The following is a 72089-nucleotide window of genomic DNA, read 5'->3' as shown; positions in this document are numbered from 1 at the left end:
AATCACAAAATCAAAATCAATCTAAATGAAAATGAATGACAAACCCAAAACCCAAAAAAGGGTTTAAAATCTCTATTCTTCATGAAAAATTTGGCATGATCTTACCAACAGGATATGAAGATACTTTTCCTTCTACTTGAAAAGCTTTTGCTGATTGTTGCAAATTCCTCTTCAGTAAATAATCATGAACGTACACATCTAACCGGTTTCCATTAATCGAATAAAGCAGAGGCAAAAAGAAAACATATAATATCCAAGAAACGAAGAGAACATATGTACATAAACCGACCCAATGAAACCCAGGCACTATAGGAAAATAAAAAAATAAAAGAAGCTAAAAAATCTCAAAATAGAAATAAAATTATAAAAGAAGAGAACATATGTACATAAACCGACCCAATGAAACCGAGGCACTACAGGAAGATAAAAAAATAAAAAAATAAAAAAAATAAAAATCTCAAAATAGAAATAAAATTATATAAATCAAATCCCAGCAAACAACAATAGCCCAGTTTAAAAACTAAAAATAAAATTGAGAGATGCGCCACTGAAAGAAAAAGGAAAGAAGCCAAAAAAAAAAAACTAAATATTTTTCTATTGGATTAATTGATTTTGATTGATAAAAACCAATAACTGTAAAATCTGGCACGATTTTTGCCTCTCTTAGAGGAAATAGAGGACAGGGCTAAGGGCTCCTCAATAGTTTTTCGCCATGTCAGGAGATCAGCCAATGCGGAAGCAGACACCCTTGCCAAGAAAGGAGTCTTTCGGGCCGCGTTTGAGTGCTTTGACTATCTACCTCCTTGAATTATTGTACTGCTATCTTTGTATTATCTTTGTTCCTTCAGGACCACCTTGGTTCTGTTTTTACATATATATATATATATATATATATATATATATATATTTGTTGCCCTTTTCAAAAAAATAAATCTGGCACGTACAATTATGCTAATGTAGAAGGGAAGAGAGATTACCTTAACAGCTTATTGTTTTCCATCAGTAATGCTTCTATATATAAAACCTGCTTCAACAGACAACGTTTGCAAAGTTATTCCTTTCTTACTTTCAAGGAAGTGTACCATAAGTAAATATCATATGGAATCCTTACCACTTTTCCATAGCTTCCACATCCTATCTTACATTCCCGAACATATTATTGATCATCTTCTTCCCATTAGCATGCTTTGAAAAAGAAAAAAATCCAGGTATCACTCATTGACATAAATATTACATGAAGATGAATGCCATAATAGTCAGCGGCATCAAAGTAGAGCAAAAAAATTAAAATTATAGATCCATTGACAACAATTCAAATTACTAAAAGATACAACCTTCCCCAACAAATAATAACACCATACCCTCTCTTCCCATCCCCTTATTTCCGAGGATCTGCAAATCTCGAGACCTGAAAATAATATTTTCAAGCGTATAGACTCCCTCAGATCTGGAGCTCTTCAGTTAGGCACAAAAAAATCTGATTCCGACCCTAGTACGCATTTTAGAAGAGGAACTAGACTTCATAAGATTATTCCAAACCCTCCTTCAGATTCTCCTAGAAAGAAGGCGTCAAAAAAGACCTTAATCCCCCCAATCCGCCCTTCTCCCCCACAGACCCCTTTTGATCCTGAAATTCTGAGCCATTTCAACCCCCCCCCCCCTGCCCCGAAGCTCAATCAGTTCATATCCCGTGAGAAACCTATTGTTCACAAATCACCCACAGAAATGAGGGAGGAGGCGAGGTTGAAGATGACTCCCCCAAACGGAAAGTTCTCTAATCTGATTGAGGTACCCTGTTCTTCTAGCTCCCTAGAAAAGGAAAGCCCAGTTGGGTTGGTCAAATTAAGGATATCTCAAATCGATTCAGTACACCAACTGGTTGGTCACACTCCTTACCCGGTCAATGCCGGTGAGTTAAACCTTAGCCCTTCTAGTAGCTCACCTGTTTTAAATCCCCGCCTCATTGCTGCTGGAAAATTTGAACCTAGCCGTATAGGCCGTGGTAAAAAATTGGCCTTCTCGAATGAAGACCAACCTGATTTCTTGGGACCACCAAATGAAGATTCTTCTCTCCAAATTTCAAATTCTAACTTTGGGGGGGAAAACCAGTCTGAAGAAAACTGGCCACAACTGCCTTCTTCCAATAACAGCCATGAATCTGCAGATCAAGGAAATAACCATGCCCCAAAAAGAAAAGAAAACTCATGGAGTTTCCTATTTGAAAATAAATCAGTTGGTATAAGCTCCAAACTTAGCTATTCCACTGAGCAAAAGCCCGAGTTTGACCTTGATTTTGAGGACGAAGAGCTGGAGGAAAATGATCGTAAATGGCAACATTCCCTAGTTGGCTATCTAATGGGTAAATGGCCTTACTTTGTGGCCTTAAAAGCCCACCTAAGCAGAAGCTGGAATCAAGGGTGAGTTCCAGATGTTCAATCTTCATCGAGGTTTTTTCCTCTTCCAATTCAACTTGTCGGAAGATTGTGAATCGGTTCTAGAAGACAGAAACTATAGCTTTGGAGGGCGTCCTCTTGTGCTTCGGAGATGGTCTCCGGATCTTGAACTCGAAAAACTCTCCCTTTCCTCCATCCCTATTTGGGTAAAATTCCATGGTCTTAATCTCATATTCTGGTCTGCCCACTGTCTCAGCAAAATAGCCAGCAAGATTGGAAACCCCCTCTACATGGATGCCCAAACGACTGGATCCACTAGGCTCAGCTATGCAAGGGTTTGTATAGAAGTAGAAGCAGGAATAGATCTCCCTGATCAGATTGAAATAAAGACCTCTCTAGGTACTACCTATCAAAAAGTGGAATACGAATGGAGGCCTCAATCCTGTAGTGAATGCAAAACTTTCAACCACTCAAACTCCTCTTGCCCGAAATCCCATCCCCCTCCACCTGGAAAGAACAAAGAGAAAGAATGGAGACCCATTCCAAACCAGGCCCCAATCCCTGAAAAGGTTACTATTAACCCTATATCAGAATCCTCATGATGTAGGAACCCCTACAAATCTCCCTGCAGGAATACGTCCCCCCCCCCCCTCCCCCGCCTCTTCAAAAAATGGTGACGAAATTCATAGTGCTGATCCAGGAAATCCTACCATACCTGTAACCAACCCATCAATAGATAACCATCAAAGGAGCATCATTTTGTTCAATCCGTATGCTATTCTTGCTGAAGCTGAAGAAGACATCCATGAAGATGAACCTTTTGAAGATGATTCCCTTGAAGAATCTCTCATTCCTGAGAACCCCATCTTGGCTATTGCCTGTCACACTTCTCCCACCTCCTCCAATGTCAAACCTAGCAGTATGGAATGTTAGGGGGATTGCCTCCCACTCCAAAAAGGAAGACATCACCCGGCTCATCCATACACACAACCTTCCCTTGTTTTGTCTTCTTGAGACTAAGGTTCATCAGCCTTCGTTTGTAAAAAATGTTTTCGACATAAACAACTGTTGGAGCTACCATGCTAATTACCTCCATACTATCAGAGGCAGAATCTGGTTGATTTGGAACCCCCTTATCGTCCAAGTTATCATCAGAAGCGAATCCGCCTAATTTGTGCATGCTGAAGTAACTCTAATCCAAACCCAATCTCAGTTCTACCTCACTGTTGTCTATGCCCGAAATTCGGGTCAGGAAAGAACCCCCCTGTGGCATGATCTCCAGAAACTTTCCCTTCAGACTCATGACCCATGGATTGTTCTTGGTGATTTCAATACCACCAGATTCCTTGATGAGAGACTTGGCGGTGCTGACCCAATTAACTCAGACCTCGATGATTTCAATCGCTGCATTGACAATTGTTCTCTCACAGATCTGCGATCAGTTGGCCAAACTCTCTCTTGGAATAATAGTGCAAAGACCACTGAAATCAAACTCATAAGGCTTGATAGGGATCTTGTAAACATTGAGTGGCTCTGCAAATTCCCCACCTCCTTTGCGGATTATAAAGCCCCAGGTCTTTCAGACCATTCTCTTATCATTGTGCAGATGATTCCCCCCTCCCCCTCTGGTAAAAGCCTTTCAGATTCATTAATGCCTGGCTTGATGATGACTCCCTTTTCGAACTTGTTGAAAGAGCTTGGTCAGTTGAGATTAATGGCAATCCGATGTTCATCGTGGCCACGAAGCTAAAGGAAGTTAAAAGACTCATAAAGATCTGGAATGCAAATGTCTTCAGCCGGATCGATATTAAAGCTCCCAGCCTCATAATCAAGCTAGAAGACATCCAAAATAGGTTGGCTACTAATCCTCTTGATCGAGAGCTCAGAATTGAAGAATCTCAAATCAAAGCTGACTACATCTCTATAGCTAATAAAGAGGAATCCCTATACAGACAAAAATCAAGGATTCAATGGTTAACTTTGGGCGACTCCAACTCTCAATTCTTCCACTCCGCTATAAAAGCCAAAAGAAACCAGAACTCTATTCATGGCATCAGCAACCCTGATGGGGAAGTTTCAACCGACCAAGCCCAGATTGCTAAATCCTTCACGGAATTCTTTTACCAGCTTCTCAATTCCCAGAGTACTAACAGAGTCTCTTCTCCTCCTACCCCTGACCCGAAAAACCATATCTCCTCTGTAGAAGTTGATTTCCTCACCAGACCATTCTCCCTTGATGAAATCAGATCTACTGTTTTCTCCATGGATGGAAACAAAGCCCCCGGCCCAGATGGTTTCAACGGGGAATTTTTCAAAGCTTTTTGGTATGTGATAGGACCAGACATCACAAGAGCCATCCTTCACTTCTTCAAGACTAGCAAGCTCCTTCCAGAAATAAATTCTACATTTATTGCTCTCATTCCAAAATGCCCTGAGGCCTCTTCCCCTGATAAATTCAGACCAATTTCCCTTTGCAACTTCATTTATAAGATAATTTCAAAGCTTATAGCCAACAGATTGAAGCCTCTCATGGACAAAATCATCAGCCCCTCTCAATAAGCTTTTGTGAAAGGTAGACTCATTCAGGACAATATCCTTTTAACCCATGATCTCTGCCATAACTTCCATCGAAACATTCTAAAAAACGCCATGTGCATCAAAATGGATCTCAAAAAAGCCTTTGATAGTGTTAAATTTGATTCCCTGCTTTCCTTCATGAAGAAAATTGGCTTTAATGAGATTTGGTGTGGGTGGATATTCCAATGCATATCCACTCCCTCCTTCTCGGTTCTTATAAATGGCTCCCCTATAGGCTTCTTCCAATCCTCCAATGGCCTCCGTCAGGGCGACCCCCTCTCCCCTCTTCTCTTTTGTATCGTGATGGAGATGTTCTCCTGCATCTTACTCTCAGCCTCATCCCTGGGAACGATTACCACCCCTTTCTGCAAAGAATCTGTATCTATAACCCATATTTTTTTTGCAGATGATGTTATGGTCTTCACTAAGGCTGCTACTGTTGATGCAAGAGGCCTTCTAGATTGCATTAATGTATTCAAAGCCTGCTCGGGACTTGAAGTTAACCTATCTAAATCAGAAATTTTCTTCTCTGGAACAGATAACAATCTGAAGGACTCGATCTGCACTTTTCTCAACATGTTGGAAGGCAATCTTCCAATCAAATACCTGGGGCTCCCATTAGTTACATCCAGGTTAACCTCCAAAGATTGCAAGCCTTTGATTGATAAAGTTAAGAAAAGAATTCTTTCCTGGTCCAGTATATTTCTCTCTAGAGTTGGGCGTATTGAGCTAGTGAAATCCGTCTTGAACTCATTTCAAATTTACTGGTCGGCTTCCTTTCACATTCCAAAAGCGACCCTCAACGATATAGAAAAGATATTCAGAAATTTTATTTGGTGTGGTTGCAATCCATAGAAGAAATACCATCCTCTGCCTTGGAGTGACATTTGCACTCCTAAAGTAGAAGGTGGAGCTGGCTTGAGATCCCTCTCAGATATAAACAGAGCATTCCAAATCAAGCAGGTATGGAATATAACCCAGAACAGAAACACTCCCTGGAATCACTGGTTCAATGCAAAATATATTAGAAATAGGAATTTTTGGCTTATCAAGATGCCCCGCAACCCATCTTGGGCTGTCCGGAGTATCCTAAAAGCTCGTGACAATGCTAGGCCCCATTTCTGCTATGTTGTGGGTGATGGTGCTAGCATAAACTTCTGGTTTCAACCTTGGGTCCCGTCTGGTGTCATTATTTCTCAACCTTCCATGGGCCCCTTTTTCAATGTTATTCCGAGCAATTTCTCTGTTAAGGATGTAATAGAGTTTGGAAAATGGGACTCCATTCAATCAGATTCATACCTCAGAGAGCTGAAACACATCACTTCTGATGCTATTTTCTCTCAAACCTCCTCTGATCGTCCAATTTGGAAACCAACAAATGATGGTATCTTCACTGTAAAATTAGCCTGGAATACCATCAGATCCCAAAAAGCCAAAGTCGATTGGTCTTCTTCTATATGGTTCCCTGGTAACATACCGCGTCATAGTTTCATCGCTTGGCAAGCAATTAAAAACAAATTATGCACAAGAGATCGCCTTCCCTTCCTGAATGGCCAAGACGATCTTAGATGTCCTCTTTGTCACGCCGAACCTGAAACTAGAGATCACCTGTTCTTCTCTTGCTCCTACTCCGCCTGGATTTGGAGATTGGTGCTTTGGAGAATCTCCAAGAGGAAAAAACAGAAGAAAAGTTTAGGTGAAGAAGAATTATGGCTTCGATCCTCCTTCCCAGGTAAAGGACAAGCTACAATCTCTGTTAGAATTCTCTTTGCTTCCTCTATCTATCACATTTGGTGTGAGAGGAACGCTAGAATCCATAATGAAAAATGTACTCACAAGCAGGACCTCCTCAAGCAAATTCTCTCAACCTCTCGCACAAAAATACTGTTCCTTAGGCTTTCAGACTCACCCTCATAGGCCAGCTCCAAAATTGCGGCAAACTTGTCGCTCCCCGTTTTCCAACAACCCAAAACCTCAAAATTATGTCGATAGATCCCCCCCGACCTCAGCCACCATAAACTAAATACTGATGCATCCCTCATGGACAACTCTGGATCTGTTGGGGGCCTTATTAGAGACCATCTCAGCTGCTCCATTGGCCTATTCTCGGAAATCGTCCCTCCTGAAGCTATTCATCACCTGGAGATCGAAGCCATCCTTCACGGTCTAAAACTAGCAGAGAATCTCAGCATCCACAGCTTATGGATTGAATCTGACTCAATCCATGCAGTCAAAGTGATTGAAGGCACCGAAGCTTGCCCTTGGAGGAAATTCCAAACTCTAACCATGATCCACAGTAAGCTCAGAAATCTAAACTCTTGGAAAATTTCCCATATTTGGAGAGAAGGAAATGCAGCAGCAGACATCCTTTCTAAACAGGATTATTTTTGTAAGGGTGATAATCTCCCCCCTAATTTTTTGTCCCCCTCCCTTGTAGAGGTCTTGTCCTCGGACTCTTTGGGGTCCCTCTATGAAAGATTGTAATATGTTTTTTTCTCAATATATCTGGTAGGGGTTTGCCTAACCCCAGCTTGCCCATCAAAAAATAATAATAATAATAATACCCCAACAAATAATACTGATGAAAATTGTCAATATCTACAGGCGGAATTCTAAAAGAACTGCACTATTCCTTATTGAATTCAAAAATATTATAACACATGAAATGAGTCAAAACATAAAATCATGCAGGAATGTGTGCAATGTGTTTTACCTGACTCCGCCTAAGGCGTGTTGTTCCTTTCACAGGAACTTCTCTGCAAATCACTCGTTTTTTCTCCTGAAAAATGGCAATTTTTTTGTAAAAAAAAATCATTCAACATGCATGCCTAAGAGAATTGATCTGATAACTGGCAAACATAATCCACCAACTCGTCAAATTTCCTCAGGCTAACAAAATTTTTAAATTAGAATTATACAAATTTTAAAAAAATTTGTAAATTTGATTATAGAGATAATCAAAGAAATCTGATTTTTTAAATTTAAGAAAAAATCAGAGGGTGTGGTTTTAGTTGAGAACAAAAAAGAAAGAAAAATAAATAAAAATCTGAAAAATAAAGACTGGTAATACCTGCAATGAGAAAGACGTTGTGATGGGCGGCAGTGAGCAGAGGAGTGTGTTAATGAGCAGAGGTTTTTTGTATATATTAGAGAGAGACGATGGTTTATGGCGGTTCCATAGGGAAATTGTACATAGGGAATTAGAAGGGGAGAATGTTCTTGATAACCACGGCTTCCTTTTACGCAGGGAGAATCTACCGTCAATTAAAGCAAATCATTAATTTAAGCAAATCCGCTCCTATTCTTCTGGTAATTTAATTTGTTTTGCATACTCCTTTTAATTTGGATCCTACGCAAAGAGGAGAGAGAGATGCCCAAAAATGAAAAATTCCTCTATTCACGGAGAGATGGAAGGAAAACTCCCTGTTGTTCAATGCAAGAAAGAGTCCTAAATAAAAATCAGCATAAAATTAGGAATCCAATACATTTAAGATTTTCTTCTTTTTAGGAAACTAATTCGTTTATTCTTTGCGTCTTCTTATGGAGAGTGCCACGTTGTGGGTATAGAAGGGGTGCCACTTGGTGCATCCTCGTTTTCCACATTTAAAACGTAACTAATAGGGAGAGAGATTATAGGAGAGTTAATTGGAATTCCTTTTCAATTTAGAGAATGAGAGATTCTAGGGAGAGAAATGGTGAGATTTTTTCTACAATCCATATATAACAATTTTTCGTACATGGCATTATTGAGAGAGTTTTACGTTTGTGGAAGAGGCGTGCCACGTGGCGCAACCACGTTTTTTAGGATTCCGTTTTACTATTATATTATATGATGTCACTCTTAAACCATTAAGCAAGATTTTTTCTTCTACATTTTCATTCAGCCTCTCTCCCCTTTATTTCTCATTTCCTATGTTTGGGTCTCTAGAAATAAATTAATAGGTTTATGGTTAGCAAATCAGAAATTTTCTACAATCATCTACTTGCGAAGAAGGATCAAGTTGTCTCAACTTGACAGGGTCAAGTTGTTGAGAAAACAAATATAACCTAGGAGAATTTATATGATGCACGACTGTCAAAATAGCAAGGGCTAGGCTTGTAATTTACCCGGTCGGCCATAATATAAAAACTCTATAACCTAGGTAATCTTAGTCGCATAATGACCTGACTGAATTTTTGATCGAGTTGAGTCAGCTTAGACAAGTTTGGAGCTGATCTGACTAATTTTAGTACCATGATTATGTAAATTCGGTATGCATTTATCCCTATTTTTGTGAAACAGTTTATGTACTGTGTGTACCAAAAAAGGAGTTTTTATATGGTATAAACCCTTATAGTCCCGTATTTTTCAAAAAGTACTGTACGGACGACACTATTGGATGATCCAAGCTGTCCATGTGATGGGCCATAACTAAAATAGGTTGTGCTAAAAAATCAATTCTATAAGATGATCTCAACCGTCCGATCTATAGAGGAACTGCATATTATGCAAAACTCTATAGATCGGGGGGCTAGGATCATCCTATGGAAATGATTTTTGGGGTACAACTTATTTACGTTGTGTTCCATCACATGGACAGTTTGGATCATTCTATAGTGTGGTCCGTACAATACGTTTTGAAAAATAAGGGACTGTAAGGGCTTACGCCATATAAAATCTCCCAAAAAAGATAATGTTATTGATCAATGATTAATGCACTTTTTGGGTCATGCAAGTGTTTTGATGCAGCCCCTATGCATGTGAGAGACAAGCTAGACCATTCAACGGCTTTAAGAAGATCATCCCTCATTCGAGCACAACAAAAGGCCCAAGCTCAACTTGAATCCACAAAGCATAAAGGCCAGCTCCAGCCCAAGATCATGGGCACGGCAATTTAGGCCTAATCCAGTTGCATTTTCGTCATAATGAACCTGGCAATTGTTATGCACATTTTTGGAACTCAAGATGGACGAATCAGAGAAAATGCTTAACTAAGAAGTTGTAGGTCTTTGAATTATTTTTGTAACGGATGTTTATGGTCTTAATTTGGCCCAGTGGTTGAAGAGTTATGGCTATTTTGGTAGACTGTGTTTGCTAGCTTTGACTAGTTAATGTGTTTAGAGTTCCTAAGCTATTAATGATGTATGTGAGTCCCTAAACTAGTTAGTGGACTAATTTGAACGAATTTTCTCATGTATTTCTCTATTTGAAGAGTATCAAACATATGTAATGGAGTTTTTAGTGAATATTAAATGAAAAATTGCTTATTGCATTTTCCCTTGAACCATGAAGAGTTCATCCTTAAAACCTAGAAGAATTTCACTCATTCCCTGAAGAGTAGGAGCTTTCCTCTATTATTTGCATCCTTGAAGAGTTGCAAACCATCAATCTTGAAGAATTGATGTTATCCACCTTCTTTGGCAACCTAGAAGAGTAGTCATTCAAGTTGTTACCTTTACCCAGATTTTAGTCTTTGCTGGACCACCCACTGTATTGTTTTGAGAAAACTTTCTCATCAAAGTTCTAAATCATTGAGTCCTTGAAAGTTAGATTTTGGAATCAGGTCATTCCGACCTATATTGAAGGAGATACGCCCATTTTACCGAACTCGTATGAATCTGTTTTCTTGTATCCAAGTCATTGTGTAATTGAGTGTCTTTCTTTGTCACTCTCCCGATCCTTAGTCCAAGAAGCCTAGGAGAGGCTTGAACCATTTTGGTATCAAAGCTTTGGAGGAGAGGACAATGCCTCCAAAACAAGCCCGACGTCGAGGTGGTAGAACAATTCCCTTGGATGAAGTACACACTTGCTAAAAACTTGCAACAGCATATGCAACAACAAATCAATGATTTGACTCAAGAAGTTGAACGTCTTCGTGCTGAAGCAAACAATCCTCTACCCTATTCCAGATCCGGAAGAACCAATGATGACTCCTCTTCTTCAGAAAGTGTTCAATTTGTGTGACAAGGAAGGCACCCTCAACTCCACACACAAGGTGTTCGAGAACTGGATTGGGAAAAGAAAATCAAGAGAGACATTCCAGAATTTCTAGGAACTGATTCCCCTGATGAAATCATTGATTGGTTAACCCTTGTGAATGAAGTTTTTGAGCATAGAAATTTCCCGGAAGAGCGTCGTGTTGGCATCATTGCCATGCGATTCTGAGGCAAGGCCATAGCTTGGTGGAGACGTGAGAAGCAAACCCGCCACTCCGCCGGCAAAGATCCTATCACTCGATGGAGAAAGATGGAGGACAAGATCCGTAAGCACTTCCTTCCCAGAGGTTATAAGAGAGATTTGTACTAACGGCACCAAAATTTGAGGCAAGGAACACGAATAGTAGACCAATACACCAATGAATTCAATGAGTTGGTAATTCGCAACAATATTCAAGACCCGGAGGAGATGCTCGTGAACAAGTATTTAGGAGGCCTTCAACTTCATATCCAAGACACCCTTGATGTTCTTGAGATTTGGGATTTGGGAGATGCACATCAAAGAGCTCTCAAGGTGGAGCGTTTGCGCTCTCGGAAGCCACAATCCACATCTTTCACAAACCGAACAGTTCAAGGTTCGGTTGGCACCATCAAAGCCGGCAACACAAGTGCACACCCCACTAGCATCAACAAAGCCCCTACTCAGCCCAAAGTTTATAATCAGCCCCCTCCTACCAGTCAAAGCTCTACAACCTGTATTCATTGCTATTCATGTGGAGCATTCGCACTCTCGAAAGCCACAATCCACATCTTTCACAAACCGAACAGTTCAAGGTTCGGTTGGCACCACCAAAGCCGGCAACACAAGTGCACACCCCACTAGCATCAACAAAGCCCCTACTCAGCCCAAAATTTATAATCAGCCCCCTCCTACCAGTCAAAGCTCTACAACCGGTATTCATTGCTATTCATGTGGTGAGATAGGACATCGTGCTAGCAATTGTCGGAAGCGACAAGGAGGTAAAGCATTACTTGTGGAAAATGAATCTGATGATCCGGATGAGGAAGATGCTGATATTGGCCCAAAGTATGATGAAAGTAACTCATTTAATGAGCAAGCGCTTAACGCCGATACCGGTGAGTTCCTTATGATGCGGAAAATTTTTCTTACTCCAAAACAAGAAACTGAAAAATTTCCACCAATCTATGATGAATATTCAGAAGATGGATATCTAATCTTTCCTAAAATTTCCAATGGTGAGTCATTGACTTTTGATGGTGGCAAAAAGCTCAACAATTCACTTAAAGAAATGATTGAGGTGCCATACGGAATATTGAAGAAAGAACTCATAAAAATTGGATTGGACAACACAACGGGTGAACTAATGGAGATTGAAGAGTTAGGTGGGTGGAAACATATTACATCTATTTCTTCATCCATTTACACTGATCCATTTTTATTCGATCCAACATTGAAGCCTATAGCGTATATTCATAAATTCAAGCATATTCAAGAAGGAGAGGGATTCTATTTTTTTCTTTGGAATTATTCAATAACATTTGATCCTCAAGAGTTTAAGATGATTAACATTCTTCGGCACTTCAAAACTCGAGGACGAGTATTCTTGAATAAGGAAATTTTAGAAAAATTCAAGATCATGTGGATGGTCAATAACTTAACACCTTATGTGAGAAATTCAACCAATGATGAAGACTCAAATTCAGAGACGAATTCTTTCAAACGAGGGGGGAATGATGCAGCCCCTATCCATGTGAGAGGCAAGCTAGACCATCCAACAGCTTTAAGAAGATCATCCCTCATTCGAGCACAACAAAAGGCCCAAGCCCAACTTGAATCCACAAAGCATAAAGGCCAGCTCCAGCCCAAGATCATGGACATGCCAATTCAGGCCTGATCCAGTTGCTTTTTCGTCATAATGAACCTGGTTAATTTGGATGCACGTTTTTGGACCTCAAGCTGGACGAATCCGAGAAAATGCTTAACTAAGAAGTTGTAGGTCTTTGAATTATCTTTCCAACGGATATTCATGGTCTTAATTTGGCCCAGTAGTTGAAGCGTAGACTATGTTTGCTAGCTTTGACTAGTTAATGTGTTTAGAGTTCCTAAGCTATTAATAATGTATGTGATTCCCTAAACTAGTTAGTGGACTAGTTTGAATGAATTTTCTCATGAATTTCTCTATTTGAAGAGTATCAAACATATGTAATGGAGTTTTTAGTGAATATTGAATGAAAATTTGTTTATTGCATTTTTCCTTGAACCTTGAAGAGTTCATCCTTGAAACCTAGAAGAGTTTCACTCCTTCCTTGAAGAGTAGGAGCTTTCCTCTATTGTTTGCATCTTTGAAGAGTTTTAAACCATCAATCTTGAATAAATGATGTTATCCACCTTCCATTGCAACCTAGAAGAGTAGCCATTCAAGTTGTTACCTTTATCCAGATTTTAGTTTTTGCTGGACCACCCACTTCCATCTTATTTTCAAGTGCCTTACAGTATTATTTTAAGAAAACTTTATTCATCAACGTTCTAGATCATTGAGTCCTTGAAATTTTGGTTTTGGAATCAGGTCATTTCGACCTATATTGAAGGAAATACGCCCAATTTACCGAACTAGCATGAATCTGTTTTCTTGTATCCAAGTCATTGTGCAATTGAGTGTCTTTCTTTGTCACTCTCCCGATCCTTAGTCCAAAAAGCCTAGGAGAGGCTTGCATCATTTTGGTATCAGAGCTTTGGAGGAGAGGACAATGCCTCCAAGACAAGCCCGACGTCAAGGTGGTAGAACAATTCCCTTGGATGAAGTACACACACTTGCTGAAAACTTGCAGCAACATATGCAACAACAAATCAATTATTTGACTCGAGAAGTTGAACGTCTTCGTGCTGAAGCAAACAATCCTCCACCCCATTCCAAATCCGGAAGAACCAATGGTGATTCTTCTTCTTCAGAAAGTGTTCAATCTTTGCAACAAAGAAGATGCCCTCAACCCCACACCGAAGGTGTTCAAGAACCGGATATAGAGAAAGAGATGGAAACCGTCCATGTGATGGAACACAACATGGACGAAAAGTGTTCAATCTCTATAGGTTGATCCAAACCGTCCATGTGATGGAACACAACATACATAGGTTGTGCCCAAAAAATCATTTCCATAGGCTGATCCTAACCCTCCAATCTATAGAGGTTTCCATCATATGTTGTTCCTCTTAAATCGAATGGTTAAGATCACCCTATAGATTTTTTCTCTAAAAAGCATAAAGGAGGGGGGTAAGATTGAAATTAAGTGGCTGTCATGGGTGCCTTTGTTAAAAAGTATAAAGGAGGGGTAGGATTGAAAATATGTAGGTTGAATGGGGCCTTTGTTAAAAAAAAGTCAAAAAAGGTGATGCGGAAAATAATTTCTAAAGAAAAAGTTTTCATGTTTGGCTGGAAAAGGCGAATGACATTTTGGAATCGTACAAGCTTAGTATAGATAGATAGATATGAATAGGTGACGATAGCCACAGAGGTTAAGTTTTTGGCAGGAAGATATTTCCCTATGAATAGGTGACGATAGCCACAGAGTTAAGTTTTTGGCAGTTTCTGACTTATTCTGTAACTTTATTTGAAGCGGCTGTTGTCATATGCAAAAGCTGAGATTTTATATGGTGTAAGCCCCTTGTAGTCCCATATTTTTTCAAAAGTATCGTACCGACCACAACATAGGATGTATTAGGGGTGCAAGTTTGGCCTTGTCAGCCCTGACCCACCCTGAGCCCGAAGAGGGTCACGGCTGGATTTTCCAACCCTGAGGGCGGGTTAGGGTTCATTTTTTTAGACCACGACTCAGGTCGGGTCAGGTTCTGGATTAATGCCTCGGGTCACCCTGACCCGGTCCGACCCTAAGTTTTCTATTATAGAATTGAACCATTTGTGCATGTTTCTTTTGCTAATGTTCTCTATTGTCTCTATTGCCCGTCATGTCGTTGAATTCATATTGTCTAATTTTGTTCCCTTTCTCTGTTTATTGGTCATTTTGTTCTATATGATAAGTGGTTTCTTTATTTTTGACACTCTTAACAGGTATTTGCCCTAGGGTCAAGTAGGGCTGGCCCTGCCCAATCAGGGCGGGCCAGGGCCAGCACTGAGCCCTGTAGAGCGGGCAATGGGTTGAGGTCTTTCGGCCCTGACTCAGGTCAGGGCCGAGATAATGGGATCCAGGGTTGGGCTTGGGTTTTGAAAAACCCGACCCAACCGGACCCTGTTGCAGCCCTAGGATGTATGATGTTCCAAACAATCCATTTGATAGAACACACCGTAAATAGATTGTTATCGAAAAATCAATTCTATAGGATGATCACAGCCCTCCGATCTACAAAAGTTTCATAATATGCAGTTCCTCTATAGATCGGAGGGTTGGGATCGTCCTATAGAAATGATTATTTTTTGCGCACGACCTATTTACCTTGCGTACCATAAGGTGGACGGTTTGGATCATTGTATAGTGTGGTCCGTATAATAGTTTTTGGAAAAATACGGAACTACATGGGCTTACACCATATAAAAAGTCGCAGAAGCGAGCCGTGAAAGGTTTTCCTCTAAAGTGTACGGCTGTTCACATAAAAGATGCAGAGTCAAAAAGCAGTGAAGGAAAAAATTAAAGCTTTGAGGACAGCTGTACGCTGAGTGAAGTGAAGAGTACATGTGGCATGATTTTTTGGACGCTTCCGCTTACGCCATATAAAATCTCCCAAAAAAAGAAAACATCATTGATCAATTATTATATTAATACACAGACACGTTTTTTCCTTTTATATGATTCGTGCTGGTGTTATGGATCATGTGGTTGTATTTATCTTTCACATAAATCACGTTTTTGATCTCTTATCTCTCTTATAAATGGAGGCAGTAAATTAGGTAGATAATAATTGTCTTTCTTCTTTGTTATTTCTTGTGTCGAGTAAATTAGGTAGATAATAATTGTCTTCTTCTTTGTTATTTCTTGTGTCGAGTAAATTAGGTAGATAATAAATTGTCTCTCTTCTTTGCTATTTCATGTCAGTATTAGATGTCATTAGTTTATTTTCCAACCTATAATACTGATTTTTAATTATTCCAGTTCTCTATTTCCTGCTTATAAATACCGATTCTTGTGACACCTCTATTCCAAAATACATTACCGCCCTTATATTCCTTTGTTTTATTTCCCAACCTTGGCATTACTATGGATCTTGTAACTGCAACCCCTTCTTTTGGTTCCATCATCAATTCACTAGAAGATGGGAAGCCACAAATCAACCGCAAATTAGAAGTTTTTCACCCAAGCGTTTGGGGAGATCACTTCCTCGCCTACTCTCATGATCAAAATGTAAGCAGGGAGAGAGGGTTCGTTAAAAATTCAATTATCACCTTTCATTATGACAGATATCGAAAGTTGTGTAGCTAATGTGTCTTGATAGAACGCAGGGATTTGCTAGGGTCCATCGCAAATGGCATTTCACAGCTGGTCTGTCGCTTGTCTCACAAGCGACAGACCAGCTGTGAAATGCCATTTGCGATGGACGCTAGCAATTCCCTAGAACACATGATGATAGTTAATGCTCAATTCAATGGTTTTTTTTTTTTTTTTGTATACTCACCTCTTTTTCCTTCTATTATACCAATTTATCAAGTTACGGTCAGAAAAGAAGGAAAAAGGATCATCGTAGAATTTAGCAGAATATAAAATTTAAGGTTTATGTTTACAGTCGGGAAGTATGAGTTAGCGAGATCAATTAAGTTGAATTATAGCCTTTCATAATTACCATAGCTAATGTATTTGTTCTTTAAATGGTACCATGTAGAAGTTGGATGCATGGAGTAAGAGGGTTGAAGAATTGAAGGAAGAAGTGAATAGAATGTTATCCAGAGCTAAGGGGTCACAACAAGAAATTGAGTTGATTGACGTGCTTCAACGTCTTGGAGTGGCATATCACTTTGAAAAGGAGATCGATGAAGCACTACAACAAAAATTTGAATCTCATACAGATGATGTTGATGATGATTTGTTTGTGGTTGCTCTCCGATTTTGACTGCTAAGACAACATGGGTTTAATGTGTCTTCAGGTAAATATTTTTTCATTAGTTTGTTTTCTTCTTTCCGAGAACTTGTGCTACGTCTCACACAAGTTTTCTCATTGATAATTTAAAACATGACTTTGTTGAGTGTTGATGAAATAGATGTATTTTACAAGTTCCATGACGAGGAGGGAAAGTTCAATGAGGCCTTAATTAAAGATGTGAGGGGACTGTTAAGCTTGTATGAAGCCGCACATCTCAGCACAGAAGGAGAGGATCTATTAGACGAGGCCCTTATATTTACGCAGAAACACCTTAAGTCTGGTATAAGCAATCTCGATTCTAAACTTGCAACACAGATAGAACACGACTTAGAGATGCCCTTGTGGAAGAGTGTCCAAAGGCTAGAGCATAGGCATTACATATCTGTATACGAAGAAGAGAAGGGACGAAATGTTGTTGTGCTAGAGCTTGCAAAGCTGGATTTCAATCTTTTACAATCGTTACACCAGAGAGAGTTAAAGGATCTTACGAGGTGAGTTTATATTAACTATATATGTTACGGAGCTATAGAAAAACCATCAAAGCTGGTGGCACTCCATATATTAAAAATGGAGAAATTATATGGTGCCCGACAGCCAAGTCCCATGTATGGTACTACGATGAAGTACCGCCATTGATATTTAATCCAACAGCAGCCCAATTTTAAATGAGTCAAATATCAAGGGCGGTACCTCTCGCACAGGACTTCACTGTCGGCCACCATATAAATCTCTAAAAAATGAGTTCTTCATCATCATATTATCTATTCTAGATATAATGGGAACACTGATGTTTTTATTGTATTAGGTATTAGATGAAATGAAACATGCCACATTAGATTCACTCAGGTTAAAATAGACTATATTGATATACCTTACAGGTGGTGGAAGGACATGGATCTTATAGGAAGCATACCTTATGCTAGAGACCGAATAACGGAATTGTACTTTTTTTGGGCGATTGGGGTGCATTTTGAACCGCAACACTCTCGAGCTAGAATAATGGCTTCCAAAATGTTGGCCATGATATCAGTGATTGATGACATTTACGATGTGTACGGTGAATTTGAGGAACTACAACTATTCACGGAGGCACTCAATAGGTACTCGACTTACGTGTATCTTTTATTTCTATTGCTTTGAATAGAGACTACTATTTTATAGCATTTTGGTTAATATGCCAAAGGACTATAACATGTTACATCGCAACTTATACGAGACCCTCATCACAAAATACAATACAACACTAAATGTTGCCACCACCCTTACATATACATCTTTGCAGACCATGAGACTAAAATTCAGGGATTATTTGTTTCCCCAAACCAAAAGAGAAGTAAAGTGGGCCCTGAGAGGGAGACATGATAATGCCGCGAATGAGGAGATTGGTTAGATGATGCATTAAAAAGACAGGAAAATAGATTCCTGTTAAAATTAGGAATTTTTTCCACCATTTTCTCCTCACTCACCACCTCCTCAAATCTCTCTCTCCCACTTCCGTATCACTCTTCCACTCATGCTAGGTAGAGAAATATTCCATGAAATATTTTTCATTGTTTCCCAACATGCCCTTAGACATCCTTTGAATTTTCATCTCATATACTATATGGCTCTCTCTCTCTCTCTCTCTCTCTCTCTCTCTCTCTCTCTCTCTTCCATTCTCTTTTCTTCTGAAGATACAAACTAACAGGCCATTTGCCAAACAACAACAGAGTATCACCCAAGGTACGTATATAATGCTGATATTGTGCTAGAAAGGTGATGGAAAAATATTACCCACGATAGTCCATATATATCCTTATGATTTTTAACTGAGGAAATTGATGAGTTTTATAAGTTAGTCCACATGTCTACCACCATATCTTGTAAGAAAATGACTTCTTAGTTTCATTTGGCAATCATTTATAGGCCAGGTACTGATATTGTGAATGGCTAATTAATTTCAGGTGGGATGTTGAGTCAGCACATCAGCTTCCAAAATACATGAAAGTGTGCTATCTTGCGTTGTTGAGTACTGTCAAGGAAATAGAAGAGGAACTTGCAGCTGATGGAAAGTCTTATCGTGTACCATACTTAATAGAAGCAGTATGACATCTTAACATACATAAAATTTGAGCCATATTAAGAACATTTAAATTAGGCTACAGATATTGCCAATACCATGTTTTGATAATTGCACTCACTCATCTAGTCTTTTATTATATAAACGGCTGGCAAACGTTATTGCAGTTCCCAAAAATCAATCAAAAGCAAAAAGAAAAGATAACTTGAATTTTATACAATTATTAAACATGGGAGTGCCAACATCAACATCCTTGAGTTGTTTTGGGAAGATAACCTTGTGTTTCCTTTTCGATGATAATTTTTCGGGAAACATATATTTACACCCCCTCTAGTTTCTGACACATACACCTTGTGTTTTTCGGGAAACATATATTTTCAAGATAACCTTGTGTTTCCTTTAAACATATATGTGTCAGAAGCTAGAGGGGGTGTAAATGTATTTTTCCCTGATTTTTATGTTCTAATATTATGGTTGAACAACTTGCTCTTATCGCAGATGAAATGGTTAACAGGAGCATACTTTAATGAAGCTGTATGGTATAACAAGGGATATGTACCTCTATTCAATGAGCATTTAACCCTCTCATTGATCAGTTGCGGTTACCCAAGTATTACTATCCTCACTTTTGTTGGGATGGATGAAATTGCAACAAAGGAGGCATTTGATTGGGCAAGCACAAGGCCCAAGATTGTTATGGATGCATCAATAGTTAACCGACTCCGAGATGACATCGTGGGAAGCAAGGTAGGATGCTAATTTACACGAAACATTTACAGTAATATTGTGAAAAAAAAAAAAAAAAAAACTCAGTGGACTTTATAATATTATGAATCCTTGAAGGGAAGTGATATATTCGCCCCTTTGGATTACTTGTGACACCCAGCAGTAGTGTATAAAGGACAGCGGACGGGCTGATACACTGCTGCTGGGTGTCCCAAGTAATCAAAAGGGGCGGATATATCACTTCCCATCCTTAAAACAACCTTCATATTCTTGTCATGTCTCATGACTATTTTAATGACAAACTACCTTCTCATTACAATAACATTCTAATCCCCCACAAACTAATTACCTCTAATTTCTTAAGAGATTGCTAACTGTACTAGAGTTAAAAGCTAATCCAACTAAATAAAACTTAGGGATGTGCCTATATCGAAATCAGAAGGTGTTTTATGTCCAGCCATTGAGTTATGAGTTGAGTAAGTCTTTTTAACCCAAAAAAAAAATCATAATACATGGATCAACTAATTTAAGTAACATGAGACAAGAAGATAAAATGTGTAATTGTTTTTTGTATTGATTTTAATATTATTTTTATGTATCATTGACATTTGAAGTTTGAACAAGAACGAGGGCATGTTGTATCATCTCTCGAATGCTATGTCAAGGAGCATGGGTGCTCAGAGCAGGAGGCGTGTGATAAGTTGCAAGAATTGATTAAGATTGCATGGAAAGGCCTAAGTCAAGCCTGCCTTGACCCTCCTGTCTCACTTGCTCTCCTTATGCCAATTGTGAATCTCGCACGTGTTATGGAAGTATTGTACAAAAATGATGATGGATACACATTTGCCGAAGGCAAGACCAAAGAGCGGATCATCGCATTGTTTGTTGAACCGATTGCCCTTTAAGAATAGATGTGGTTCACTTAGTTTTATGGCCGGTTTAAATGTGCCTCAATAAAGGATTGATTATCTTACTATTGGATGTAATATGTAATAGCATTGATAGTACTTTGTGTTTACTATGCTGTCTAAATTGGTGGATAATAATATGTAAAAGGGTTACTAATGTTGTACGTGTGTGTAGTATCTTCTCTGGTTGTATTGTGTGTTTTGTCACAAAGTGAATACTTTCTTTAGAGAGACCTAAGGAACATGTTTATAGCAAAGCTCGTAGTTTATCTTTACACTTATTAAAAGATTAAGTGTAAAATCCATCACCTAAATAAAAAATCAGTCACCTATAAGAAATTATCCGGAAAAATCTTCATCATCAATAAAAGGCGTCACTAAGGGGCCGTTTGGATACGCGGATTTTAGAATCCAAATTTTATTTTGAAAACAGTGTAAAATAGGGTTGATGATCAAGCTGTTGTATGCTATCCTGACAGCGTTTCTTGAATTTTAAAGAAGAAATCAAGGTTTTAGAAATCTCTCCCTCATCCTGAGATTTCTAAAACCTGGAAACATATGATCTGCTCCTCTCTTGCTGACAGAAAGAAGGGGGAGAAATCAGAAAACGACGGTTGATCCGCTTCTTCTCTTGTCTCTCATTTACAATTTTGAAGAAATTCCGGATTCTAAAATCCGCATATCCATTCCATCTAACCAATCCCCATTTCCCACCTTAATTTCGTATCCCTTATGCCTCCAAAGAGTCGAAAAGGAATGGAAATTTCCTCCAACGTTCTATAAATACCCACCCCTCTCCCTTATTTTACGATCAAGCAAAAATGTCCCCCTCTCCTAGCCATTAAGAAAAGCATTCGTCCATAGTCCATACCCTCTCTCTCCTCTAGAAAAACCAACCCAATTTCACATTCCCATTCCCCCCACCCAATGCGTCGAAAGCGTTGGGATGGGCGGATCTTCACAAATCGTTAGGAAAGGTAGGTAAGTTCCGCCTTTTTAGGAAAATTTATTTTTATCTTGATTTTGGTAGAATCCATGCTTAAAGTTGTAAAAACTGTTACAGTCCATGTTTCATATTAACTTTTGGTAGAATCCATGATTAACTTTGTTAAAATTGTTAGAATCCATGTTAACTTATTTCCATATATATTAATTTTGTTAGAATCCATGTTAAAATATTTAGATACATGTTTCTCATCAATATTTGAATTTAATAGTTGATTCATTAAATTTGTCTGTAAACTCGATATTGCATTAAAATCCATTTTTCTTGCATTAGTTTTAGGCTGCAAATCATTCCTCTAGGCCCACATAATTTAGTTTAGAACTAGGATAAAGTAGAATACCCCCGAGTTCCGTTCAAATGTTCTAGAGTCCCTCTGGAATGATCCAGAGTGTACCGGAGTGCCTCGGAAATGAACTCGAATGACTCCTGGAATGATCCAGAGTGCACTAGAGTGCCACGGGAATGCATCAGAGTGACCCAGTTTCTTAACCAGAATCCCCATAAATCACCCAGAGTCTTGAATTAGGAATTAAATATCCTAGTTAAACCCAAATCTTATCTTCAATTTTGTCCATTTAGGTTAAGTAAAACCTATGCATCATTCCCATAAAAAACATGTTAATCACATATGCAAGATCCGTGTTGGAACCCACATTAGGCACTTAAGTCCTACATTAGGCACTTAAGTCCCATTTTAGGCATGTAAGACCCGAGTTAGGACATTGGTAATAAGCCGTCATGATTAAATCAAGGAGAAACTATTTCATGTTCTATCTTTGATCAAATCAAAGGAAGGTATAAAATCCATAAGTAAATCCATGTGAATCAATCAGTGGTTCTCCCATTATCAACCTTATGGTACATCCATTTAGAATAAATGCATTTAGGACCATTTGTGTTTTGTCAAAACATATAATCTTATCATGTTGCATTTGTATTTGTAGAGTACATGTTAGCACCATCATTAGAGTTGTCTGGGTCAAGTTCAATTGGCTGTTGATGATCACATTTATATGTGAATCTTAGGGTAGTAAATCATGCATATTTGATATTTAGAGCAGTGCTATTTGATGTGTTTTTTTGGTTTTTGATTTGCAGGGCCATTTTTGGATTTTTCCGAAAAATTTAGTGAAAAGATAAAATTTCAAATTAAGGAAAATTTGAGCTGAATGCAAGCATGGTACACAAGTATTTAGCCGAAATATGATTCATAGGGAAATTACATTTGAATGTTCTAGGCCATATGGTCTTGTTTGTGAGTTGAAATGTTGTGGGTTGTGGTTGTGGATTAGAAGGTCGGGAAATGGTAGTCAAAATATGGGCGGCTTGGATCATCCACTAGAATTGCATGGTGTGATTCATTTATCTTGTGGCCCAATGAAGTGAATGGTTTGGATCGGCCTTGGGAAATGATTTGAGGGGTGTAATCAACTCACATGGTGGACCATCATTTGAGCAGCTTGGATCAGCTTATGGAGGTAAATTAGAGGGACAGATAGTTTACATTGAAGGACCCATTAGTGGAAACGATATTATGGGATGCAACCTTTGTGTACCCACAAATGGGTGGTCGGGATTGTTCTATTAAGATGAATTAGGGATGCAAATTAACATTTATATTGTGGCCCATTGATTGGATGGTGTGGATCAACTCATGGAATAACCTAGGGGGGTGTAACTATCCACATTGTGGCCCACTTTTTGAACGGTTTAGATCATCCCATGAAAGCCGAATTGTGAGCCCTATCAATGGAAATGATAGTTTGGGATGTAACTTTTGTGGACACATAAAATGGACGGTTGGATCATCTTATGCATAAACGTCCAGCCACTTTGGATTTTTTTTAGTGCAAAGAAATTACAAGGCCACGTATGTTATTGTGCACGCAATACCTGTTTGAGAGCACATGCAAATGGGGGTTATAATGGGAATTCCCACTCTTTCCCAAACATAGAAGTAATTTTGCTTTATATATATATATATATATATATATATATATATATATATATATATAGCTTGTTTCACGTGGAAAAGTGAGCAAGGTCGGCTATATTATTTTGCATGCAAAAATAGAAATGGGACCCACTTGGCAAAGTTGGTAAGTTAACAAGTTTCACACATGTTCCGTTCATGTGTACTTCATATAGATGTCAATTATGTTAGATTCATGAATTCATGCTTTGCCTATTCTCTGATCATGTAGAACTCTTGCATGTTCAACATAAGGCATAAAATGAGAATGGATAAATAACCCTTTTGATGAATTTTAACTAAATAAAGCCCTCAAAAATTAAAAACTAGTACTTATCGGGCGAGAACGGTGCCTAACACCTTCCATTCTTGTAATCAGACAATGGGCCATTCATGGAATCGCATGCTTAGTCTTGCAAAGTCACTTATGGGTCTTGGGCCCTAACCCAGGTGGCGACTCTTGTCATTTCCTCTTTTTTTTTGTGAAGTTCGGGTTTCTTACCCCAAATTCGTGGAAAAGTGTGGAAAATCAATCACTGCCATCAAACACCCCAGAAAAGAGCAAACGCCGATGCATGCTCGGGGGTGTGAAGGGATAACTTCCAGACACGGTCCCACAACGCCCGAATATTGTATCCACCGCCCATGTGATACAAATTGTAAGATCCCATATCGAAAAGGGAGAGAAAGTTTCTTGGCTTCGGCTTAGCTATATATGTGATCTCTCCTTCTTTCTGTGCAGACATGTTTTCAGCATCTCCAAGGGGCGGGTCCCGCGGAGTGGGTCGGACATGGTTAGTGCTGCTGAAAAACAAAACCGGAAGTGTAGAAGATCAAGAATCGGATAATATTTACACAGTGGCGTCGGGGGTGATAAAATGGTATTAGAGCCATACCTCCCAGAGTGCCAGTGAGGATGTCAGGCCCTAAATGGGGTGGATTGTAAGATCTCACATTGGAAAGGGAGAGAAGGTTCATAGGCTATATATGTGAACTCTCATCCTGACTGAGGGCGGAGCCCGGAATCAACTTAAAGGGGGGCAAATGTTGGTTCCCACCATTTTTCACTTCATGTATTGATAGGTGGGGCCCACCATCTCCCCTAACCCATGCATAAGGTGAACCCACAATTTACACCTCATATTTCTATGCAGTACTGGGCTCACTATTTACACCTCATGTTCCGCACCACGTAAATCATCTCCATAGGATGATCTTGACACTCCAATCTATAGGGTAAACTGATTATAGATTGGAGGGTTAGGATCGTCCTATGGAAATGATTTACGTGGTGCAACCTATCTAGGTTGTGGCCCAATAAATGAACAGTTTGGATCATCCAATGAAGTGGGCCGTAGTGTTTTTTTTTTCCTTTTTTTTTTTTTTTTTTTTGAGAGTGAGAGAGAGAGAGAGAGTTTAATTTAGGTGACATTCCCTTAAGAGGGGGGTTCGTTGAGAGGGATTTATCAAAAAAAACTATAGAGTGACACTACAGGGAGTAGAACCAAGAGTGTAACCCAACAAATCCCCATTTGCGACATGGCATGGGACCGTAACTTTGGTAGTTTCGACATCCATTGTAGCCTTTTTCAAAGGCATCTTTTTTTATTTCTTTCACATTATACGTGTAGCTATATCTGAAGGCGAGTGTAGGGAGACGCAAAGCCATCTCCGTCGGCTAGTTATGAGGCACAAGCCACCTCGTTGTATTGGTTTGATCCTCACCATTAAGAAGAACGGGTCTTGTGAACCACAGTATGCATGTGATTACGGGTCAAGTATGCATTGCTGTCATGTGTCGGACTGCATGTGATTACGGTTTGGGGCGTGACAATAATGATGATCGAAACTGAAACTATTTTCTTACAGTTCCAATATCAATCATAAGGACCGAAATTTGACCTTCTCCTATGTATAATATTGTATTATAAAGTATACGTACTTAGAAGTTAGAACAACATTTTGTAAGAGAATACTCTCTTATATGTTATATCACTAAATTTTTCTATAAATTTTTCTATTAAATATTAGAAATAAAAATTTATGAATTACAAACGATGAAACCATGTCGGTTCCTGGTCAGGATATGAGAGATTATAAATGAAAATAAAACTAGCATTTTTTAAGAGGGCACGTCCTAGATAAGGGTGAGAAATGGCTTAAAATTCACGAAAAAGTCAATCCCAGTTTGAGCAGAGTTTTCTGTTTCCCGGTTTTTATCCCCTACTCACCCTCATCTCAGTCTTTCCCTCTCAAAATTCTCTCGTCTTTCTCCCACCCATCCACCCTACCCTATCCTCTCTAATCAATTGGGTCATGTCTGGTAGCCAAGAATTTTTTTTTCTTTATTAATCTCTATCTCGAAGCGGTGAGAGAGCGGGTAAGGCAGTGGGAAAAAGAGAGAGATTTGATAGGACATGATCGGGATGAGCGTAGGAAAATATCTATATTTCGAAGGCTGGCAGTGGTTATTGCGGTATCCAAACGTGCCTTTAGAATTTTATTTTACATGAAAAATATTTTTCCATCGAAAATACTATATCTTTTCTCCTTATTTTTCCACTGAATACCCGACCTCCCATATAGGGTTGCAAATGAACCGAGCCGAGACGAGCTTTAGGGTGTTCGGGCTCGGCTCGTTTAGTTTTCATGAAGGCTCGTGTTCGGCTCGGCTCAAGAAGACAAGAATGATAAAAACAAACATTTTGTGGGATTTGAACCCAAGCCCCCTCTAACCACTCAACCAAACTTTCATTTGTGATAAATAACCCACATTCTTTTATTTTGTATATAAAAAACAAACATAATCCGAGCTTTAAAGCTTGGCTCATCTCAGCTGGGCGAGCCTAAAAAGCTCGCGGGTTTTCCGAGCCGAACTATACAAAGCTCAAGTTCGGCTGGTTCATTTCCAGCCGTACTCACTTAACGCAAAAACCAGTTTCCGGTCATGCTCCTCCTCCCACGCCGCTACGCCCATCTCTCCCATCACCTCTTCCCTTCCCCGCTCACGTTAGCATCACCCCCAAAACAACAAAAACTAAAACCCCTTTCAAAACCCTCTCGCACAATCATGCTCCAAATCCTTGCCCACACTCGCAATCTCAATGCAGCTCGTAATTTCCTCTTCAGTATAATCGGCAAGATCTCATCCAACGGTTCAAATCGTTTCTTCAATACTCTGATCCGGAGTTATGGTGAAGCCGGACTTCTCCTTCAATAGTATCTTTTCAGTTCTCCTCCGCCGTGGCCGGACTGTTATGGCCAAGAAATTGTTTGATGAAATGGTATTGTGAAACAATCAATTTCTCCAAAAGCTTAAGCATGCTATTTAATTAACACTTCACATTGCATCTTTTTTAATATCAAGGAGTTGTTGGGTTTTGAATCATTGGCTCTGATACCATGAGTAAGAAGTAAAACCCCATTACTACAAAAGCTTAAGCTTAAGTTGTTAGAGATGGTGTTATTTAACTCTTTGGGAGGAGGGTGAGGGTGCATTTTTTGTTTAAGATTAAGGACTTATTGGGTTTTGAATCAATGGCTCTGATACCATTTGTAAGAAGTAACACCCCGTGTTATTTAACTCTTTTTGGGAGGAGGGTGCATTTTTTTTTAATGTTAACGACTTATTGTGTTTTGAATCAATGGCTCTCATACCATGTGTAAGAAGTAACACCCCATTACTCCAAAAGCTTAAGCTTAAGTTGTTAGAGATGGTGTTATTAACTCATTTTTTTAGGTGGGTGCGTTTTTTTAATATTAAAGTCATTACTCCACAAGCTTAAGTTGTTAGAGATGGTGTTATTTAATCATTTATACTTCAACAGGTATTGACGGACCGGATGTTGCCCGATGTCTACACGTTCAATATCTTGATCAGGGGTTTCTGTTTAAATTCAATGGTGGACGATGGTTTCAGGTTTTTCAAGGAAATGACAAGATCCGGATGTGATCCGGATATCGTTACATATAACACGCTTGTGGACGGGCTATGTCGGGCTGGAAAGGTTCGAATTCCGCACAATCTCTTGAAGGGAATGAGGTCAAAGAGCTCCGAATTGAATCCGAATGTAGTTACATATGCAACTCTCATTAGAGGTTGCTGCAAGAAGCAGTCTGTTCAGGAAGCATTGGAGGTGTTTGATGAAATGCTAAGTAGAGGTTTGAAACCAAATGAAGTTACATACAATACCCTCATCCAAGGCCTATGTGAGGCTCAAAAATTGGATAAGATTAAGGAGATTTTGCAGGGTGTTAGTAATAGTGGGGAATTTAGACCAGATACATGTACTTTTAATACTTTGATGAATGCCCATTGTCATGGAGGGAAGTTGGATGAGGCCATGAACATGTTTGATAAAATGTCTGACTTAAATGTCAAACCTGATTCTGCGACGGACTCTGTTCTGGTTAGGAATTTATGTCAGAGAGGGGATTTTGTGAGAGCTGAGGAGCTGTTTGATCCGCTTTAGGAGAGTGAAATTCTGCTTAAGAAAGAGGGGTGTGTTCCGCTTGTTGCTGCTTATAATCCTATTTTTGAATATTTATGTGCGGTGGGGAAGGCGGGAAAGGCAGAGAAAGTGTTTAGGCAGTTATTCAAGAGAGGAACACAATACCCACTGCAAAGAAGGTTCATTTCGAGCTGCGTATGAGATTTTGGTCTTGATGTTGAGGAGAGACTTTGTACCGGATATGGAGACGTATGAATGTTTGATTGAGGGTTTTCTGCAGAAGGTGGAATCGGGTTTTGCTCAGAAAACTTTGGAGAAGATGTTGAGAAGTGATCATCATCCTAAAACATCTACTTTTCATTCTATACTCGCGCTGCTCTTATAAGAGATGGTTGTGCATATGAGGCTGCTAAACTTGTTACGGTGATGTTAGAGAGGAGAATTCTGCAAAACGTCAATCTGTCAACAGATACCATTATCATTCTTTTCAAGAGTGGTCTTAGGGATAACGCAATTGAGATTGTTACAGCACTGTATAGTAGTGGGTATTTAGTGAACATGGAGAAATTGGTTGGCTCCCTTTGTGAGGATGGTAAATTCTTAGAGGCACGAGAACTTTTGCCATTTAGTTTGGAGAAGCATCGAAATTTAGATACTGAACTTTATAATACAGTGATTAAGGGTCTTTGTAAAATTTGGAGAGCTCAGGAAGCATTTTCTTTGTTCTATGAATTAACAGAAAAAGGATATGGGCCTTTTGTGAGTTGCTTGAAAGAATTGGTGATTTCCCTCAAAGCTGATAGAAGATTAAAAGAAGCAGATTTTTTTTCTAAACAGATAACTTACAGGATTCAAAACCAGTAAAGAGAAATTGACAGCTACACGTGTTGGTCATTTATTGAAATTTCGTTGCTTTATAATTGATTTGCCCATTCCTATGTGGAGGGAGTGCAAATATATTAATGATGAGATGCTGTAGTCTTTTCGAGAGCTAAGATGGTGAGGTTTAGGTTCAACATTTCAGACCTTTTATAGGTTAACAATGCAGGCAACACAGAGGTAAGATTTCTGGAGTTCAATGTTATTATTGTTATTTTGGTTTTGATAACTTAAGGCGTCTGAGGAAGCAATACATATATTGTAGTCGTGGGAGATATCACATGGATGTACATTTCTTGAAGGACTGTATATATCAAATATCTAGACATTATTTGGATGAAATATATTATTGCAAGGACTAACCTACTTTGCTTGTCCACTGGTGTGTGCAGCGTCCATAGAGAAATCTTCAAGGGTATCTTGTTCTATGAAGAGATTCAGATGCGCAGATATAGTGAGGAGCATCTTTGTCCCAACTGAAACTCCCAACTTTGGGTCTTGGCAGAGAGAGACTATCCTCCTGCTTAAATGAGCTTTTTTCGGGGCTATTGGTGAGAAAAATTCCAACAAGGCGGATGTCCAGACGCTTCTTTATAGAATCCTCATACATCAGACTCAGTTGGATCACCTTATTATTGATAATAACTCTCTTAATGTTGTCTGATAAGTGAGAGATGCGGTTTGCTATCCTTCGAGATTTTTGATGTGATTGCGGGTCATGCCAAGGAGATTCAACAAGTTTGGCGATATGACAATAGTGATACAGATCTACTTTCTTTTTTCAGGTGTTGACAGCTCTGCGATTTTAAAAACACTCCACTTCTCTTGAGAACAACAACAATAGAAACTTCCCAAAGGAAATTAGCCAAAATCTCTTCGAAAAATGTTACTTTCTTTCTAACATTTTCTAATCATAAACCATTCTTTCCTGCTTCAACCATCCTAGTTCAACTAGAAGGTTAAAAGAAGCGGATTTTGTTTCCAGACGGATAACTTGTAGGAGTTCAAGACCAATAGATAACATTTTACAGCTGCATGTGTTCAGCATTTATTGACACTTCGCTGCTTGATAATTGCTTTGCCCATTCCTATCTAGAGAAAATTCAAATATGTTAATGATGACATGCTGCAATCTTTTGGAGAGATCAGATGGTGAGGTTTGGGCTCAACTTTTCAGAGCTTTAATTGGTTTACCAGTACAGGGAACACCGAGGTAGGATTTCTGTTGTTCAAAGTTAATCTTTTCATCTTGGTTGCGATAAGTTAAGGTGATTGAGGGATTGTTGCATGTATTGCAGCTGCCGGGAATATTACCTGTATTAGCTGTCAAATATTATTCAGAATTTCTCAGGCCCGGATGGGATTTGTGATTCAAATGAGGCGGAGGCTAGAACTCTCTTTTGTGGGCTCAAATGGTTTGCATTATCGGGTTCAGGTCCTTTGATAGCTTGAATTGTGTAGGACCTAGGACACTCCGATAGACGGTCCGATTCAAAATGGATATCACTTAGATTCGAAAAGTAGGATTAAAAAACACTCCAAAATGATTCCAACCAATAAGGAATCCCAATAGATCGTCACCAAGATATTGGTGGATCCGATTCGAAGTGGATTCACGGACATCCTTACTCCATATGCTATCAACATCCAACCATAAAAAGTGATAAACAAAAGCTAATTGTGCCATTATCAAAATATGGTAGTGCAGATAACTGTCACCTTAAAATAATCTTCTTTACAACTAATGACCAGTTTTGGTAGAATAGGTAATAGGGCTGCAACTCGGGTCGGGCGGAAACCCGACCCTACCCGAGAAATATCTCGGGTCGGGTCGGGTCAGGTTTTTTTTTGGAAAACCCACGATTCCCAAACCCGGCCCTACCCATGATAAATCTCGGGTCGGGTCGGGTTTTTTCACGTTGACGCAATTTTTTAAGGAAAATTCTTGTTTGGCAAGGCAACTCAACTCATAGAAGCAGAAATTACACTCACATTACACTTGAATCAAACAATGATGTAATTACACTCACGTCACACTTGAATCAAACAATGTTGTAATTACAATCAAACAATGCTGAATCAAACACTTGAATCAACTCAACTCATAGAAGCAGAAATTACACTCACTTGAATCAAACAATGCTGTAATCAAACAATGTTGTAATTACAATCAAACAATGTTGAATCAAACACTTGAATCAACTCAACTCATAGAAGCAGAAATTACACTCACATACAGTAATAGTGGGTGTGTGGGTTTTCACTTTTAACTTTTAACTAACAATAGAAAAAAATGTACATACTATAACTTATGTAACTCGGGTCGGGTCGGGTCGGGCCCCTTCAAACCCGGCTCGACCCGAAACCCATGAAACCTGAACCCAACCCAGGCTATTTTCGGGTCGGGTCGATGCGGGTCGGGTTTTACCCGGCTCGAGTTGCAGCCCTAATAGGTAATGACTTCCAAAACTTGATTGAAGTAATATCTATTGGGATCTCAAATGCCTACGGGAGTACTTAAAGGCTACTCATGTTGGCAATATCATGTTTTGATAACGGGGCGAATCACGGTGCCCTTTATTATTTAGCCAGCTATCAAAGGCTATTGCCATTCCCTAAAGGCTCTAAGAAGCCAATTAAAAAAGACAAGAAAATTGATTTCGCCCCATTATCAAAACATGGTACTACATAGGGGTGTAAATGGATATTCGGAAATTCGATTGCTGTCCGTATCCGAATCCGTTTAAAGTGAATATTATTCGAATACGTTTCAAGCGGATATTATCCAAATCCGTTTATGAGATATCCGGCTCTTAGCGGATGCAAATCTGGTAAATGGTATATCCGATCAGTTAAAAATCCGAATCCGATAAGTAAATCCTTTTTATTTATTATTAATAATATCATTAATATTTATTCTTAGTAATGATACACTATCTTTTGTTTCTAAAACAAAAGTGAACTTTCCTTTTAGAAAAAAAAAAAAAAAAACAAAAAGTGTTTTGGGTAGGAAATGAAGTAATCTCTCATTTTAAGGGAATTCTTGGAGTTTGACATGGCTTCTTTATGAAGCAACAAATGCGGGCTGTAGGATGAAAGAGACAAATGGATGATGGTGATTGAAAGAAAATGGAGTAGCTTCTAGAGAATTCTAAAGCAAAAAGGCCATCTAGGTCGTTGATGGTAAATGGACGGCTCAGATCAATTTTCCAACTTAGGGTTATATAAAAACCCAAAATGCAATTAAAAGAGGGGACTTATAAGGTTTGCAAGGAGAAGCAAGCAACAGAGAGGAGAAAGGAGGAGGCTGAGACACCTCTTCGGCATTCCTTGGTGCCTCCAACCGCACCAAAATCCATCGCTGCCCCTCTCCACCTTCTCATAGCCACTTCCGTCACCTCCATCTCTAACCCAGTCCCCATCTCCATCCCCATTTCTCTTCATCTTCCACCATCAGCACTCCCACTTCCCCTGTTCAAAATAGCCCAAACTCATTCCATCATATACAAAAAAAAGGAAAAACCCAAAGACCACTACCAACACCATCATCCATCCCCACCCCCTCTCTCTCTCTGCCTTTGTTTTAAAAGGAAGAAGAGGATCTTGTGGACGCTTGCGTTATGGGTATTTATTACCCAAAACGACAAAACAAATAATAGCCGGAATTGCTATCGGAGCTTAGTAAGTCTTAAGGAATCGATGTGTACGATTTGAACTTTACCTATCACTTGGACTCTCGAAGATGAGAATAAATAAACAACTCCCCCACAGTAGAAAGTAGAAACTCATGACTGACTCAACTACAAATACTAAAAAAGTAAATGACTTGGGTGGGACCCACTTCCACTTGGTGATCCACCCTTTGAATTATTATTCAAACACTAAAGTAAGTAGAAAATAATTGTCTTTCTTCTTTGTTACTTCATGTGTCAATATATCATTAATTTATTTTCCAGCCACCCTTATAATTCTGATTTTTAATTATACCAGTTCTCCATTTGCTGCTTATAAATACCGATTCTTGTGACACCTCTATTCCAAAATACATTACCGCCCTTATATTCCTTTGTTTGATTTCCCAACCTTGGCATTACTATGGATCTTGTAACTGCAACCCCTTCTTTTGGTTCCATCATCAATTCACTAGAAGATGGGAAGCCACAAATCAACCGAAAATTAGAAGTTTTTCACCCAAGCGTTTGAGGGAGATCACTTCCTCGCCTACTCTCATGATCAAAATGTAAGGAGGGAGAGAGAGGGTTCGTTAAAAATTCAATTATCACCTTTCATTATGACAGATATCAAAAGTTGTGTAGCTAATGTGACTTGATAGAACACATGATGATAGTTAATGCTCAATTCAATGGGTTTTTTTTTTTTTTGGTATACTCACCTATTTTTCCTTCTATTGTATCTATTTATCTAGTTACGAAAATTTTGGAAAAAGGATCATTGTAAAATTTAGCAGAATATAACATTTTAGTTTTACGTTTACAGTCGGGAAGTAAGAGTTAGCGAGATCAATTAAGCTGAATTATAGCCTTTCATAATTACCATAGCTAATGTATTTGTTCTTTAAATGGTACCATGTATAAGTTGGATGCATGGACTAAGAGGGTTGAAGAGTTGAAGGAAGAAGTGAATAGAATGCTAACCGGAGCTAAGGGGTCACAACAAGAAATTGAGTTGATTGACGTGCTTCAACGTCTTGGAGTGGCATATCACTTTGAAAAGGAGATCGATGAAGCACTACATCAAATATTTGAATCTCATACGGATGCTGTTGACGATCATTTGTTTGTGGTTGCTCTCCGATTTCGACTACTAAGACAACATGGGTTTAATGTGTCTTCACGTATATATTTTTTTCATTAGTTTGTTTTCTTCTTTCTGAGAACTTATGCTACATCTCACACAACATGGGTTTAATGTGTCTTCAGGTATAAATTTTTTCATTAGTTTGTTTTCTTCTTTCCGAGAACTTGTGCTACATCTCACACAAGTTTTCTCATTGATAATTTATAACATGACGTTGTTGAGTGTTGATGAAATAGATGTATTTTACAAGTTCCATGATGATGAGGGAAAGTTCAATGAGGCCTTAATTAGAGATGTGAGGGGACTGTTAAGCTTGTATGAAGCCGCACATCTCAGCACAGAAGGAGAGGATCTATTAGATGAGGCCCTTATATTTATGTAGAAACACCTTAAGTCTGGTATAAGCAATCTCGATTCTAAACATGCAACACAGATAGAACACACCTTAGAGATGCCCTTGTGGAAGAGTTTCCAAATGCTAGAGCATAGGCATTACATATCTGTATACGAAGAAGAGAAGGGACGAAATGATGTTCTGCTAGAGCTTGCAAAGTTGGATTTCAATCTCTTACAATCGTTACACCAAAGAGAGTTAAAGGATCTAACGAGCTAAGTTTATTTTAACTATATATGTTACCAAGCTATAGAGAAACCATCAAAGCTGGTGGCACTCCATATATAATAAGAGAAAAGCATTCCTGCATTGCAGCTCAAGGAGCTTAACTGCGCTTAAGTGGTTTATAAAGCCTCCCATTAGTTACTTTCTTGTGGACCTGCTATACGTTTCAAAGGGGGACCTGCTGTACCAACCGATGGGAGGCTTTATAAACCACTAAAGCACAGTTGAGCTCCCTGCGCTGCAGCGCAGGAACGCTTTTCTCATATAATAAATGATTAAATTATATGGTGCCTGAGAGTCAAGTCCCGTGTAAGGTGGTACGATGAAGTACCACCCTTGATATTCAATCCGACAGCAGCCCAATTTTAAATGAGTCAAATATCAAGGGTGGTACCTCTCGCACAGGACTTCATGATCGGCCACCATATAAATCTCTGATAAATGAGTTCTTCATCATCATATTATCTATTCTAGATATAATGGGAACATTAATGTTTTTATTGTACTAGTAAAAAAGGCACGTGCATTTGCACGTGCGACTAAGAGTCTTAGCAAACAAGATAATACTGCATATGAATTTTAATTCATACTATGCTAACATAACAATCGCTATGGAGCCCACTTGGCAACTTCTGTAAAGCAAGACAGAAAGAAAAGCAAGATGAAGATGCTCCGAGCATGAGGTACCACAAATGCGTAGTTGTATATCAATTGATTGATGAAGAGGTAGAAGAGCAATGACTAATAGCCAGGCTCCCTAAAATGGGCGTAAAAATAAAATGAGCATAAAATTTGTTTTACAAACCTTAAAAATGGGCATAAAATTTATTTTAAGTACAATTTTGCATGGAAAGAAAAGTTAAAAAGATAAAAGTTTTTTTATGATCAATTTGGTTAAAAAAAGCAAAGTGAATAAGGAAACGTAATTTGACCTTTTCATGAAAAAAAAGTGTCTTTCGTTGTTTATTTCAATTTGTTTATTTCAACATGTGTATTAACAAGAAGTTTGTACAAAGACCTTGGAATCTATTTTCTATTCGACGAGCACTTTGGCAATTCATTTTTTTTTAAATGGTAGCCAACTTTATTGCAAAAAAAAGGGGGATGGGATAGTCCGAATACAGAAAACAAATCACAAGGTGGAGAGCCACATAGTCTTCAAAGCTTTCAACTATAGGTGATTGAATCTACTTGTCCAGAATAGGAGAGATGGTTGTGAATTTTAAGGTAAAACAAGAAGTTTGTACAAAAAAACTTCGGAATCCATTTTCTATTCGATGGGCACTTTGGCAATTCATTTTTTTTGTCCTTCTAACTCCTCCATGAAAAGTAATGGAATAGAGTAGGTCATCCCTTATGAAATGTCAAGTGGTGAGTAATATTATTTTTTGTTGGTATCGTATGCATGTGTGATTATAAATGGTTTCATACATTGCCTAACGTGATTGATCTTCTTAGAGGGAAGATCAATCCTCTTGGTTCCTAAGTGTCTTTCGTTGTTTCGTAAGGGTTGACCCTACTCTATTCCATTACTTTTATGACCAGTTTTTTTCGTTGTTTGGAAAAAAAAGTGTCTTTCGTAATATCAAACTTTTTGTAATTTGACCCTCACATAGTGAATAAGGAAAAGTAGTTTTTTCGTCATCGTTAGGGGTGTAACTTGGGTCGGGTTGGGTCGGGTTGAGGCCAACCCGAGGAACCCATTTTTCCAACCCAACCCGATGTCCAACCCGGCTGGGTTCAACCCAACCCAACCCAACCCGATTTGCAATTTCCTCAACCCGAACCAACCCGATTTCCAATTCGGGCTGGGTTGGGTCGGGTTGACCCGATTTGATATGGTACCAATTGTTGACCACCTCAACTCAAGCCGAGTTGTTTGGATTTTGGGAACCAATAGTGAGTCACCAATAATCAGTTTTTAACTCACAATCAGTTCTCAAAATCCAAAACAAACAGGGACTAATAATTAACAAAGGGAAATGTTATCCGCGCTACTATATTTTGATGATCACAATCCTCACTTGATTAAAGTACGGTATAGCCCGCACCATATGATTATCCAAACCGTCCATTGTGGACTGTGGAGACTATTTCTATGTTGAAAAAGAAATATACATATACAGAACTTCTTTAGATGGAACCCAAATTCGGGTTTCGGGTCGGGTCGGGTTGCCCGACACCCCAACCCGACCCAACCCGATTTGCGAAAAATCTTAACCCAACCCAACCCAAGCTTGGGTTGAACCCGGCCCGCGTGAGAACATCCAAATAACAACGATGGTTTCAAATTATATATAGTGCTAATGTCCTCACTGCCATATTTTATAATGGCACTACTCACCATATTTTGATGATCGCACTCCTCACTTTATTAAAATGTACGGTATGGCCCGTACCATAAGATGATCCAAACCGTCCATTAGATGGGTCATTGCCTAAATAGGTTGTTTCCTAAAAATAATTTTCATAGGTTGATCCTAACCCTCCGATCTATAGAGGGTTATAGGTTGATCCAAACCGTCCATGTGATGGAACACAACATCAATCGGTTGTGCTTGTAAAATCATTTCCATTTGCTGATCGTAGCCCTCCAATCGATAGAGGTTTCCATAATTGTTGTTCCTCTTCAGGTGTTCGGCATCCGTCAATATTTTGTAACTTGTCTCAAATGCGTCATATAACGTAGTTTTTCCGTCATTGTCATGTCTATACCTCTTTTTCGTAGTTTTTTTTCCGTAATTGTCATAGACAGGTACCATATGGCGGTACTTTTCGTATGCAATTGACGATTGTACCCTCAAATCATTTCTCATTCAGACAAACTTCTAGCATCAAAATGACGTAAATGCCCCTAGCTAATAGGATACAGTAGGAAGTTTTTCTAAAAGAAGGGCATGGAATTATCATATGTATATTATTTTTTGGGAACAATCAATTTATATTGTGGCCCATTAAATGGACGGTTTGGATCATCCTATGATACAGGGTGTACGATTCTTTTGAAAAATACTTGATTGTACGGACTTACACCATAGGTTGTATGCCAAAAATCATTTCCATAGGATGATCCCAACAGTTACGGGGTTTCCAAAATATGTCATTTATCTATAGATTGTAGGGATGCGATCCTCCTTTGGGAATGATCAAATGGATGGTTTGGATCATCCTATGGTGTAGGCCATAAAATATTCACTCCAATTTTTGATAGGTAGGTTGAGGTTTTGTGAGGACCCCTACCGGCTTATTAAAAAATAGTTCACTACATGGGCTTACACCATATATATTGTAACAAGAATTTTGTGACAAAGCTTGCAAACCAAAAACATATTTCTTACAGTCCCTATTAAAAAAAAAGAACTGTTTAACTTACACCATAGGATGATCCAAACCGTCCAATTGGTGGGCCACATCGTAAATAGGATGTTCCGAAAAAACACATTTACATGCGATGATCCTAGCCCTGCAGTCTATAGAGGAACGACATATTTAGGAAACATTTATTGATTGGAGGGTTGTAATTATCCTATGGAAATGAATTTTGGCACTCAACCTACTTACATTGTGGCCCATGTTTGGATCATCCTACGATGTAAGTTCTAAATGAAAAATTACGGGAACATGGAAGTAAAGCAGAAAAATTACGAAGAAAATACCGAACGAAAGTACTAAAATATGACAATTACGATCAAAACTGCAAATAAAATTGAAAAATTATGACAATTACGGAACAAAAAAGGCATAAAAGGAGATAGCTGGGTTTTTTTTTAACTCATGCGCAAGGGCATATGAGAAGCGGAAATGACGAAAAAGAGGTAGTGAAAAAGGACATAAGTGGGAGTTTTATGGAAATTAAGATGGGAAGCATAAGGCAATAGCAAGAAAGAAGCAGACGATTTTTCAGGGATTTTCCCTTTTAGTAGTAAAGGATTAGGTATTAGATGAAATGAAAGATGCCACATTAGATTCACTTAGGTTAAAATAGACTATATTGATATTTCTTACAGGTGGTGGAAGGACATGGATCTTATAGGAAGCGTACCTTATGCTAGAGACCGAACAACGGAATTGTACTTTTTTTGGGCGATTGGGGTGCATTTTGGACCGCAATACTCTCGAGCTAGAATAATGGCTTCCAAAATATTGGCCACAATATCTGTGATTGATGACATTTATGATGTGTACGGTGAATTTGTGGAACTACATTGATGACATTTATGATGTGCGGTGAATTTGTGGAACTACAACTATTCACGGATGCACTCAATAGGTACTTGACTTACATGTATCTTTTATTTCTATTGCTTTGAATAGAGACTACTATTTTATAGTATTTTGGTTAGGGAAATGTTAACAGAACTACTGTATTTTGATGATTGCACTCCTCACTTTATTAAAAGTACGGTATGGCCCGCACTATAGGATGATCCAAATCATCCATTAGATGGGCCACAGCCTACATATGTTGTGCCCCAAAAATCATTTTCATAGGTTGATCCTAACCCTCTGATCTGTAGATGGACTGAATGTTAGAGGGTTGATCCTAGCCCTCTATAGATCGGAGGGTTAGGATCAACCTATAGAAATAATATTTGGCGCACAACCTATTTGGGCTGCGGCCCATCGAATGGACAGTTTGGATCATCCTATGGTGCGGGCCATACCGGACTTTTAATTAAGTGAGGAGTGCAATCATCAAAATACAGTAGTACTGATAACATTTCCCTTTGGTTAATATGCCAAAGGACTATAACGTGTGACACATAAAAAAAAAGGACGATAACGTGTAACATTTCCCTTTGGTGAATATCCCAAAGGACTATAACGTGTAATCATCAAAATACAGTAGTGCTGATAACATTTCCCTTTGGTTAATATGCCAAAGGACTATAACGTGTGACACATAAAAAAAAGGACGATAACGTGTAACATTTCCCTTTGGTGAATATCCCAAAGGACTATAACGTGTAATCATCAAAATACAGTAGTGCTGATAACATTTCCCTTTGTTTAATATGCCAAAGGACTATAACGTGTAACATTTAGTGGTGGCAACACTAAATGTTGCAACACTAAATGTTGCCACCACCCTTACATATACATGTTTGCAAACCATGAAACTAAAATTCAAGGATTATTTGTTTACCCAAACCAAAAGAGAAGTAAAGTGGACCGTGAGAGGGAAACATGATAATACTGCGAATGAGAAGATTAGTGCGATGATGCATTAAAAAACAGGAAAATAGATTCCTGTTAATTAGGAATTTTTTCCACCATTTTCTCCTCACTCACCACCTCCTCAAATCTTAATTTCTATCCTACTTCCATATCATTCTTCCACTCATGCTAGGTAAAGAAATATTCCATGAAATATTTTTCATTGTTTCCCAACATGCCCTTAGACATCCTTTGAATTTTCATCTCATATACTAATCTCTCTCTCTCTCTCTCTCTCTCTCTCTCTCTCTCTCTCTCTCGTCCATCCTCTTTTCTTTAGAAGATACAAACTAACAGGCCGCGTTTGCCAAACAACAGAGTATCACTCAAGGTACGTATATATAATGCTGATATTGTGCTAGAAAGGTGATGGAAAAATATTACCCACCATATGCATAGAGGTAATCTGATTTTTAACTGATGAAATTGATGAGTTTTATAAATTAGCCCATGTGTCTACCACCATATCTTGTAAGAAAATGACTTCTTAGTTTCATGTGGCAATCATTAATAGGCAAAGAACTGATATTGTGAATGGCTAATTAATTTCACGTGGGATGTTGAGTCCGCACATCAGCTTCCAAAATACATGAAAGTGTGCTATCTTGCACTGTTGAGTAATGTCAAGGAAATAGAAGAGGAACTTGCAGTTGATGGAAAGTCTTATCGTGTACCATACTTAATTGAAGCAGTATGACATCTTAACATACATAAAATTTGAGCCATATTAAGAACATTTAACTTAGGCTACAGATATTGGCAATACCATGTTTTGATAATTGCACTCACTCAGCTTGTTTTTTATTATTTAGACGGCTGGCAAAGGTTATTGCAGTTCTCAAAAATACTCAAAAGCAAAAAGAAAAGATAACTTGAATTTTATGCAATTATTAAAACATGGGAGTGCCAATATCAACATCCTTGAATTGTTTAGGGAAGATAACCTTGTGTTTCCTTTTCGATGATAATTTTTATGTTCTAATATTATGGTTGAACAACTTGCTCTTATCGCAGGTTAAATGGTTAACAGGAGCATACTTTACTGAAGCTGTATGGTATAACAAGGGATATGTACCTCTATTCAATGAGCATTTAACCCTCTCATTGATCAGTTGTGGTTACCCAAGTTTTACTATCCTCACTTTTGTTGGGATGGGTGAAATTGCAACAAAGGAGGCATTTGATTAGGCAAGCACAAGGCCCAAGATTGTTATGGATGCAGCACTAGTTAACCGACTCCTAGATGACATCGTGGGAAGCAAGGTAGGATGCTGATTTACGTGAAACATTTACAGTAGGGATTTACTAGGGTCCATCGCAAGAGGCATTTCGCTGCTGGTCTGTCACACGTAAGACCATCCACCTTGTGAATGAAGACAACATCTTTTGTCTCCATTCACGAGGTGGCTAGTCTGATGTGTGACATACCAACCGTGAAATGCCTTTTGCGATGGACGCTAGCAATTCCCTTTACAGTAACATTGTGAAAAAAAAACGTTTAGTGGACTTAATAATATGATGAATCCTTAAAGGGAAGTGATATATCTGCCCCTTTGGATTACTTGGGACACCCAGCAGCAGTGTATCAAGGACAGCAGAGGGGCTGATGTACTTCATGTCAGAAGGATTCAATGGGGCTGATTGCCACGTACACTGTTGCTGGGTGTCCCAAGTAATCAAAAGGGGCGGATATATCACTTCCCATCCCTAAAACAACCTTCATATTCTTGTCATGTCTCATGACTATTTTAATGACAAACTACCTTCTCAATACAATAACATTCTTATCCCCACAAACTAATTACCTCTAATTTCTTAAGAAATTGCTAACTTGTAATGACTGTGATTAACTCCTTCTTTCAAAACCCTAAGATTTGGGCCATTGGATCAGTGGATCTATTTTCAAGGGTGGGGATCAACGATCCATCGTTGATCAACCCTTGATCTTAGTTTTTAATCACTCTTTTTCCTTTGATTTGCTTGGATCCATAGATCTTAGAATCTATGGCTATTGAAAGTTATAACTAAATTCTCTAATTGAGAGAAGAAAATAAGTCTTGTTGTAAAAATAAATTCCGTGGAAAATATCACTTAAAACGTGGAAAATTTCTTTGTATTAAAAGTGATGGGAAGAAACCCACGTTTTCCCTTGTATGGGAAAACGTGCACATGGTGTGGGTCCACGTAAAATCTTTTCAATAATCCATTGAATTTGTATACTTTGCTTTTAATTAGTAATAGCATTGCAAAACTACTAATTATATATATATATATATATATATATATATATATATAATTAGGGTAAGTAACAATGATTGTATGATAAATAAGTTAGGAATGTTGGGAAGGGAAAGATTCTTTTCTTTTTTGGAGATTTGATATCCACTTTGAAAGGAATCTTGTATGCCTCTTTTGGTATGATAGATTTACTTATGTAAAATTCAAAATCTCTAAATTATAGCAGATTTCTTAAAAGACAAGATCTTGTGATTTTGGAATATGAGCAATCAAATCCCAACAATGGTGGGACGCCCAACTTATTGAGAAATCAAGGGATTTGATTGTGAGCAACTGTCATATCTCCTTCATTCTCTTTTATATATTGTCTATATTTGGTGGTCCATTGGGAAATCAAGGATGTGATTGAGTTACTTAAAGGCTAAGTAACTATATTGAATAGATTAGTTAATAGATTCGAGGGATCCTGCAATTCAAATTTAGGAAAGCAACCAAAACTACAACAAAGAAGAGGAGAATATAAGAAACTTGGGCTCTCTCCCACATCCAAATTTCTGGACGCCCAAGTGAGAGAGAGGAAGAAAGAAAGAAGAAGAAGAAGAAGAAGAGCTTTACACTTGATTCTCTTCATACCCTTGATCCATCCAAGTAAGTACCCTTATTTCTTTCCTTGTCTTATAGTGTTTTCTTGGTCCCAAAACGGACCAGATTTATACCCTGTCAATGTATGTTCTGTAGGTCCCAAAACGGTCCAGATTTATACCCTGTTAATGTATGTTCTATAGGTCCCAAAAAGGTCCAGATTTGTACCCTGTTGACATGTGTTTCCTTGGTCCCAAACTGGACCAGATTTGTGTACGGTTGATAGGTGTTTTTACGTATCAAAACTAGACAGATTTAAGATCAGTTATATACACTTTTACTATATATTAAAATTGGACAGATTTCAAGACCGTTATATGTGTGTTTCTATGTATCAAAACTGGAAAGATTTAGAGACAAATATATGCATGTTTTCATGTGTTAAAACTGGACAGGTTCTACGTCATTCCTATGCGTATTTTATATTCTATAAACGAGACAGCAGTCATGTGTTTTTGTGTGCGTGTTTTATGCCCTCAAACAGGGCATCAATGATGTTTTCTGTGTGTGAGTTTTATGCCCTCAAACAGGGCAGCAGTCGTGTTTTTGTGTGTGAGTTCATGCCCTCAAACAGGGCAGTAGTAGGCTTTTCTGTGCATAAGTTTTACGCCTTAGAACAGGGCAGCAAGAGTCTTCTCCAGGTATATCCCCTTCCTGTCCAAAGATAAGACAGCAATGGTATGTCTATGTGCATGGGTTTCACCTAAGATAGGGCCTCAACGTAGTACCTGTACGTATTTTTGAAAACTTAAACATAAAAAAAAAGAAAAAAAAGAATTGACACTGTTATGTTCATCACTTGACTCCAGGACTATCACACTCCACTACCAATCAGCCGTCCATTCTTCCCCATTCGTAAGTTAAGGCAGGTGATAGCTAACTTTGTTCGTATGGCTTTCAATTCGTGCAACAAGAATGGTGAAGTATCTAAATTTTTATGGTTTTCTAAACTATTCTATGATAAATGAAATTTTGTCTCTTGTATTATACGTTGAAAATGGAATCTGATTTCTAATAAAGAATTATCAGTTTAATTGTTTATCACATGAAATAACTTGGAAGTCGTATGGAAACATAAGAAATATCCAAAGAGGAAATGGGAAAGAGTGATGGGAAACCATTGAGTTATCCCCATAAATAAAAGGTATACAATTTGAGAGAACCGCACAACTCCTAGTTGATGTCGGAATCCTTCGGAGACCAAGAGTCCCTAGGTGGTATGATCTACCGTAATAAGTTCACGCGGAGTCGGCCGTGTCGGCAAGGATAACAAGCTAGTGGGAGCTGGAGTGTCCTGGGTTTAAATGAAATTGTTATGATAAGAATGTAGCAGATTATAATTGTTCCTATTTTTATTGAACTATTCTCTTTCAGTTATTATTACATTTGTTCATCCTAAATAATTTTTCTATTCAGTTGCAGAAGATTTTGGTAAACCATTATTTTGGAAAATTACAATTGTCTTATCTATAATATATGGATCTTGATATGTTGTTTTAAATTGAATTTTTATACTGGTTCAGTTTCTATCATCCTGCTGACCTTATTTTTCTCCCCAGGATTAGAGAATTCTAATGAGGGTGCGTTTGCGCACGAGGATGTCTAGGAACGTAGGATGATGGGAGCAAATAATTGAGGAAGACGATACCCTTCGTCAAACCTTTGAATTTATTTTAAATTGGCTAGTTCGAAACTTTACTTAATTGAGTAAATTGGTTTTAAGTTAAAGTTACTGTAAGGAGACATTTTGAAAATGGAATAAGAGCGATGGCTATTTAATTTTTATATATGGTTTAAGAAAAAAATAATTATGGGTATTTTGGCAGGTATTCGCTTGTAGCTATCCGGTCATGGAAATCGGGTCGTTACATAACTGTACTAGAGTTTAAAGGCTAATCCAACTAAACAAAATTTAGGGATGTGCCTATATCTAAATCAGAAGGTGTTTTATGTCCAACCATTGAGTTATGGGTTGAGTAGGTTTTTTACCCAAAAAAAAAAGAGAGAAATTCATAATACAAGCATCAACTAATTAAGTAACATGAGACAAAAAGATAGAATGTGTAATTATTTTTTGTATTGATTTTAACATTTTTTTTGTGTATCATTGACATTTGAAGTTTGAACAAGAACGTGGGCATGTTGTATCATCTCTCGAATGTTATGTCAAGGAGAATGGGTGCTCAGAGCAGGAGGCGTGTGATAAGTTGCAAGAATTGATTAAGATTACATGGAAAGGCGTAAGTCAAGCCTACCTTTACCCCCCTGTCTCACTTGCTCTCCTTATGCGAGTTGTTAATCTTGCACGTGTTATGAAAGTGAGATACAAAAATGATGATGGGTACACATTTGCCCAAGGCAAGACCAAAGAGCGGATCATCGCATTGTTTGTTGAACCGATTGCCCTTTAAGAATAGATGCGGTTCACTTAGTGTTATGGCCGGTTTAAATGTGCCTCAATAAAGGATTGATTGTCTTACTATTGGATGTAATATGTAATATCATTAATAGTGCTTTGTGTTTACTATGTTGTTTAAATTGGTGGGTAAATAATGTAATAGGGTTACTAATGTTGTGTGTTTAGTATCATCTCTGATTGTATTGTGTGTTTTGTCCCAAATTGAATACTTTTTTTAGAGTAACCTAAGGAACATGTTTATATCAAAGCTCATAGTTTATCTTTACACTAATGAATAGATTAAGTATAAAATCCATCACCTAAATAAAAAATCCGTCACCTATAAGTAATTATCTGGAAAAATCTTCATCTCAATAAACGGCGTCACTAAGGGCCCGTTTGGATGCCGAGAAGATTTTGATTTGGATTTCTCACATTTGCAGCCCTTTTGGCATTGTGATTTGGATCCAAATCAAATCCCTGGATTTCCAAATCAGCGATTGACAGTGAAAAAAATCAGATTTCCAAATATGCTGTGTAAATAAGTAATTGGAAATCCACAGATCTGGCAGTTTCCTTTACCCTCTTTGCTCCTCAACCTCTCCCCCTCCAGTAGAATGTATCCCCTTCCCTCTCTGTCTCCCTCAACATGAGCTGGTTGATCTATTCATTTTGTATTCAAAACTCAATTCCAAATCCAAATATGTGGTGCATGGAGCTTTTTGTTCATATTGTATGATCTATGGGTTACATAATCATTCCATGATAACCATGGGTTCTATATTTCAAGTATGTGGATATTCATTATGACTTGTATTTCATAAGGAATGAGACCCGAACCAATCCCTTCAATGGGCAATGAACCCGACCTGTCGGTGAGAATAGCAATGATACCGGTAGGTATCTCCGGAGTGATGGTGCAGAGATTGGTGAGAATGATGATGAGAATAGCAATGATACCCGTAGGTATCTCCGGCAATGACCTTGACCTGTCGGTGAGAATAGAATATCCCCAAGCTGTCGATGCTAATGGTAGTGTGACGTAGAGTGAGTCCTGGCCAAAGAATATGGGATTCAACTAATTTACGATGGATGGAGTCTTCTTTCATTTTATGTGTAGGGGTTTGTAGTGTGGTTCAAATACTAACCTATAAGGGCATTCTTGTCTTTGAAGACAGTTAGGATTAGATAAATAGGGTTTTCTTGTCATTTGAGAGGGGACTTTAGATTTTTGAAGAAATTGGAACCTTGAATTTCGTTTTTGGCTCTCTCTATTCCTGGCTACGGAGATTGGGGAGTAATAAGCTAATTTCCCAGGTTATGTTATTTACATGTGCACATACTTGGATGAATTTAACCCATGCCATCATTTGCTGAGCAACATTGTAAGGGTTTCCTAGTAGGCTAGATGGTGGTGAACGTTTTCATCATTTGGATAGCGGTTGCATGTTTAAAATGCACAAACCTATAAGATTCTTGCATCTTGAATATCACCAAGGGCAATGAGTATGTAGATGTGATTTCAAGTGCCTGTGCTCATGGTTTGTGCCTAAGAGCTATTTTACCAAGCAACCTTATGTCTTTAATTTTAATTGGATTTGAGAATTGATCATAAGGATATAAAAGCCGCCTCTTATTTCAAACAAATACCCTCGAAAGAAAAGTTCCGTTGATCTTAGCAAAACACTCTATGTCTATTATGCAAAGAAACGATCAGCAACCTTTGATAGCCAGGATTAGCGTCCAGGCTCACACCGGAATTACTCGTGATATATGTTGGTTGATCACCTAATCTAGATCGCTAGTTAGCTCTGATACCACTTGTTTGATGAACAAGGAATCTAGGTGCAGTGGATGAGGCCGTGGAGATATAGAAAACAAGAAATTTCCTCATTCTTTAACTCGGAAATCCTAGATTACTAGATTGATGATGGTGACATAATTGAAATACATAAGGAATTAAAATCAATACCAAGATTGACTACGTGACTAGTAGTCTTTGCTTGATCCACTCATCTCACGGCTTTGAAGCATCTCTTGATCCACTCCTCGCATGGCTTTGAAGCATCTCGAACTCGAATACCCAGAAGTTGGAGTGATGGCTCCGCTAGATCTCATGAACAATGGAGGAAGCTTAAGAACCCTTCTTAAAAACTTGGCTCCTAGCCAAAGAGGAAAAACTTGAGGAGTTTTCATGATGAACAAGAAGAGAGAGATGTTTGGAAACCTGGTGGAAAATTGTGCAATGCCTCTTTCTTTCCCATATTACTCATATGTATTGTAGGGAAGAGGTTTGGTCATCCGAGGACTCTTGGACGTCCCACTCTTTACCAAATGGTCCAAATCATCTGTTTCCTTATTTTATTTAAAACAAAAAATAGCCATATTAATAAAAAAACGTTTTGTGGCCTTTTAATTTGTTTCAAAAAAGAAGCCCACAAATTAGAAACTCTCTCTCTCTCTCTCTCTCTCTGCCTTTTTCCATGGGATTCTCCACCAAATTTACAATTTTTAGATTTTCTCTAATGAATGAATGAATTAATCAAATAATTAATTAATAAATCAACACACACCGTATATGCCCATATACAGTGTAAAATCCTCCATATAACTAATAAAATAAATCTAGTACATTCATGCAATCAATAAATCCAGGACCTTGATCCTTAATGGATCTAAATGGGTCAAGCGAGTTAAGAGTGGGATCAATGCGGGATCCAACGGCTCATCCTGCAGAGCCCCAAATGGGCCCCACTACAACCTCACGCATTGTAGTCCAACTACAATTGCATTAGGCAAGAGGTCCTCACCAGGACATTACCCTAAAGATGACCGATAGATCATCATAACTTTTATCACATATGACCATTAGATCAACATACATTCAATCACATCCAATGTGAGTATATCCTTCCTCCAATTCAACATTTACTTGATTGGGTCCTTGGGAGGTGTACACTAATCACCCCGGGGCCCACCCTACCGTATATCTTCCAATCTATCAGGTTGGGTATGCAAATGCATTTACAAATCCATTTGAAAAACAATTGTTTTCTCAAAACCACTTTTGATAAACACTTTATCAAAAACTGGCTGGCCAATCATCTTTAATAAGCTTAACTGAGATAAAAATTATAAATGAATTTTCTCTTTCAACAGAGGTGGAGCATTCCTTATTGGGCATCCCTATTGATGTCATGAGTTACCCTAGAGTTTAGTACTACCCTTAAGTGAACTTGTAAGCCCAAAGGTTCCACCCTTTGCAAATCCTCTATCTTGTTTTGATGATTCCAGACACAAGTGATTATGATATTAACTTTGTTTTGTTGTTTAAGTTGAATATTCTAGGTTCAATGTCAAGGAAGGAGTGGATGAAGGCTAAGGAGTTAACTTTGAAATATCAAGAGTAGCCAAAAGAGGTAAGAAGTGGATCCAGGAAGAGGAGAAGTCTTGAATGGTGAAATTTGAAGTATTTTATCAAGTCATGCTCATATAGATTGTCAAAGTCCAATCCTTAAGGTAATTACATTATCAGGCACTTAAAGAGTATTAACAGCCTTAAATAAGTTAAATCATCAAGGGAAACAAGTGGACCATAGCCCAAGTGCGAAAGAGGGCTTAAAATGAAAAGGAACTAAATTGGCACTTGCTTAGTAGACCAATGGACTTTATCCTATGGATAACCTATGGATAATAGCTATAAGTAATTTACAGATTATTTTCAAATTATTTTTAAAAGAAATTACTCTCTCTTAGCTTATCCGTAGAGCATAAGAACATTGAAATCTGATAGGAAATGATGGAGATATGAATTTTATAAGATTACTCTGCAAACCGGGCAAAATTTGGAAAAATGGATTTTTGGACGGTACGGTTGACAGTGAGATGGTCCGTTGCACATTAAAGGTGCAACGGCTAGCCAGATGGTCGATCGTGGATCATCCGTTTCCATCTATATTTCCACCTCGTTGTATTGGTTTGATCCTCACCTTTAAGAAGATCGGGTCTTGTGAACCACAGTGATATGTGGTATTATGTGACTAGAACGATGACCCTGAAGTGTTATTGATATTCCTTGTAAAGATCCATTTTAACTTCTTGACACCCTTTGAACTTTGAAGTGTGAACCTTTGGATATCTTTTTGTTTAGCGACTCATTTCGACTCTTGTATATCAAGACTCTGACTATGCATGTGAAATTTTTTATCGTTGACATTGTGAATTGCAAAATTGTACTTCTCGTTTCTCATTTTGCTATATTATTGATTCCCAGCTTTGCAAGTATGCATTGCTGTCATGTGTCGGACTGTGATTACGGTTTGGGGCGTGACAATAATGATGAACGAAACTGAAACTATTTTCTTACAGTTCCAATATCAATCATAAGGACCGAAATTTGACCTTCTCCTATGTATAATATTGTATTATAAAGTATATGTACTTGGAAGTTAGAACAACATTTTGTAAGAGAATACTCTCTTATATGTTATATCACTAAATTTTTCTATTAAATATTAGAAATAAAAATTTATAAATACAAACGATGAAACCATGTCGGTTCCTGGTCAGGATATGAGAGATTATAAATGAAAATAAAACTAGCATTTTTTAAGAGGGCACGTCTTAGATAAGGGTGAGAAATGGCTTAAAATTCACGAAAAAGTCAATCCCAGTTTGAGTAGAGTTTTCTGTTTCCCGGTTTTTATCCCCTACTCACCCTCATCTCAGTCTTTCCCTCTCAAAATTCTCTCCGTCTTTCTCCCACCCACCCTACCCTCTCTAATCACTTGGGTCATGTCTGGCAGCCAAGAATTTTTTTTTCTTTATTAATCTATATCTCGAAGCGGTGAGAGAGCGGGTAAGGCAGTGGGAAAAAGAGAGAGATTTGATAGGACATGATCGGGATGAGCGTAGGAAAATATCTCTATCTCTAAGGCTGGCAAAGGTTATTGCGGTATCCAAACGTGCCCTTAGAATTTTATTTTACGTGGAAAATATTTTTCCATGGAAAATACTATATCCTTTCTCCTTGTTTTTCCACGGAATATCTGACCTCCCATATAGGGCTGCAAATGAACCGAGCCGAGACGAGCTTTAGGGTGTTCGGGCTCGGCTCGTTTAGTTTTTCTGAAGGCTCGTGTTCGGCTCTGCTCGTTTAGTTTCCGAAAAAGCTCGGCTCGGCTCGTGAAATATTCGAGAAAGCTTGGCTCGGCTCAAGAAGACAAGAATGATGAAAACATACATTTTGTGGGATTTGAACCAAGCCCCCTCTAACCACTCAACCAAACTTTCATTTGTGATAAATAACCCACATTCTTTTATTTTATATATAAAAAACAAACATAATCCGAGCTTTAAAGCTTCGCTCGTTTATGAACCGAGCCTAAAAAGCTCGCGAGCTTTTCCGAGCCGAATTGTACAAAGCTCAAGTTCGGCTGGTTCATTTGCAACCGTACTCCCTTAACGCAAAAACCAGTTTCCGGTCATGCTCCTCCTCCTCCAACGCCGCTACACCCATCTCTCCCATCACCTCTTCCCTTCCCCGCTCACGTTAGCATCACCCCAAAAACAACAAAAACTAAAACCCCTTTCAAAACCCTCTCGCACAATCATGCTCCAAATCCTTGCCCACACTCGCAATCTCAATGCAGCTCGTAATTTCCTCTTTAGTATAATCGGCAAGATCTCATCCAACGGTTCAGATCGTTTCTTCAATACTCTGATCCGGAGTTATGGTGAAGCAGGACTTCTCCTTCAATAGTATCTTTTCAGTTCTCCTCCGCCGTGGCCGGACTGTTATGGCCAAGAAATTGTATGATGAAATGGTATTGTGAAACAATCAATTACTCCAAAAGCTTAAGCATGCTATTTAATTAACACTTCACAGATTGCATCTTTTTTAATATCAAGCAGTTGTTGGGTTTTGAATCATTAGCTTTGATACCATGTGTAAGAAGTAAAACCCCATTACTACAAAAGCTTAAGATTAAGTTGTTAGAGATGGTGTTATTTAACTCTTTTTGGGAGGAGGGTGAGGGTGCATTTTTTGTTTAATATTAAGGACTTATTGGGTTTTGAATCAATGGCTCTGATACCATTTGTAAGAAGTAACACCCGTGTTATTTAACTCTTTTTGGGAGGAGGGTGCATTTTTTTTTTTAATGTTAACGACTTATTGTGTTTTGAATCAATGGCTCTCATACCATGTGTTTTGAACCTTTGGATATCTTTTTGTTTAGTGACTGATTTCGACTCTTGTATATCAAGATTCTGACTATGCATGTGAAATTTTTTATCGTTGACATTGTGAGTTGCAAAATTGTACTCCTCGTTTCTCATTTTGCTATATTATTGATTCCCAGCTTTGCAAGTATGCATTGCTGTCATGTGTCGGACTGTGATTACGGTTTGGGGCGTGACAATAATGATGAACGAAACTGAAACTATTTTCTTACAGTTCCAATATCAATCATAAGGACCGAAATTTGACCTTCTCCTATGTATAATATTGTATTATAAAGTATATGTACTTGGAAGTTAGAACAACATTTTGTAAGAGAATACTCTCTTATATGTTATATCACTAAATTTTTCTATTAAATATTAGAAATAAAAATTTATAAATTACAAACGATGAAACCATGTCGGTTCCTGGTCAGGATATGAGAGATTATAAATGAAAATAAAACTAGCATTTTTTAAGAAGGCACGTCTTAGATAAGGGTGAGAAATGGTTTAAAATTCACGAAAAAGTCAATCCCAATTTGAGTAGAGTTTTCTGTTTCCCGGTTTTTATCCCCTACTCACCCTCATCTCAGTGTTTCCCTCTCAAAATTCTCTCCGTCTTTCTCCCACCCACCCTACCCTCTCTAATCACTTGGGTCATGTCTGGTAGCTAAGAATTTTTTTTCTTTATTAATCTCTATCTCGAAGCGGTGAGAGAGCGGGTAAGGCAGTGGGAAAAAGAGAGAGATTTGATAGCACATGATTGTTAGAATATGTGTGTGAGATCCAACGGTTGGATTGGGTTAAGATCTCACCGTTGGATCATCTTAGAGGTAGATTGGGTAAGTTGGCTAAATGAAGCAACTAGATAAATTAGCCAAGTGGATTAGAAGAAGCAAGCAAGAGAGATTAGGAAAGTAGATTTGATTAGGATTATTTCCTTCTATAATTATCTTAATTCCATTCTATGTTTATCATGTAAGTGCTCTATATAAGCACACCTTGAGATTATTGTAAAGCATCCAAGAAATCCAAGATTAGTGAAATTCTCTAAAACTCTTCATGGTATCAGAGCAGGTCGATCAGACCTCACCTTGATCACAACCCACTCCAACTTTTTTTTCCGGCGGACGGCTAGATCGGCCGTTCACCCGGCCCTCCTTTTATTTTCACCTACTGTTCTCTTAGATTTGTTCTCCTACTATCCCATCGCCAACTAGCATCATCCTTAATATGCATGTTGGACGTCTCTTTTCAGCACGCTCTTTCTTCATCTTTGCCGTTTTTTTTTTCTTGCCTCTGCCCCATGGTCGTTCAACTCAATCCAGATCTCTCTGAGCCGGCGTTTGCCGGAGCCCTTGCAGATTGTGCACCATCGCCCATACTAATGGTCCACCGGCAATGAAAGGCGCGCTCGCCCCAAGCTTGCTGCCAATTGATGTCACCATCCCGTATTTTCATTCTCTGAAGAGAAGATGCAATAACCAAAGAAAGAGAAGATGCAGTAACAAAAAAAAAATGGAAGAAAATGTTTAAAACAGAAAAGATACATTGCTCTTGTCATCAGTAATGAAAAAGTCTGATGAGGCAAATCGAAGTCACAAGAGCATGCATGGAATAACCATGAGATAAAGGTGAAAAAAAAAAAAAAAAAATCACCCGTCAGTTTTTAGTCCAAACACCACTTCTCTTCTTATGCAACAGACCTTTTTGTACTCTCTTGCTTGTTATTGGATTTCCATTCCATTTTTTCAAAGTTATCTCATCTCATAAGAAAGTCAGTAATGATGAGACTCCACCCTTGTCTTTGATAGCACCACCCCTTGAAATGATTACCAATTTTTCTAGAAGGCCCAAAATACACAACCCCAAAATTGATATTTTTACTCCCACAAAATCCTTGTTGTCGTATTTCGCCCTGTCCTAGCCGCAAGCCTTTCGTTGCCACTCATCTTATTTTCTTTTTCTCCAAATTCTCAAATCTTTATTCTTTTAAAATTTCAGTTGAGGTACCTTTTTCTTAAGGTGCGTGCCTGAAATAGTGCTCTACTCGGTTGAGGTGCCTCGGTTTGAGGTGCGTGCCCGAGAGTAGTTTCGAATTCCCATGAGGATCGGTATTCTAAAACCGACCCATGTTGTCTTGCCCATTGTGGCCCTTTCTTGCCCATTCCGGCATCGGTCCATAGTGACCCATATCTACTCGCCCACCAAGGCTTGAGTATCCTCTAGCCCCATCGAGGCTATGATCTAATGGCTTTTAAGCCCTCTTCGTGACAAAATGTCAAGCGGCATCTTCTTTGGCAACCATCATCAATAATCATTGGCAGCAACATCAATCTTTATCAGAGGATCTTCGTCATCGACTTCTGGAAGTGTGCATCAAATCGGTTGATTTTGATTACATTTGTAATTTAGGGAATTCTATTGTATTGGGATTTTTTTTATTATTATTGTCAAACGTATATTGATTTTCAATCCATATACGTTTGAGGGGGCATGTTAGAATATGTGTGTGAGATCCAACGGTTGGATTGGGTTAAGATCTCACTGTTGGATCATCTTAGAGGTAGATTGGGTAAGTTGGCTAAATGAAGCAACTAGATAAATTAGCCAAGTGGATTAGAAGAAGCAAGCAAGAGAGATTAGGAAAGTAGATTTGATTAGGTAGATTTGATTAGGATTATTTCCTTCTATAATTATCTTAATTCCATTCTATGTTTATCATGTAAGTGCTCTATATAAGCACACCTTGAGATTATTGTAAAGCATCCAAGAAATCCAAGATTAGTGAAATTCTCTAAAACTCTTCAATGATCGGGATGAGCGTAGGAAAATATCTCTATCTCTAAGGCTGGCAAAGGTTATTGCGGTATCCAAACGTGCCCTTAGAATTTTATTTTACGTGGAAAATATTTTTCCATGGAAAATACTATATCCTTTCTCCTTGTTTTTCCACGGAATACCTGACCTCCCATATAGGGCTGCAAATGAACCGAGCCGAGACGAGCTTTAGGGTGTTCGGGCTCGGCTCGTTTAGTTTTTCTGAAGGCTCGTGTTCGGCTCTGCTCGTTTAGTTTCCGAAAAAGCTCGGCTCGGCTCGTGAAATATTCAAGAAAGCTTGGCTCGGCTCAAGAAGACAAGAATGATGAAAACATACATTTTGTGGGATTTGAACCAAGCCCCCTCTAACCACTCAACCAAACTTTCATTTGTGATAAATAACCCACATTCTTTTATTTTGTATATAAAAAACAAACATCCGAGCTTTAAAGCTTCGCTCGTTTATGAACCGAGCCTAAAAAGCTCGCGAGCTTTTCCGAGCCGAACTATACAAAGCTCAAGTTCGGCTGGTTCATTTGCAGCCGTACTCCCTTAACGCAAAAACCAGTTTCCGGTCATGCTCCTCCTCCTCCAACGCCGCTACGCCCATCTCTCCCATCACCTCTTCCCTTCCCCGCTCACGTTAGCATCACCCCAAAAACAACAAAAACTAAAACCCCTTTCAAAACCCTCTCGCACAATCATGCTCCAAATCCTTGCCCACACTCGCAATCTCAATGCAGCTCGTAATTTCCTCTTCAGTATAATCGGCTAGATCTCATCCAACGGTTCAGATCGTTTCTTCAATACTCTGATCCGGAGTTATGGTGAAGCAGGACTTCTCCTTCAATAGTATCTTTTCAGTTCTCCTCCGCCGTGGCCGGACTGTTATGGCCAAGAAATTGTATGATGAAATGGTATTGTGAAACAATCAATTACTCCAAAAGCTTAAGCATGCTATTTAATTAACACTTCACACATTGCATCTTTTTTAATATCAAGGAGTTGTTGGGTTTTGAATCATTGGCTTTGATACCATGTGTAAGAAGTAAAACCCCATTACTACAAAAGCTTAAGCTTAAGTTGTTAGAGATGGTGTTATTTAACTTTTTTTGGGAGGAGGGTGAGGGTGCATTTTTTGTTTAATATTAAGGACTTGTTGGGTTTTGAATCAATGGCTCTGATACCATTTGTAAGAAGTAACACCCCGTGTTATTTAACTCTTTTTGGAGGAGGGTGCATTTTTTTTTAATGTTAACGACTTATTGTGTTTTGAATCAATGGCTCTCATACCATGTGTAAGAAGTAACACCCCATTACTCCAAAAGCTTAAGCTTAAGTTGTTAGAGATGGTGTTATTAACTCATTTTTTTAGGTGGGTGCGTTTTTTTTAATATTAAAGCCATTACTCCACAAGCTTAAGTTGTTAGAGATGGTGTTATTTAATCATTTATACTTCAACAGGTATTGACGGACCGGATCTTGCCCGATGTCTACACGTTCAATATCCTGATCAGGGGTTTCTGTTTAAATTCAATGGTGGACGATGGTTTCAGGTTTTTCAAGGAAATGACAAGATCCGGATGTGATCCGGATATCGTTACATATAACACGCTTGTGGACGGGCTATGTCGGGCTGGAAAGGTTCGAATTCCGCACAATCTCTTGAAGGGAATGAGGTCAAAGATCTCCGAATTGAATCCGAATGTAGTTACATATACAACTCTCATTAGAGGTTACTGCGAGAAGCAGTCTGTTGAGAAAGCATTGGAGGTGTTTGATGAAATGCTAAGTAGAGGTTTGAAACCAAATGAAGTTACATACAATACCCTCATCCAAGGCCTATGTGAGGCTCAAAAATTGGATAAGATTAAGGAGATTTTGCAGGGTGTTAGTGATAGTGGGGAATTTAGACCAGATACATGTACTTTTAAAACTTTGATGAATGTGCATTGTAATGGAGGGAAGTTGGATGAGGCCATGAACATGTTTGATAAAATGTCTGACTTAAATGTCAAACCTGATTCTGCGACGTACTCTGTTCTGGTTAGGAATTTATGTCAGACAGGGGATTTTGTGAGAGCTGAGGAGCTGTTTGATCAGCTTTAGGAGAGCGAAATTCTGCTTAAGAGAGAGGGGTGTGTTCCGCTTGTTGCTGCTTATAATCCTATTTTTGAATATGTATGTGCGGTGGGGAAGGCGGGAAAGGCAGAGAAAGTGTTTAGGCAGTTATTCATGAGAGGAACACAATACCCTCCTTCATTTAAGATATTGATTTTGGGTCACTGCAAAGAAGGTTCATTTCGAGCTGTGTGAGATTTTGTTCTTGATGTTGAGGAGAGACTTTGTACCGGATATGGAGACGTATGAATGTTTGATTGAGGGTTTTCTGCAGAAGGTGGAATCGGGTTTTGCTCAGAAAACTTTGGAGAAGATGTTGAGAAGTGATCATCATCCTAAAACATCTACTTTTCATTCTATACTCGCTGCTCTTATAAGAGATGGTTGTGCATATGAGGCTGCTAAACTTGTTACAGTGATGTTAGAGAGGAGAGTTCGGCAAAAGGTCAATCTGTCAACAGATACCATTATCATTCTTTTCAAGAGTGGTCTTAGGGATAACGCAATTGAGATTGTTACAGCACTGTATAGTAGTGGGTATTGAGTGAACATGGAGAAATTGGTTGGCTCCCTTTGTGAGGATGGTAAATTCTTAGAGGCACGAGAACTTTTGCTATTTAGTTTGGAGAAGCATAGAAATTTAGATACTGAACTTTATAATACAGTGATTAAGGGTCTTTGTAAAATTTGGAAAGCTCAGGAAGCATTTTCTTTGTTCTATGAATTAACAGAAAAAGGATATGGGCCTTTTGTGAGTTGCTTGAAAGAATTGGTGATTTCCCTCAAAGCTGATAGAAGATTAAAAGAAGCAGATTTTGTTTCTAAACAGATAACTTACAGGATTCAAAACCAGTAAAGAGAAATTGACAGCTACACGTGTTGGTCATTTATTGAAATTTCGTTGCTTTATAATTGATTTGCCCATTCCTATGTGGAGGGGGTGCAAATATATTAATGATGAGATGCTGTAGTCTTTTCGTGAGCTAAGATGGTGAGGTTTAGGTTCAACATTTCAGACCTTTTATAGGTTAACAATGCAGGCAACACAGAGGTAAGATTTCTGGAGTTCAATGTTATTATTGTTATTTTGGTTTTGATAACTTAAGGCGTCTGAGGAAGCAATACATATATTGTAGTCGTGGGAGATATCACATGGATGTACATTTCTTGAAGGACTGTATATATCAAATATCTAGACATTATTTGGATGAAATATATTATTGCAAGGACTAACCTACTTTGCTTGTCCACTGGTGTGTGCAGCGTCCATAGAGAAATCTTCAAGGGTATCTTGTTCTATGAAGAGATTCAGAATCAAAGTCAAGCATATACCACTTAAAGAAGTAGAAACCAAAGAATCAGAATCAAAGTCAAGCAGATATCACTTACAGAAGTAGAAACCAAAGCTGGACTGAAAAAGAAACAGATCAGCAATATCCAATAGATCACACACAATTGATAACAATAACTATCGCTAATACACTTCACTGTTGTAGGCTTAGTCCACAAAATATTGCAAAATACCGCGGATCACAAAACACGCTATTTTTATTCACCGGCGATCGGATGATGTCCACAAAACACTTTAGAATACTGTGGATCACAAAACACGTTATTTTTATTCACTGGCAATAGGATGGTGTCGGAACTAGTTACTACAAAAATACTTGTCGATAGGGCTAGCGTACCTTCCCACTAATGGAACAAGAATTCAAATCTAAGCCTCACAAGAAGTGTCAATTGAATACCATAGTATCAAAAAAGCGTATTCATTCACTGATTAATCAAAAGTACACACTAAACGTGGCATATATCAGAAGCAACATATAACTATATGACAACAAGTCAACACATCCATGATAAGAATAGCGAGGAAGCAAGTCTGTAATATAAGAAATGCAAATTACTGAAGTACAGAAACATATCAATAGTCAGAACAATGCTAAGGTAAGAGGCCTACATATCAGATATAGAATTACAAAAGTGCGGGATCAAAAGTAGACTGATAAATAGGCAGGGCAACAGCAACAGAATGCAAAGGCATGCTAAACCCAAGGTTCATCAAAGAAGGTTAGGGTTAGATCGGCTTCCATAAAAGAGGGTTACAGATCAAATTTCGTATGAATACGATAACTTCATCAATACTATACGCCCAAATATCACAAAGAACTTCGATATCAAAATACTTAAGCAGTCCCATATCTCTTACCTTGAAAATGCACCTTCAGTCTCCTAGGGACTCGAACTCGATCACCTAGAATCGATTGATCACTCCAATAATCATTACAATATCTAATAACAATATATAAAATATCATAAAGGCATGAAATACTCATAATGATCAATCGGGAAGAGTACAATATGCTTTCCAAGAAGGTCGCACGTAGTAATACACATTTAATAGAATTTGAAAGGCTCCAAATACTTTTGAAACTATTTTTTAAGTAAAGTAAACGTCTTAAGCTTTCAGGATAGTCCAAGAACTCTGAAATTGGATCTAAATTGAAATAGTTATGAATTTCCAAAGTTTTAGCGAGAAATAGGAGAGAATAATCAACGAGAAATTGAATTTCCGTCAGATGCCCCACTTTGGCCGCCCGGACAATGGTTCGGCCGACAAAACCGTATATACCGTTACCTATTAATTCGACGGGCCTTGTTTTCTAAAATTCGCCGCTACACTTTCAATTACCCTTTCTGGCAACTCAAAACCCTCAGGCCGGGCCCCATAAATCTTTCGAATGTTTCAATCCAAGAAGGCGGTTTTAAGTCCATCTGCCAGATCTCGTAATTGTAGTGAATTTCTCTAGCCAATAAAATCTCAATGGACTTTAGCATGGCTATAGGTGAAAGGTTCCCCAAAGTCAATGCCTGCCATTTGACTAGGGTACCTTTTGCCATTAGACTAGCTCTATAGGTCTTGTCACGCCCCGCCCCCCTTGTGTAAATATTGTCTGTGTGAGATCCCACATCGGAAAGGGAGGAAAAGTTACTAGGCTATATATGTGGATTTCCCCACTTCCTGTGTAGACGCATTTTCAGCATCTCCAAGGGGTGGGCCTCGCGGAGTGGTCGGGCACGGTTAGTGCTGTTGGAAAACAAAACCGAGGAGGGTAGATGACCCAGAACCGGACAATATCTACACAGCGGGGCCGGGGCGTGATCTAATGGTATCAGAACGGGACCTCCCATCCAGTACGATGTGCCAGCGAGGACGATGGGCCCTAACGGGGGTGGATTGTGAGATCCCACATCAGAAAGGGAGGAAAAGTTACTGGGTTATATATGTGGATTTCCCCTCTCCTGTGTAGACGTGTTTTCACCATCTCCAAGGGACGGGCCCCGCGGAGTGGGTCGGGCACGGTTAGTGCTGCTGGAAAACAAAATCGGGGAGCGTAGATGCCTCAGAACCGGACAATATCTACACAGTGGGCCGGGGCATGACAGTTTGGTTCTAGGTTTTCTGCCCTCCCCAGTTTTGTTTTCTAGCAGCACTAACCGTGCCTGAGCCACTCCGCGGAGCCTGCCCATTAGAGATGCTGAAAACACGTCTACATAAGGAGAATTAAAATCCACATATATAGCCCATGAACTTTCTCTCCCTTTCCGATGTGGGATCTTACAATCCACCCCCTAGGGCCCAGTGTCCTTGCTGGCACACCGTACTGTGGGAGATACAGCTTTGATACCATTTTGTCATACCCTGACCTCTCAGTGTAAATATTGTCTGGTTCTGGGTCTTCTATCCTCCTCGATTTTGTTTTCCAGTAGCACTCACCGTGCCCAACCCACTCCGCATGGCACACCCCTTGGAGATGCTCTACACAGGGAGAATGAAGTCCACATATATAGCCTATGAACTTTCCCTCCCTTTCCAACATGGGATCTTACAGGTCTCCACCTATCCCCCTGAGTCCTTCCTCTTATAGATCTACTTGCATCAACTGGGCTCCAAGCCCTCTAGTAGATCCACTAGAGTCCAGATTCGTTAGAATACATCGATTCCTCTATACATGCATTTTTGTAACACTCTGCAAACCCTCCTAAGCCTAATTAAACATTTTCAATCATTTTCGCTTAATTTCTCTCATCCAAACCTTGTGCCTTGACTTAGGATTAAAGCATTTGAAATTTGGATTTAGGCTTACTATGTAATCTACTTTGAGAGATCTACTTCAAGCTATCCATTGTGCAAGGTTTCTCCGTATTTGTAAAACCTAATCAAGTAAAGATTTAAAGAGGGATTTAAATAAGTTGTTTCATGTATTTTGAGAGTGAAAACAGGCTTCTCCGAAAGGGATCGCTCGCAGAAAATAAACCCAACACGCACTCTCTGACAGCTAAACCGAACTAGGACGGCTAACCAGGGTATCAGTAGCTCAACCGATATAGCCGACCGAGCAGGAGTTGGTTGGCCGGAAAGTTCCTTGGGTGCACGACTCAGGTTGGCTCTGCTAATTTGGTTTACGACCCTCGGAAGGGCTTTTGGAACCTGTTTAAATCTCCCAAACACCCTAAAATTGTTATTTAGATCCTAATTTTGGTTAATATGAATTTTAGGTGACTTCTGTGGAAAGTTGGAAAACTTTGGTTAAGGTCTTGTGTGTGACGAAACTGTTGATTGATATTACAGTGAGAAGACTTGTTCTATTACTAGTTGTTTTCATCTAATAGATGACTGGCGTAGGCGGAAGCGCGAAGAACGAGTCGAGGTTGATCAATGTCAACACCGATCGGAATAAACCTTCGAATCCATGAAGGGCACTCGTCGAATCTACGAAAAGCTATTCTTTGAATCTACAAAGAACAAGATAAACAACTTTCTCTACCAAGAAAGAAGAAAAATTCTTTATTTCATAAAACAAACATGAACTGTGTAACAACCAGTGCACATAGGCTTTTATAAAAACAGAAATTTTGTGAAAAACCTTCAGAATCTTCTCGGAACTATGAACCTTTGGACTGACATCCTCTACTATCTGAATCCATTGCGGAACTAATGTGAAATACTCACTTTGAACTTTGAACACCTTCTTTTGAACTGTGTGAACTTTAAACACCTATTGAGAGGCTTAGGTTATGTGAACTCAGAAAAGATCCCCGTCAGTGGGGCATGGGCATTAGCCTATATGTGAACATAAGAATTGTGATCCCGCCAATGGGGGATAAACGTTGGCCCTGTCGACAGGTATGTGAACCTAGGAACTAAGCCGATGATCTCGGGGTGGCATCGTACCTATATGAGTTTTCCTTCTGTTACCCTCAGAACCTGTGACTCCCTTCGTTGTGACATTATGACACATCTTTTATGAACCTTACTCCTCAACATTGAACTTGTGTTAATTACTTCACTTGTGGCTTAAACCCTTTTCATTCAGTTGTGAACCTTTCCTTTGTAGCATGCATGACCCCACTTTTGTAGTGTGTTATTATGTACTGAGCTTTTCAGCTGACTGTGGTTATATTAACATTTTCAGAGTTTGATCCTCGAGGAGTCGGCGAGGAGGCGCAGAAGTGATTTCTGATTTCTGGTTATCGTATCTTTCAGTACTTTACATTCTTTAGACAGTGAGTATTGTTTAGGATTATTAAGACTGTGGCATTTGATTACGTATTTTGATTTTTATGGGATTATGGGTTAGATGAGAGATTTTGAAAGGAAATTAGATTTGATTATTGGATTAATGTGAGACATTTAATTTTAGTTATTTAGATTATTGCAGTTGGTTTTGATTATTGCTTTGCTAGCCTTGTATGCTTGGGAAGCTTGCTTTGCAGGTATATGGCGTTGTCGCACCCTTAAGCCTTGTGTTGTGAATATGTATGTATCTGTGTGGCTTGGGGGTGTGACAGAATATCTGTTATGTAGGTTTGTTGTTGATCTGGCCTTGCACGCCATGTGATTGGTTTGTGATGTGGCGTGCGGCACTGTTACTGTCACGCCCCGAACCCCACCCTGGGCATAGGACATGACAACGCCGTATACCTACAAAGCAAGCTCTACAAGTATACAAGGCTAGCAGAAAATATCAGATCCAAGCATAAAAATAAGCTAAACTCAAAGAAATTTAGCATTATCTTTTACAGGTTTCACATAACACTTACTGTCTAACTGATCAAATGAAACTACAAGATCTCCAAAGTTAAGCCTCGACTTCCTTGTTCACCTCAAGAGGATCAAACTCTAAAAATGTTAATAAATCCACAGTCAGCTGAAAAGCTCAGTACATAATAAAATACTACTCTAAGTGTAGGTCTAAGCATGCCAAGGCTCAATAAGGGTCAAACAAAAAGGTCAGAGCTGAATACTGTAAGTCTCAAACAGAAAGAGTGGGTATAACGATAATCGAAAGAGCATATCAAAACAGAATACTGAACAGATGTGCAGTCGAAACTAAATGTATCAAACGGTAATTAAAGCTAGTATCAAAATAGAAGTCAAAGCCAGAATCAAAACAGAAACCAAAGCCAAAAAGGGTGTCCAGAATATCAAAACAATAGTTAATGCCAAAGGGTGTTCGGAATTCAAAGTTCAGAATGCAAACTCCACTTCGAGAGCATCGGCTTAGTCCAAAAAGCAAGTTATTTTCACCCTGACTGCCCAGTGCCCACGGGTCCAAAAAGCGTGTTATTGCTTACACCGACCGCCCAGGGTATTGGAACTAGTTCCTCAAAATTCAGAAACAAGTCGATAGGGCCAACGTTTTATCCCACTGACAGGCCAGAAGTTTCAGTGTACTACCCCCACGGTGGGTCCAAAATTGCCACTTGTATTACCCCCATATGGCAGGAACCAGAAATAACCCAAACCTCCACCAAAGTGTCCAGAAACAGAAGGTGAATCCAAAGTCCATAACAAATAGTTCCAAAGGTCCAGATAACGGATCCAAAGTCTAGAGTCCAAAACGGATATTTTCCAAAGATTCAGGTGTCATATCAAAGGTTCGCAACAAACTAAAATAACCAAAGCAATGACGATAACAAAAGCCATATGAGTCCAAATAGATGGTATCGAAGAGTTCATAAGGATGATCGTCAAAGCTCAGCAAAAGGGTTCCGTAAGGGTTTCGAAAGTTCACTTTATAGGTAAACTCAACAATAACATATGTAATTAAAGAGAATGGGTTAACGGTTCACCCAAAGTAGTACATTATTACGTACCTCGATGAATGTTGTCTTCCTCTAATTCGCCATAAGGATTTATTTCCTCGTACGAGATTTGAAACCAAAACCGAGTTCTCAAAAGAAGATTTAGAGCCCTTCATTAGCAAGCCCCATTAGAGCCGTGGCTACCACACGACCACAAGACACTGGCTTGCTGAGCATGGCCTAATGTATTGGTATTGTCCACCTCTATCTTTCTTTATTCCAAAAACGCACCCACGTACACTACCACACAAATACGATCACTCTCTCTCTAGAATTCAGTCTATTTTGAAAGGGTTGCCTTCAATGATCATGTATTTATACAGGATGGCCTCGACAACTATTAGGAATATCATTCCCATAGGACTCCCACAATGGCAACAACTTCGTTATATGGGTTGAATCACCAACAAATACTCTTCAAACAAAACACCACGATACCATAGTATCCTCACACGAGTATTAATTGGAGAACAGAAAGGAACCCATTACAATATAACTGCAAATAAATGCCTTGGATGTTTCCTCACTTGGAGTCCATAAAGAGTAACTCTCCACATTACCTAATTCTTGCTTTATCGTCATGTCCATCGGTTCACTAGCCCCAACTCTTGTTGGAAATACAACTCCCAACTCTCAATACAAAGCTAATATAGAAGAAGCCATCTGCATCACCAACAGACTTCCCTCATTTATTTTTTTAATCGTACCCACCTCCTTGCAAAGCATAAGAAGAAGTTTATCCTTCATGTTCACGCCCAGACTCTCCAAATACACACACACACACACACCCAACTCCCCCCCCCCCCCCCCCCCCCCCCCCCAACGTGCAGCCCTATTTACCTTACATAGAGTACTTCCATTGGCCAATAAAATAGAGTCCTAGTCACGATGGAAAGTTACTCACCATTTATTAAAATAGAGTCTGACGAAATCTCCACTCCAATAACATATCCTAAGAAAATATTCATTCCTCTCGTTTTCTTGTTGCAAGTTCACGGAATAACAATTCGAATAAGAGTCCTAATATAGTATAGTATCTTATAATAAGAAATCTACTTTTAATTGTGATTTAAGTAGAAGAACACCACCACCCCCCCAAAAAATTAGCAGCCAAATACAGTAGCTAAAGGGAGCCACACGTCCAAATTCCAATAGTGTTTCCTAAACTTTAGGCTATCTCTTAACCATCCCTAAAACTTCTCGATCTAATCTTTCCAATCCCATAAAACTCATTCTCTCCCTTTCTATTGGTTGAAATTTCAAACACTTAGATACCCATAATGGGCTAGTTAACATTTTTTTTTTGATGGGTTAGTTACTACTTTTGGTAACACCACCCCTACACGTTTTCTTAAAGCATAAGCTTAAATTTTGGTAATGGCACTCCCTACAATCTCTTTTAAAAGAGGACAAAAATTTAAACATGTCGATAGGGGTGCAAGTTTGGCCCTGTCCGCCTTGACCCGCCCTGAGCCCGAACAGGGTTTGGGCTGGATTTTCCAACCCTGAGGGCGGATCAAGGTTCATGTTTTAGGCCCTAACTCAGGGTCGGGTTGGGTTCTGGGTTATGCCTCGGGTCACCCTGACCCGGCCCGACCCGACCCTACCCGACCCGACCCTAATTTTTCTATTATAGAATTTAACCATCTGTGCATGTTTCCTTTGCTAATGTTTTCTATTATCTTGGATTGATGTTTCTTTAGATTATTATTATTAATTGTCTCTGTTGCCCATCATGTTGTTGAATTCATATTGTCTTATTTTGTTCCATTTCTCGGTTTATTGATCATTTTGTTCTATATGATATGTGGTTGCTTTATTTTTGGCACTCTTAACAAGTATTTGCACTCGAGTCAATCAGGGCCAGCCCGGCCCGACCCTGCCCAATCAGGGCCAATCAGGGCGGACCATGGCCGCACTGAGCCCTGTAGGGTGGGCAATGGGTTGAGGTTTTTCGGCCCTGACTCAGAGTCAGGGCGGGTCAGGGCCGAGATAATGGGATCTAGGGTTGTGCTAGGGTTTTGAAAAACCCGACCCAACCTGACCCTGTTGCAGCCCTACCTGTCGAAGTATATGAAAACAAAAATAAATATAAAAATAATTAAGCTCCGTTTTAGTAATGGCACCCTATATAAGCTTCAGAATTTTATTCCCAATTTTGATCAAGACACCCATTTAAGAATAGGGTTTCCTACATTAGGACTGGGTATTACAGTTACACGGACCCGGGTTTGTGGCGTGACATTGTGTGATGCATCGGATTGCGTTGTGTTTATGTATATGATACTCTGGTTGCTTTCGGAGTGCCCTAGAGGCATGAGTTGTATACCTTAGTATCTAGAGATATTCGATATGTGAGTTGCTTTGGGAGTGCCCTGGAGGCATGGGCGGTATAACCCTGTATCTGGGTGGCAATATTCACAGGGCGTGCCCTAGAGGCATGGTGGTATACCTGGCACGTGGATTGCTTTGGGCATGCCCTAGAGGCTTGGGCGGATGCCCTACGTATTGAGTATTGAGGATTGAGAGTCCGTAACTTAGGAACCCATATGGTGTTGTGCTTCACCATTCATTATTGTGTTGCTTGCTTGCTTTGCTCGTCTCGAGGATGCAAGGGTCTCTGTATCGGTCTTGTTGGTTAATAAGATGGGTGTGAGATGATTTTTGGGGCTGTTTGGATACGAGGATTTTAGAATCCAGGTTTTTAGTTTGAAATCAGTGTAAAAGAGGGTTCATGATCAGGCTGCTGTGTGCTGTCTTGGCAGCGTTTCTTGGATTTTAAGCAAGAAAATCAGGTTTTAAAAATCTCTCCTGCAACCAGAGATTTCTAAAACCTGGAAAATGGGAGGATCTTCTACTCTCTTGCTGATGGAAAGAAGGGAGAGAAGTAAAAAATGAGTAAAAACCGACGGCTGGTCCGCTTCTTCTCTTGTCTCTAACCCTCTTTTACACTGTTTTCAAACTAAAAACCTGGATTCTAAAATCCGCATATCCAAACGACGATATTGCTTGATATTGTAGCCTTGCACATCTTTGGGTCTTGTTTGCAGGTGTGTGGTACTGTCTCGTGCCTGGACACAGGCGCAGTTCGGGGTTGACATTTATACCTCGAACACTGATGAATAGTATACCTTTTCCACTAAAGGGATTTTATCTTCTCATTTTCATTAGCTACTTTCTAAATTATTGCTTCTATGAATGGTCTATGGGAAAGTACGTTTGTAAGAGCCATTGTAAGGTATAAGGAATCGTGCTTTGGTACTTAAAATTTGTACTGTGGTAAATGTAATCAACAATTGCCATAATCAAATATGTTATCACTTTATTCATTTTTCCCCTTCACCTTGTGCTATGTTATAGACATATTTCTCATGTCACTCCAAAAGGGTATGCAATTTGGTACGAAACATACGACATTTAGACAACTTAGGAAACACAGTCTTATAAACGTTGTTCCTTATTACAACCAGTAATAATAATATGATAAATCTCTTACACATTCTGAAAAATATTAAAAACAAGGTATTTTTGACCCTATAACATATTATATCCAACAATAATAAGTTGATCAATCTCTTTTTAAAACACATCTAAACCATAAGGATATCTTAATAAACCACATCTATTATTAAAGGGGAATGGGATCAACAAACAACAAGGTGATACGTTCTTTGGTCGCGCCGCCGGGAAAGGTGTATCCATTGTCATATTTGTATAGTTCTTCCATCACACGTGTGAGATTGACGACTCGCATAAGGAGAGTAAGGGAGACAGGTTGTTCAATGCATGCTTGATTTATGTCTTTCCAAGCAATCAGAATCATTTCTTCAAACTTATCCCACACCTGCTGCTCTGAGGCCCCATGCTCCTTCACATAACATTGGGTAGTCGATGCAACATGACCTCGTTCTTGTTCAAACTTCAAATGCCATAGAAACAAAAAATAATAATGTTAAAGTTGATATAAAAATACTTAGATATTTTATCTTTTTATCTCTCGTATCTTAAATAGTTGATGCTTGTGTTATGTTGTTGAGTTTTTTTGGGGTACAAAAGTTGTCTTTAATCCATAACTTAACGGTTGTCATATAAAAAAAATTCTAAGTGAGAAATAGGTTAAACCCTTTCGTTATGTAAGATCAGTTTTTAAGTTGTAAAGAAGGTAATTTCTTAAGAAATACGTGGTACATGGTTGGTGTAAGTGGTTCATTTTATGAAGACTAGAAAATAAGAAAATTTTTTGGAGAATTTCTTCTCCTATTTTTGAGTGTTTTATCATTTTTATGAATGGGAAAGTAAGAGAAATAATTTTCTAAAGAATAACAATAAGTGGGCCCCAAGGTAGGATGCTTTCCCTTCAATAATGGGACACATGAATACCATGATTGTTTCCATATTGCTTCATATTTTTACATCCACTTGAAATATTTCATTTTCTCAATGGTATCCTTTTTTGTCTCTATATTTTCACGCAAACCAATAACCTACCTTGGCTCCCACGATGTCGTCTCGGAGTCGGCAAACTAGTGCTGCATCCATAACAACCTTAGGTCTTCTGCTTGCCCAATCAAATGCCTCCTTTGTTGCAATTTCACCCATACCAACAAAACTAAGGATAGTGCACATAGGATAACCGCAACTGATCAAAGAGATGCTTAAATGCTCATTGAATAGAGGTACGTATCCCTTGATGTACCATTCGGATTCAGTCAAATATGCCCTCGTTAAACCTTTAATCTGCGATAAAATGAAGTCGATCATTCAACCGTAATATCAGAAAATAACTATTATCATAAAGATGGAAAGACAAGGTTTTCTTCCTCTAATAACATTAGTATATATTCATAAGATTTCTAAAGCTTTATCCCGATTCAGTGGTCTTACTCCTCCTTTTAAGTATGGTATACGATAGGAGTTTCCTTTGGCTGCAAGTTCCTCTTCTATTTCGTTGACGACATCAATAAGTGCAAGATAACACACTTCCATGTATTTGGGAATGTGATGTATGGCCTCAACATCCCACCTAATCAAATCAAGTAGCCATTAACATTCGTGGTTCTTGATGAATTGATGACTTCCACATCGAATTAAGAAGAGATCTTTAACAAAAGCTATAGAAATTAAAGATAAATGTAAATCAAGTACCTATCAATTGCATCGGTGAATAATCGTTGTTCTTCAATGGTACCGTACACGTCATAAAAGTCATCAATCGCTGATATCAGTGATAAAATTTTTGAACTCCACATTCTAGATCGAGTGTATTGCGGTTCAAAATACACTGCAATCACCCAAAAAAGGTATACTTCTGCTAATCGATCCCTAGCAAAAGGCATGGTTCCTATAAGATCCGTGTCCTTCCACCACCTGTAGGAGATATAAATGTAGTCCATGTTAGTTAGAGAGCTCAAATGTTCATGGTTATGGGGGAATAAGGAGGGGGTGTATAATTTCTTCAGGAATAAGAAGGGTCATGTCTAATTTCTTCTTATAGGCCCGGCATTTATGATGCACAAATATAATGCAATTCTTATTTTTATTTGTAATCAAGTAGAATTAAAAATGTTCAATGACATAACTGGTCTTTACATGAAAGAAAATTTTCTTTTCTCTAATAATTAACCACTTTAAAATATTCATTAATATTTATTCATTTATATTAGTAATCATTACATAAAATATAGGAAATAAGATATTTAATAGCAACTAATTTGCATATATGTACCTTTCATATACATAAGGAAATAACCCTAGTGTTCTCTCTTATATCTAGATTAGATGATTTGATGGCTATGATACCTCACTCCCAATGCACAAATATGATGCTTGATTTTTCCTTGATGCCAATCCACATAAGGAAATAACCCTAGTGTTCTCTCTTAGGACAGCCTCCTCTGGTGTATTTATGACTGCAGAGGAGATGATTTACTTCAGGTGGGAAGGATTCAATGGCCCTGATTGCCACGTACACAGGAGTTGGATGTCCCATGTAAAGAAAAGGTACGAATTTGTTTATGGCCAACCCAAAAGAGGTCCCATATGTGACACGACCCACAAAAAGACGCGGACACAGGAGAGGGGGAGAGTAAACAATAAATGATTAAATAACACCAGCTCTAACCGTTTAAGCCTTTGGAGTGATTGTTTGTTTTCACACATATACATAAACAGATAACACTACAGTTTCCCCATTGTATCTAGCATAGATTATATGCCGAGGATGATGAAAATCTCATTTATTTTTTATAAAGCGCCGCAAGCCTTGATTGGTTCACTATAGCTCATTAGTCATAATTTTAATAATTCTATAGGATATAATCTTCATGCAATAAAACAAACTTACTTAGTATGATCTTTTAACTCTCTTTGGTGCAATGATTGTAAGAGATTGAAATCCAACTTTGCAAACTCTAGCAGCACATCATTTCACGCCTCGTGCTGTTGGTATATTGAGATGTAATGCCTATGCTCTAGCCTTGGTAATCTCTTCCACAAGGGAATCTCTAAGGCATGCTCTACCTGTGTTGCAAGATTAGAATCGAGATGGCTTATACCAGACATAAGGTGTTTCCGCGTAAATGTAATGGCCTCATCTAATACATCCTCTCCTTGTGTGCTGAGATTTGCTGCTTCAAACAAGTTTAATAGGCCCCTCATATCACTAATCAACACGGTATTGAAGTTCCCCTGCTCGTCTTTAAACTTGCTAAATACATCTGTTCCAAAACTCACGAATGTCAAGTTATAAAGAATGTGAATGTGAACGAGTTAGAGTAGCACAAGTTCTGGCAGTGAAGAATAGAAATGAAAGAGGATTTACCAGAAGACACATTGAACCCATGTTGTCTTAGTAGTCGAAATTGGAGAGAAACAACAAATAGATCATCATCAGCAACATATGTATGGGATTCAAATATTTGATGTAATGCCTCGTTAATCTCCTTTTCAAAGTGATATGCCACTCCAAGACGTTGAAGCAGGTCAATCAATTCTATTTCTTGTTGTGACCCCTTGGCACTGCTTAGCATTCTTTTCACTTCTTCCTTCAATTCTTCAATCCGCTTAGTCCATCCATCCAACTTCTGCATGGTACCATTCAGAAACAAATATACATTAGCTACTATTACAACGAAGTACGCTATAATTCAAAATAAATGAGCTCTCTTCTATTACCATTTGATCATGGGAGTAGGCAAGGAAGCGATCGCCCCAAATGCTTGGAGGAAACGCTGCTGATTTGCGATTGATTTGTGGCTTTCCATTTTCGATTGGATTGCAGTTGGAGCCAAAAGAGGAGGTTGCAGTTATAAGGGCCATAGGAATATGTAAAGGGAGAAATCAAACAAAGGAAGACAAGGGTGGTATTGTATTTTGTGGTGGAGGAGTCACATGAATCGTTATTTATAGGTATCAAAAGGAGGCCTGCTATATTTAAACATAAAAATGGTAGAGAAATAAGATAATGACATCGAATATACACTTGAACAAACAATCGTTATTTATAGGCATCAAAAGGAGGCCTGCTATATTTAAACATAAAAATGGTAGAGAAATAAGATAATGACATCGAATATACACATGAACTAACAAATAAGAGTAGAAAGTGGGAGGGTGAGAAAGAGTAACGTGACCAGCAAATAAATGTTTTCTATTTGTTTTAGTGCCTTAGATTTTTATTTTTTTTAAAGTATTCCACCCACATTTTCCCCATACAACCGAATAAGTACACAGGACAATGACCATTCATTTTTGTTGTCCACATTATACATAGGCAGTAGGAGAAAAATGTGGATCATATGAGTATCTAACCCTCCAAGTCAGAGACGTGTGCATACACATGTATAAATGCTAATAAATTAACAACCACCCACCCCCCCCCCCCCCCCCCCACCCCTCGATCTTTACTGCTGGCAGTGAAGCCACAACCGGTCCACGATTGTACAACCCCCCTCTTACTCTCTCCAACTTGAACACTTGGCGGGGCCAACAATTGATTTGTTTAAATCTTTGGGCAAGGTAGGCCCTTTGATGGACCGTGTACCACCCACACCATGGGATGATCCAAACCGTCCATTTGATGGGCTGCAATGTAAATAGGTTGTGCCCCAAAAAAATCATTTCCAGAGCATGATACAAGCCCTCGATCTATAGAGAAACTGCATAATATGGAAACCACTATAGATCGGAGAATTGTGATCATCCTATGGAAATGATTTTTGGGGCATAACCAATTTACATTGTGGCCCATCAAATGGACGTTTTGGATCATCCTATGGTGTGGGACGTAAAGCCCATTTTGAAAACACATGACTATACGGGCTAACACAATATAAAAACTCGATTGTCACAACCATAGTTAGCAAAATGACGTTTTAAACTGCATTTTTTCATAAAAAACATGTTTTAATGGTTTACCATTTCTTACTCCGTTTAAAACTTTTACTGTCCGGCTTTTTAGGAAAACACCATAAACACGTTGAAAATGTATTTTGTTGTGTTTCCATTTTGTTTACCACTTTCTTTCTTTTTTTGAACCAATACCATATTAAAATCAAACCTTCACCATCCTTTTTTTGGCCGAATCGTCTTTTTGCTAATTACTCTCTCTCTCTCTCTCTCTCTCTGAACACGAAACCTTAGTGGGGCCCAACAATGAATGGTTTAGATCATATCTTTGAAGAAGTTTGACGCCATAAACATGTATTTCTACTAAAAAAACCACTTGGGCTTACTTTGTTCAAAGATCCAAACCATTCATTTGTTCTGACCCGATGTCAATAGGCCATATCCCAAAAAAATCTCCCTAGGATGATCCTAAAACTTCAATCCAAGGAGATACATACATACGTATG

The 72089-nt window shown here is 38.7% G+C and overlaps 2 protein-coding genes, 1 long non-coding RNA gene and 4 pseudogenes across 5 annotated transcripts; 4 read left to right on the top strand and 3 right to left on the bottom strand.

Moving 5' to 3' along the window:
* Window positions 1–966: 966 nt before the first annotated feature.
* Window positions 967–8390, bottom strand: LOC143885958 (uncharacterized). Its single transcript, XR_013253665.1, has 4 exons — window positions 8041–8390; window positions 7684–7749; window positions 1112–1185; window positions 967–1024 (listed from the first exon to the last, which is right to left on the bottom strand). It is a non-coding gene; the product is annotated as an uncharacterized LOC143885958 (long non-coding RNA).
* A 7651-nt stretch (window positions 8391–16041) lies between these two features.
* LOC143885951 (putative terpene synthase 2) lies at window positions 16042–20839 on the top strand (annotated as a pseudogene). Its single transcript, XR_013253664.1, has 7 exons — window positions 16042–16256; window positions 16732–16993; window positions 17108–17480; window positions 17868–18089; window positions 18933–19071; window positions 19547–19795; window positions 20389–20839. The product of XR_013253664.1 is annotated as a putative terpene synthase 2 (transcript).
* Window positions 20840–26517: 5678 nt separating this feature from the next.
* On the top strand, window positions 26518–30270 carry LOC143885945 (pentatricopeptide repeat-containing protein At1g02060, chloroplastic-like; annotated as a pseudogene).
* A 3307-nt stretch (window positions 30271–33577) lies between these two features.
* LOC143892583 (putative terpene synthase 2) lies at window positions 33578–44935 on the top strand (annotated as a pseudogene).
* A 9595-nt stretch (window positions 44936–54530) lies between these two features.
* On the top strand, window positions 54531–57159 carry LOC143885938 (pentatricopeptide repeat-containing protein At1g02060, chloroplastic-like; annotated as a pseudogene). Its single transcript, XR_013253662.1, has 2 exons — window positions 54531–54884; window positions 55432–57159. The product of XR_013253662.1 is annotated as a pentatricopeptide repeat-containing protein At1g02060, chloroplastic-like (transcript).
* Window positions 57160–66844: 9685 nt separating this feature from the next.
* On the bottom strand, window positions 66845–70599 carry LOC143885928 (putative terpene synthase 2). Its single transcript, XM_077389962.1, has 7 exons — window positions 70411–70599; window positions 70058–70319; window positions 69581–69953; window positions 68383–68604; window positions 68122–68260; window positions 67726–67974; window positions 66845–67156 (listed from the first exon to the last, which is right to left on the bottom strand). Exons 4-7 carry the CDS (start codon window positions 68571–68573, stop codon window positions 66866–66868), a joined length of 870 nt encoding a protein of 289 aa, XP_077246077.1. The 5' UTR covers window positions 68574–68604; window positions 69581–69953; window positions 70058–70319; window positions 70411–70599; the 3' UTR covers window positions 66845–66865.
* Window positions 69664–70554, bottom strand: LOC143892573 ((-)-germacrene D synthase-like). The gene is made up of 3 exons (XM_077397299.1): window positions 70411–70554; window positions 70058–70319; window positions 69664–69953 (listed from the first exon to the last, which is right to left on the bottom strand). The coding sequence occupies exons 1-3, from the start codon at window positions 70552–70554 to the stop codon at window positions 69664–69666; spliced, it is 696 nt and encodes a 231-aa protein (XP_077253414.1).
* Window positions 70600–72089: the final 1490 nt, after the last annotated feature.

The sequence above is a fragment of the Tasmannia lanceolata genome, unplaced genomic scaffold, assembly GCF_043159265.1.
Source record: "Tasmannia lanceolata isolate RefF3 unplaced genomic scaffold, GAP_Taslan_0.1 ptg000002l, whole genome shotgun sequence".
Taxonomy (NCBI): Eukaryota; Viridiplantae; Streptophyta; class Magnoliopsida; order Canellales; family Winteraceae; genus Tasmannia; species Tasmannia lanceolata.
The sequence above is the reverse complement of the archived record's forward strand: the minus strand, read 5'-3'. Positions and strand labels throughout refer to the sequence as shown.

Coding starts and splice junctions, on each gene's coding strand:
- LOC143892573 (XM_077397299.1), bottom strand. CDS start 70,554: ATGGCCCTTATAACTGCAACCTCCTCTTTTGGCTCCAACTGCAATCCA. Junction 70,320..70,410: donor CCTACTCCCATGATCAAATG/GTAATAGAAGAG, acceptor GGTACCATGCAG/AAGTTGGATGGATGGACTAA. Junction 69,954..70,057: donor TGGGTTCAATGTGTCTTCTG/GTAAATCCTCTT, acceptor GTTTTGGAACAG/ATGTATTTAGCAAGTTTAAA.
- LOC143885928 (XM_077389962.1), bottom strand. CDS start 68,573: ATGCCTTTTGCTAGGGATCGATTAGCAGAAGTATACCTTTTTTGGGTG. Junction 68,261..68,382: donor TTCACCGATGCAATTGATAG/GTACTTGATTTA, acceptor TGATTTGATTAG/GTGGGATGTTGAGGCCATAC. Junction 67,157..67,725: donor ACGACATCGTGGGAGCCAAG/GTAGGTTATTGG, acceptor TGGCATTTGAAG/TTTGAACAAGAACGAGGTCA.